Below are 72,089 nucleotides of genomic sequence, written 5' to 3'. Positions count from 1 at the left end.
GTTCCTCAAACGTGGGTCTCCAACTTTTTTTGGACTACAGTTCCCATCATCCCTGACCACTGGCCCTGCTAGTTAAGGATGATGGGAGTTGTAGTCCAACAACAGCTGGAGACCCAAGTTTGAGAAACGCTTCATTGCAGCAAACTTGCGCGGTCCTCTGGCTGTGGTTGGACTTAGATTTCCATAAACCCTAGAGAGCATGGGCAGTTGCCAGGGATGATGGGTGCTGGAGTCCAAGCACATCTGGGCGGCCACAGGTGCCCCATCCTTGTCCTCAAGCGTGCTGGAGGATGGCAAGCGCTGCCACCGAAGAGCCGGCCTCCCTTTTTTCGGGATCGAGAGGTGCTGCCGTCGGGGAGGGAACTCGCCAATCGACCTTAAAACAAACCCGCGTGGTTGAGTGCGCAAAAAGTCTTTCCATGTCCTAATGAGGACTTTCCCTGACAACAGCAAAGGCCCTGCTAATTAAGTGGCGCGCGAGCTGCAATGATTGCTTTTGCAGCCAAAGTGTAGAATGTTGTCATATTAAATATGGAAAAGCTCGATTGTGATTGCAGGTCCCCAGGCAGCCTCCCCTTGTCCCCTTAGGGGAGGAGAGGACGGCAGCGAGGCTGGCTGGGTGGAAGCGACTAGGGAGGGGCGTCGAAAGATCACCCGCTTATCCGTCTCTCCTCTCGCCCTGTTGGATGGAGTTTACTCCGAAGTAAGCTGATATGAGGATTTACTTCCCTATCTGAGATTTACAGTGGTACCTCGGGTTACATACGCTTCAGGTTACAGACTCCGCTAACCCAGAAATATTACCTCGGGTTAAGAACTTTGCTTCAGGATGAGAACAGAAATCGTGCTCCGGCGGCGCGGCAGCAGAAGGAGGCCCCATTAGCTAAGGTGGTGCTTCAGGTTAAGAACAGACCTCCAGAACAAATTAAGTTCTTAACCCAAGGTACCACTGTACTTCTGTGTCAGTGTACAGGCATAGTACCGGCCTGCAACTCCTACTGATTCCCGCACGGGGAGTCCTGCAGTTATTTCAGTCTTATTTCTGTGGAAATCAATTCGCACCTTGGGCTGGGTCCACACGTGCGTGTCTAATCATTCCTTGACCACTGCAACGCCGAGGGAATAGCTTGAATGCGTGGATGGGGCATTGCGGATCTCACCGCGCAGAAAGAACTTCCCTCCCACCGCAAGAAGCAAACTTTTAAATGGAGCCCATTCCCACGTTACGCGAGGAACCTCCAAAACTGGAGTTTAAACCAAGAGTTAGTTCATGCACGCAGATTCACCATTGCTGCGCCCTTGGCCAATTGATGTTGGCTGTGTGAACAGACCCCTTGACGGCCCACTCACTAAGGCGTGGAAGCCATCTCTGAATGTTGCAGACACGTATGAAGCTTTTGCCTGCAGCCTTCTAGAACGCTGAATTTTAAAGATCTAATGATCGTGCCTTGCAAATGCAAACGCGCATGGCATTCTAAATTCAACCATCCTAGTTCAGCTCCGGTCATTTTCACTTTCTAGACCTTTCCTCTCTTGTAGAGACTTTCCTGGTAGAGACTTCTTCTTCTTCGTTTTTGATCTCTTAGGAGCAGCTAAATCACGCTGCTTCACATTCAAAGAAGGAGGGGGAAGGGCTGGAAGGGAGGAGATCGATTAGGAGTTAAAATGCAAACGCCATCCGAGAGGTTTGGGCTTGCCAAAAAAAAAAAAAAAAATCCAGACCGAATGAGCTGCTCTCCAGTCTCAACGCACCCCCCTTCCTTTCTCCTATCTGTGCAAATCCGAGCACATTCAGGAAGGTGGGGGGGGGGGGAGAAGAGACTGGGAAATAGTTGCCTTGTCATGTAACACATTGCGCTGATTTATTATAAAATTTTAACGAAATCATGCATATTTTAACAGCCTTTAATCACTGCATGAAAATTTAATTCATGAACTGTAGCACGTTTAAATAAATGAAGTGTTAATTCATTAGGATTAATTAATTTGTTAAAGGATTGTGGGCAAGGTTAAGGTGGAAGGAAAACTCTTTGTTAGTTTCCTGGCTTAATCACCAGGTTTTGTTAGCAGGAAGAATAATCTAAAAAAATATATATGAAAAAATCACAGGAGTGGTTGCAGCATGAGTTGCAAGAGGAAATGTGAGATTCAACTCTATCGGTAGGGTTTGGGAGGGCTGCAGATAGGCAGCTGTGATATCAATCATCCCAATAATTCTTCTGATGGTGAAATGAAAGTTCACTCAGTTTGTTCACACCTTACATACACCCCAGGATTGGTTCCAGTGTCACTCCCTTTTTAATCTGCTAAATTTGCATGCCAATCCTCTAGTAATTCATATTGACACTGGTTGTTTAAAACCTTTTTCAGCTTTGCAGTGATTTGCAAAAGGGCAGTAGCTGTTAATAGTCTGTTTTGCAACAGAAGCAAAGAATCTTCTGGCACTTTAAACGACTACATTCAAAACAAAACAAAAACAAAACAGCATTAGCTTTTATGGACTACATCATCAGATGTAGTCCATAAAAGCTACACCATCAGATGCATGAAATGTGATATTCATCTATAGGTGTTGTGTGTGTGTGTGTGTATAATTAGATACATGTGGTACTGGAAGCACTGCAGGGGTAGAGGGAAGGGAAATGCAAAAATAAATAAAAAATAAATACAGACAGTGGCTATTCTGTTAGAGCTAGAGAGTGTCTGCAACATAAGCAAGTGACTCTAAAGGTGTAGAATGTTTTTTTGAAGCAAGGAGTATAGCCAGAAAGTTTGTACCTTGAGCATATTACAGGCAAAATATAAGATACCACCTTGGAAAATGTTATTAAATCACCTGATAAAGCGGTGCAAGTCGACCACGCTCTCAGTCATTCTGTGTACAGGAAGCTAAATTGCACTGTTATGGATCTAATGCTAAATATTTTTTTCTTCCATGGGTGTTCACCTGAAGAGTGACATGTAAATAACTTTACATTCATTCATCCATCCATCACTGACGTGAGGACAAGAACACAAGAACACTTACGTATTCTTGGGGGGGGGGGAGGGCTCACAATTTTGAGTCTAACCAGAGAGTGACTTCCTTTGGCTATCTGTATAATATCAAATAGGAAAATATTTAACTGTACCCCAACTGCCAACCTCATTTTTCCATGATGGTGGAGTTTCTAAATATTTATATAAATAAATGTGTAGTAAAATATGTTCTCTGAGTGGTCTCTGCTAGTCTGCTTTATCCCAGCTCACACTTTAAAAGTCTGGGCTTTTGAGTAACAATATTCTCTTTCTGCCTATTTACAATACATGCTAAACGCATACCAGGCTGTTCAGCTCTGCCAAGGAAATGGTTCATTGATTATATTTCATCTGAGACACATCCTCAGCCCCCAAATGGCACATGCAACAACATACACAGAGCAAAGCAAAAACTGCAGAGCAACATCAAATACAGCAATAAAATGAAAGCTTAGTATAACCTGCAGCCAGATCCGATTGAATGTTTACTTATAATTGCATAGGTTCAATTAAGGAGGAAAAGGGACTTTTCTACTGTGGCACCACCATGAAAATGCTTTCCCTGCTGAGATTCAGCAGCCACCAACAGTGGGGCGTTCTCTCTCACTCTGGCAAACAAAAACTTATCTTTTCACCCAAGCACTTCCTGATGGTGAATACTAATGTTGGGGGTCCTGGTCACCGTGTGGTTGTTGTTGTGGCATATCCAGAAAGAGCAGTCAAGTCCAACATTTCCTGTTTACTAGAATGGGCACTCAGTGGAATGTGGGTCCAAGAGGGAGGACTTCCTGTCAACCTTGTGGGAGCCACGCCCCCCCTGGGTGCAGCCAAGTAGAGATGGGCAGAACTTATAAAAAGACTGGTCAGGTCTCCATCTCTCTCTTCTGCTGCATCTTGCTCGCTTGCCTTCATCATGCATCTTCTGCCAGGACATCTCTACAGAGAGGTGGTAGTGACTTGTTGAATCTGAGGTCAAAAGACTCAGACTCCATATATATATATATATATATATATATAGTAACTGCCAACCTAGCAGTTTGAAAGCACACCAGTGCAAGTAGATAAATAGATACTGCTGCAGCGGGAAGGTAAACAGTGTTTCCGTGCACTCTGGCAGTGTCCTGTTGCACTAGAAGAGGTTTAGTCATTTAGTCATGCTGGCCACATGACTTGGAAACTGTCTGCGGTCAAATTCCGTCTCCCTCGGCCTGAAAAGCCAGATGAGCGCTGCAACCCCATAGTCAAATTCTACTGGACTTAACTGTCCAGGGGTCCTTTACCTTTACTTGAAACTGCAACCTAAGCCTGCCTCCAGATTGCTACTGTATATGAACTGTGAGTAAATTGTATTTTATTCCAAGAGACTGTTTTATTGCTATTATGGTTTTAAGGAGGATAAAAGGGGGAAATACTAGGAAAAATCCAAGCTGCACCAAGGCATCCTGGCTTGCTTCATCAAAAAGGCTATAACCAGCTGAATCAACAGTGTCCTAATTTTGTTGCGAAAAGGGTGTACTCTGCTAAACTCACAAACGTGTACTGTATAAAAAAAGGATATCTAGCTAATATATCCTGCCCTAGTTTCTATGCACATCCCTACAGCTGTCACATATGTTTGTACGTACATTTGTTTGCACGTACCCCACACTTTAGCAAAAGAGGCTCAGAGTGGCTTATAAAATTCAGTACTAAGATGACCCCTGGCCTCAGGTTCATAATCTGAAAAGTCACGATAGATGAAGAACAAGGAATTGTGGGGAGGGAAGAAATTGCAAGCTCAAGCAATTCAAGTTTTTCAAGTTATAGTTCTTGTAACAGTGTTATGGGTTCTGGCCATCTTGCCCTTGATAAACCAGTACCTGCTTCCCAGTTCAGCTCCAGACACAGAACAGGTGACAATATCTGGGCCAGGAACAGAAGGTAGCTATTGCCACATAGATTTTCCTATAGCCATTAGCTTCCTCCCGTGCCAATGTCAGCCATGGTTCTGGCTGTTTTACTCTCTGCAAAAGTACTTGTTCATGTTGTTGTTGTTTTCACTGTTCTCTTTCATCCATCAATTTAATGGATTTTGTGTTGTCTTAATATGTTGGGAACTAGTTTAGTACTTTCCTATAAACAAAAAGCTGTATATACATTTTTTTTAATAGTGAATAACTATTCTCTCCCACCTGCATAAAGCAATGTGGAGTGTAGTTGTGTTTTTAAATGCCTGCAAGCATTCTATCAAGGAATTAATTTTGGAGGGTGCACTAGGTAGAGAGAGTCAGCTGAACCCAAATTGTATTGCATTACCTGGTAGTGCAACCACTTTCATCCAAACTTAATTCCTAGCTTTGCTAAAATTAAATTAAATGCCACGGTCCTCTTTACTTCTACTCTCTGCCAACCCAGTGTGCTACATTTAAGGGGTGTGTTAAAAGGCTTACAAGCCCAGTTTGAATTTTTCAGAAATGGGGAAAAGCCACTGCTTCTTGATCCTGAATTCCTAGGTGCATAAACTGATATCTGTACCTCCTGGGGCAGTCATTTCCACCCTGAAATATTGCAATATTGAGTACACACTATACTTTTAAAGCTCATTGCCCTGCTGAATCCTGGAAACTGTAGTTTGCCTCCCAGAATTTGTTGTTGTTGGTGCTTTAAAGATGTGGTACTTATGCAGCCACAGTCTACAAGCTGACCCAATGGCTTAATGGCTGCATGATGCAGCCTAATTTTTGCAGTGTGTTTATTTTGGAAACCGTTCCTTATCTTTTCACCCCAACCCCCAGAATGGTGCAGCTGGTTTGGCACTGTCAAAAGACACAGAAGTGAGTGAATAAGATTTACCGTGGCCAAGATTTCAGCACAGAGATTTAAAAGCATTCCAGTTTGATTTGGAACCTCCATTTTGCACCCATAAGAGTGATTAGAGCTTCCGAATTCCATTGAACACTGGTTTTGGGTTGGAGTAGTGGTGGGCCGAAGGACGATGGAAACAGCAATTAAACTAAACCCGTCTTCATTGCAACGGGAGCCATGTTTTGAGCAGCACATATTTTGTTTCACTGTCCATTTTTGACTGCGCGACAGTATCAGATGAACTATGGCCCAGCCCTGTAGATATTCATTAAGATCACAGAGACTTACACCCCAGTAGCAGGATTGAGATTGCAGCCTTCAATGCATGAACACTGCACAGGAATGCCAGGCCAGATGAGCACAGCAAATAATAATAATAATAATAATTTATATCCCACCCATCTGGCTGGGTTTCCCTAACCACTCTGGGCGGCTCCCAACAGAATTAAAAGCACAATAAAACCCATCTCTGGGTTGCCCCCATGAGACTGAAGGTGCCTGCTTCCCCACAGCTGCCTAAGCATTCTCCTCTCCAGGCAATCTGAGACTATGCCCATGTGAAGCTAACTTCTCCTTATGCCTCTTCATGCCTCTCCTGGTTCTGGGAGACCGGGGGGGGGGGGGGAGAGGAGCTTGTTGAAGCACGAGGGTGAGATGCCTGTGCCTCTTCGCCAGCGGGACTCATCTGTACCTCTTGGCCTTCCTCCTCTCTTGCTTCAGCTTCTGCTCCTGATCCTGGACTGCTCTCTGCCACAGACTCTTCCTGCTCACTAAGCCCTGTTACCTCTTCAGCTTCCGACACCTTCTGCTAGCCTTCTCCCCCTTCCCATTATGCTTCCACACAAGAAGGAATTGTTAACTGCGATCATGAGGGCAGCTATGGAGAACCTGTGGTCCTTCAGGTGTCTTGGACTCCAACTCCCATGATTCTTAGCAGTTGGATGGTGTTGGCTGGGGTTGATGGGAATAGATTGGGAATAGATTCCACATTACTGCATTAAAACAGGTATTAGATGGGGAAAGACAAGGTTTAAACCACCTGTGGGAGACCTCTGGATGATGTTGGACTACAGCCCCCATCATGCTTGGCCACTGATCATGCTTGCTGGACTTGCTGGGAGTTGTAGTTCAGCAACATCTGTAAGCCAACTTCCACCAACCCAGTAAGCATGGGGGCTGAAAGCCTACAACATCTGGAGAGGCAAATGTTCTTAAACTTTCCATGCATCTGTTAAAGTCAGCCAATCTGCTGGCTGTTGGGTCAGTTGGAGTGCTTCTATTCAAGCAAGACTACCAGCAAAGGAAGACCGGCTAGCTCCCAGCTGGCTATCAATGCCTCTTTAGGTAAAGGGACCCCTGACCATTAGGTCCAGTCGTAACCGACTCGTTGTGGCGCTCATCTCGCTTTATTGGCCGAGGGAGCCGGCGTACAGCTTCCGGGTCATGTGGCCAGCAGAACTAAGCTGCTTCTGGCGAACCAGAGCAGCACACAGAAAAACATTTACCTTCCCGCTGGAGAGGTACCTATTTATCTACTTGCACTTTGATGTGCTTTCGAACTGCTAGGTTGGCAGGAGCAGGGACCAAGCAACGGGAGCTCACCCCGTCGCGGGGATTCAAACTGCCGACCTTCTGATTGGCAAGGCCTAGGCTCTGTGGTTTAACCCACAGCGCCACCCACGCCCCACCAATTTGTGTTTGCCATTATCAAGCAGATCTCTCTACTTTTATGCGCTTCCTTTGTATGCTCTCCCTCCACCCCACCATGTCTTTGTATTTTATAAGCCTGAGGGCAGGGTCTATATGTCATTTTGGAAATTATTGATTTGAGCTGCTTTGAGAAGACATATTTGCCTGAAAAGCAGAATAGAAGAAAGAACAAACCATGATTAAAGATAACAACAAAAATGTAAGAGGAACACCACAGGCTCAGGCCAAAGGTGCATCTAGTTTAGCACCCTGTCCTGTCACTGGCCAACCAGATACTTAAGGGAAGCCTGCAAGCAAGACATGAATGGAACAGCACTTTCCCTACTTGTGAGTCCCAGTAACTGATATAGAGACACAGGATGTGGAATGTATCCACCATGGTCAGCACCCATTGATAGCCTTCTCCTCTATGAATTTGTCCATGGTGGGTGGGGAATGGGTTTATGGCAATTCCATCGTTGGGCTCCATTGAAAGTGGCTTCTCCATGCAAATCAGGAAGCGAACTCTCCAGATAACAGAACGACTCTTCTTATCTCTGCGGCTGCTGGCTTCTGGATTGAATGTGCATGTGCAATCTGTCCCTTTCCCTCCAACCTACCCCCTCTACCTAGCCCTGGGCAGTGGCAACCCACGCTACGCCACTGCTTAAATAAAGAAATTATGTGGAGCAGGTGACTTCTTTGATTCACTAAAAATTTCGAAAAGGTAAAGGTAAAGGGACCCCTGACCATTAGGTCCAGTCGTGACAGACTCTGGGGTTGCAGCGCTCATTTTGCTTTATTGGCCGAGGGAGCTGGCATACAGCTTCTGGGTCATGTGGCCCGCATGACTAAGCCACTTTTGGAGAACCACAGCAGTGCATGGAAGCACTGTTTACCTTCCCTCCGGAATGGTACCTATTTATCTACTTGCACTTGACATGCTTTTGAACTGCTAGGTGGGCAGGAGCTGGGACCAAACAACAGGAGCTCACCCCATTGCGGGGATTCGAACTGCCAGCCTTCCGATAGGCAAGCCCTAGGCTCTGTGGTTTAGACCACAGCTCCACCTGCATCCCTGAAAATTTCTACTAGGATGCTAATGCATGGCAGAGTGTTTCTCTCTTTTTTTGACACAATGGTTTTTTAGTGTGGCTTTGCAGGTTCCCAGGTTTATTGCCCATCTCCAAGTAGGCTCCTGTCAGAAAGCTCAGAGAACCATTGCCAGTCAGTTTAGGAGACAGTCTAAAGGTAGATGGAACAATGGTCTGACTCAGTTTAAGGCAGCTTCCTATGAGTCATTGCAAAAGTTGCTTGCAGTATTGCGTGAGAGAGGGCTTCAGCCGTTCATTGAGAAAAAGTACACTCCAATAAGTACACAAAGCCTTGGACAGACCAAAAGTACTGGGGATTTTTTTTGGCTCCTGGGTAATCCTGCAGGAAACCTGAAAGAGACCTTAGTTTCCCGACACATGCCTACTTCTGATTCCCTGCTGGGAACAAGGAGGACCCAACAAGTCAACGCTGCAATTGTATTTTACATGTGCGGCTTGCTAATGTTGAGGTGCAGCGTTAGCAAAGACTTCTGCGAAATCCACAGATTAGGCTATTATACACTCTAGTAACCGCCCATTGGTACCAGATGTGGCTGTTTGGAATAAAATCTCCAGATGCAAAACAGGGCAACGCTGTTTATACAGACTAGTTTTTGTTTGTGTAGCCCCTTGCCTGTGTTGTAACTATTTTGATACACATCAGTTTGTGTGCAGGCCGCACCTCATTAAATATTTAAACAATGTGCACAGAAATGAACACGAAGCATTCACTGTGCCCTTGAGTGGGTCATGCAAAGGAAAAGAAAGATCTGAATTTAAAGAGGTTATGTTAATGCGGCCATTTCCTTTGGTGTAACCCTTTGCACACCTGGGTTACAAGTTCAGAGATGCATTTGCTGCTATTGCCTTCTGCTTGCAAAAGGGCTGTAGTGCAGGGGCAGGGCCTATGGTTTGGATGCAAGACTGCCCAGGCACAGGCCTTAGAATTAATTAAGAGCCTTTCTTGACATTCTTGAGCTAATGCCAGGCAGACTATACGGAACTGGCCTAACTGGACAAAACGTTGCTTCATTTTGCCTATGCTCCAAAAAACACGCTCCATTTAAAATTGCAGGGTCTAATAAAAGCTCTCGCAACATTTCACCGGAGCTCTGATTTGGCGCAGTGGTTTGAGAACCTATATATCAGGGACAGTCAACTTCCAAAAGACTGCAATCTACTCACACAATTAAATACTGGCAGTGATCTACCCCCTTTTTGGGGTTCAGGTCAAAGTTGTTGAGCTTTTTCTAGGGAGGAAAAACCAGTTTCTTTTGGAGGAAAGTCGCTCACCAAGAGATCGCTAATGAAACAGTCAGCCTCGCAGCAAGAGCTCTGTCTTCCGGTATAGCGATCTAGAGAGCGGGAGGAGCCAGCAATCAACCGCGATCTACCAAAACCTCCTGGGGATTGACCAGCAGATCGCGATTGACCTGTTGGACATCCCTGCTATATATGACTGCAATTCTGTTGGGTCAGAAGAGGCAGCAGAAAAGCCCTCAAAAAGTAACATTGACCTACAAAACTGAGCTCTGGATCATGATCGTGCAAATGACCCTTGCTGTCCACAGCGCAGGGCGGCCATGCTCTCAGCTTCTTTCCCCTCCACAATGAGTCATTGATTTATAGGCCACTGAGCACAAAAAACAGGTTTTTAAGCAGTGTTTGAAATTAGCCTGGCTTTCGACCACTTGCAACCAAGTGAAGATGCCTGGGTACCAGGATGGTGCCTGACATATTCACCATCTGGAAAGTACATGCCTGGCGATCTTTGGATCTGGACTTAATACTCCATCCTGTAGCATTCTATGTTACTTTTTATCTTCACAATCAGAACGAATTTTAGGAACCAAAAATGCTTTTTCTGTGCAGTTTGAGCAGGAGCAGCCGCCATTAAGAAAAAGATGTCGGAATACATGTCGACTGTCCCTGGATCAAGTGACTTTTCTTCTTTAAGTCCTCAAATCTCTTAACCTAGCTGATAGTTGTCATCTGAACTAGCCAGAGGTTTAACTGAGAATCAATCTCAGTCAGTCCATCACTTGAAAAACAAGACTTTAGAGCTACCTTGCCCCCAAAAGGCAACTAGACATTCCATTTTGGTGACTGTAACCTTGGTTTAAGGAGCCGTTTGGTATCTAGCTTACATATCTGAGTTTCTAACACTGCTTCCAAGCATTTTACAAGTATAAAAACCAGACATTAAACTACAATAAAAAAACCATTAAAATATGAACCTCCACAATGAAAAACACACAATAAAACAACCTTGGTCATTGGGTTTAATTGACAGGGGATGATGGGAGTTGTAGTCCAACAACATCTGGGAACACAAGGTTCAAGAAAAATGGCTTATTTTTTGTTTTGCTCATCGGGCAAACGGCTTGCTGACAAGTAATATATTCCTGGTGGGAAGTTGAACTGTACATACATTATTCCTGCCTGGCTTTTCATTGATGAGGTCTATTCTTCCATATGCTGTTCATCCTTTTCCGTTTCCCTGATCTGTGCACTTAAAGCTGAAGACCAATGTTGAATTAGCTCTTACAGTACTTACACAGAGCCTAGGACTTGCCGATCAGAAGGTTGGCGGTTCGAATCCCCGCAACAGGGTGAGCTCCCGTTGCTTGGTCCCTGCTCCTGCCAACCTAGCAGTTCGAAAGCACGTCAAAGTGCAAATAGATAAATAGGTACCGCTCCGGCGGGAAGGTAAACGGCGTTTCCGTGCGCTGCTCTGGTTCACCAGAAGCGGCTTAGTCATGCTGGCCACATGACCCGAAAGCTGTACGCCAGCTCCCTTGGCCTATAGAACGAGATGAGCGCCGCAACCCCAGAGTCAGCCACGACTGGACCTAATGGTCAGTGGTCCCTTTACTGTATAGGTTAGTCGCTTTGCTTACAAGGTAACTCAAAGCAACCTGCCAGAAAACCAATTCAGAACAATAAAAACATAGAAACACAATTCAAATAAAAGACTAAAAACACATTTGAACTTAAAGAAAGGAATACAAGTCCTGCCCCTATAAGAGGCCACAATACCCTTCCTATTAAGGGTCAAAGCCGGGGGGGGGGGGAATTATTTACGCTGCACCTAAAACTGAATAATGATAGCGCCAGGAGCAGCTTCTGAAAAAAATATTCCACAAGTTGTTCACTTCCTGGAACGGCATGGAAAGCAAAACACTATCTGTCAAAATTTGCAATTGTTTGAATTTTGGGAAGTTCTCCAACCAAATTACAAAAAGAGATAAATCTGTATGTAATAGTGGAAAAAATGCACTCTACCTGGAGAAATTTCATGCAAAAAAATATATGTGCCTGACAGGTATAAACATATCTTTGGAAAAGGTTCATGCTAAGATGCCGGTGAATTTTCATGAGGATTCCTCCCATCCGTGGTAAACCGTTGCGTAAACGTGGAGAAATGAAATCAAGGTTGGAGAATGCTAAAGGAAGCGAAATTGACAGATTCAGCTCTTCTTGGTAGGTTGTCCCCCCTATTTCGCCCAGTGCCACAAGCCAGTAAAATAGACCACAGAATAAGAAAAAAACTCTAATGTGATGCATCACACATTCTCAGCTGTACTAATTACGAGGGGTTGATTATGCCGTAATGTGTAGTTCAGGCCAGTTCCTCTTGTTTGACCCTCGTTGACAGGAGTTGGGATGCAAAAAAACAAAAACAAAACACAACCCATACACAAATGAACAGCAATAGCCCCTTGAACATTTTGCTACCCAGAGCTCTTTGAAGGCAGGAGTAGAATACAAGTGAATTTGAAACCAAACATTAATGCAGGATGGAAATCAAAAGATACCAGCCACATTATTCGATACCACATTGACAAAACTGGTACGCGCTGCCATCACAGGGAACGACTTAATGAACATTCCGAGTAGGATTTCTAATTACAAAAGTCTCCAATTCTTTGTATGCTAATTCAGTATCTGAAGAAGCATCAAGGAAATGCGGCACTTGTGACATTTTTTTTTATTCATTCCACATAGAAAAAAGCATGCAGTATTAATGTAAAACAGTACAGTATTCATGTAAAATGCTCAGTGCACATTTGGTAAACAGGGCATTAGCATACCAACCCATTTTTATGAACTACACAGTCACAAAACAACACGGTCTTGTACAACAGTGGCGCTTTCTCATTTTGGAAAGTTGAAAGCAGTGTTTAATTAAAAAAAAAAAGGAGAGCAAAGAAGCAAAAAGGACTGGGTTCTGTGTCTTCAGCAAAACAACATTATTTTTCCAAATGAAAACTGCCAAAGAAAGAGACTAACAGCTACAGATTCAAAGCTACAGATTCAGCAAAGACTCATGCAGGTGCGAGCAAGCAAATGTTTTGCGGTGGAAGCCAGGTTCGGAGAGAAGCTGGGCTTTGTGATGATAGCTCCTGTCACATTTTTGCAGAAGAAAACGAGAAGCAACGCAGCCACCCCACTGGTGTCAAACCCATATCATGATTTGTCTCCACGAGAAACTGCTTTGAAGATCTGTCAAGGCTCAGTAACTGGGCATTTAACAGCTCCTCACAGGATAGAGACCTCCTATAACCCAACGCTAAAGAAGCAAAAAGAAACCCCGAGGTGTCTAAACCTGAAGACATCTATCAAGAGATAAACGTTACGAAGATTTATTCTTCAAGAAAATGTACTCCAAAGCAGAGGGGGAAGGAAACTGTGGGTCTACAGATGTTGCCAGACTCCCACCAGCCCAGCAGATTGTCAGGAATGGTGGGAATTGTAGTCTGGATGAATCTGGGAAGGCCACAGGATCCTCACCCCTGCACCGAAGGATTTCCACACTCCGTCGCTCAGTGTCAAAGTAGGACAGACTGAGGTCACTGGAGAACCCAAAAGGAATTTGCAAGGGATGGTGAAGGAACGAACATTTTCACATTGGCACTAAAGTATTGTGTTTAGGAAAACAAAACAAAAAAACCAGTGAAAGTCAAGAGGGGAATCAGTTCTTGGTCGTTTTTGAGGGACTCGCGCTGGACAGGCTACTCTGGATTTTCCTTTTCGCCGACGCGTGGATGCTTTTGGCTTTTCTGTCGGGTATGAAGGACGACGACCAAGGAGACTGGAGTTGGTTGTGGAGGTTCTGCAGCTCGGGCGTCACCTTATAGAGAGGGGACCCAAGTTTGTGCTCTTCAAATGACCCTCGAGAGTTGCTAAACAGAAAGCTGGGGGAAAGCTCTCTTTGGAAGAGGAAACTCCGAGGTTTCGTTTCACTCGTTTCTGAAGTCCGGCCGGCAAATAACGGGAAGGGCTCTGTCGTCTCTAATGCAGATGGAGAAAGGATGGAAAAGGTGGCAGACTTCCAGTCGCTCCCCTCTTCCGAATTATCACCTGCAAGAGGACATTTCAGAGCGTTTTGCTCCTTCCTCTCCTTGGCAGTCTTATCCTTTTCATTGAGGAGGTCGGGACACTGCGTCGACTTGCATGAGTTATCCAGGTCAGAAGACGACTTGGAAGTGTAATAGGGGCTCTTGCTATTGTCCGACTCGGACATCATCGAATCCAGCTCGGAGATTTTATCAAGGTAGGCGGCATCCATAGACGCCTCGCTGGACGTCCTGGTTCGATTCATTTCAGAAGAGCGGACAGGATGCAGCTTTTTCGGGACGCTCGGGTTGTGCGTTTTGTCGCTGGATTTCGCCGAAGGCTCGCCAGAGTCGCCGGGGGCCGCGCTGGGCTCGGCGCCCTCAAAGTTCTCGTCATAGCGTGGCTGGCACCTGTTCCAAAACACCGGCTTGTCCGAAGCAAAACAGGCCGCCTTGGTCTCGCTGCCCTCGCAACTGCTGGCACTATGTTCCGGAGAGTCTTTGTTCCCGTCATCCGACGCCTCACCGAAATCCTCAAAGTCCAGTTTTCTCAGAAAGGTGGGCGTTGCTCTGGGATCCTCCTCTTTTGTGGTGGGGTCGTCTTTGTTGCCAGGAGTGTTCAGCTGCAGGCAACTGAGAGACAGAGGCGTGCAGGGATCCGGGAGTTCATAAAGCTCTTCTTTGTACGGCACACAGTCTTCTATTTTATCCCATGTTTGCTCCGAGCAGGTGTCCATTTCGGAGCCCCCTATATCCAAGAGGCCCTCCTGAGAGCCGGCGAAAACGTCCGTGCCGGACGAGCACTGAGCAACCGGCTCATCCGAACAGCCCCGGCCGGCTGAATTTAGGCACACGTCATTGCTGCTCCCTAACAGCCCACTACCCGCCGGCTGCTCGAGGTCATCCGGGCTGTGGCTAGCGCACAAGCAGCTCGGGTCTATGGGCTCTTCCGGGCTCTCCAGCAGCGCTATCTCACTGGCTGCGCTCCTGCCACTCTCTTTGTCCTCCATGGGATCCGTGGCTTCGCTTTCCGGGCTTGTGCTTTTCCTTTGGCTGCCTTCCCTCTTCAGCCGAGCGATCTGAGCTTCCAGGTCTTCAATGTAGGCATCGCTTCTCTCCAAAGCTTTCTTCAGGCGGTTGGTTTCGCGCTCGCACTGTTCCAGCTTGGACTGAAGCACGGCGACGGTAAACCTCCCGAATCTGCAGGAAACCAAAATGCGAGGCGTTTAAAGAGGGTTAAAGGAAACAGAGAGTCAACCAACACTCCAATTCTTACCGTTTCACTTATTTATACAAGAAGCGACCCTCAACAATCCCATTTACCCTGCCATAGCCTTATGACAGAGGCAAGGTCAACAAAATGTGGTTCTATAGGCCTCCTAGAAGAAACCTGCAGCTTGAAAGTTAAAGGTAATTAAACAGACAATTTGTTATATACAAACAACTCATAGCTCTGACGAAGGTGGCTCAGAAGACAAACACATTTATGGAGTTAGGAACAGTAAGAGGGACTCTGAGAAGGAAGGGAGAATGGAATGGGAAGAGAGATGAGGAATCTGTGGTCTTTCCAGGCATTGCTGGCCTATTTATCTAACTATTGTAAGTTGTGCTGAGTTTACATTTCATTTAAAAACGGGGTTTCGTTTAAAGAAGGGACTAGTAAATCCCATAAATAATAACAATTACCGTATTTTTCGCTCTATAAGACGCACCAGACCTAGGGCCTTCTTGGTAGTGGCACCCACCTTGTGGAATGCCCTCCCACCAGACGTCAAAGAGAAAAATAACTACCAATCTTTTAGAAGACATCTAAAGGCAGCCCTGTTTAGGGAAGCTTCTAATGTTTTTAATAGGTTATTGTATTTTAGTGTTTTGTTGGAAGCCGCCCAGAGTGGCTGGGGAAACCCAGCCAGATGGGCGCGGTATAAATAATAAATTATTATTATTATTATTATTATTATTATGGCCCTGGCAACACACACGTTGTAAATCCTAATTTCTTGACCCTTCTTTCATCAGTGTCAAGACCTCTGTAGCTTATTTTAACAGTAAACAGTTGAAGGATAAGAGTGCTGACCATCCCAATCACCCTTCCATCATCCAGCATAAAATTTGTCTGTGGAATGCCCTCCCATCAGATGTCAAGGAGATAAATAGCTATACAACCTTTAGAAGACCTCTGAAGGCAGCCCTGTATTGGGAAGTTTTTAATGTCTGATGTTCTGATTATGTTTTTATATCTGTTGGAAGCTGCCCAAGAGTGGCTGGGTGAACCCAGTCAGATGGGTGGGGGTACAACTAAAATGATGATACCAGCTCCTCCATACTTGGGAGCTGTGCCCACATTAGGATGGGTCATGCCCATGTCTTTAAAAGTCAGCAAAGCACCACTCTGCGACAAAACCGAGAGCATGGCGATTATGCCCTAGTTAAACCCCAAAATTCTACATCTATGATAAAAGGGAGCAAAGAATACTTTAGAAAAAAGAGAGTCTACGGCTGAAAATTAAACCATTAGCAGCACTAAGGCAATAACAAGCAGAAGATTACCCTACCAGGGGCTGGACCTATCCATTCAACTCAAATATGCATGAAGAATTATCCCCTAAAACAATGGCAGAGATTTATGATAACATTTGAACAGCAGTCCACATCTTGAAATATTTACATTCAATCATTTTCTTACAGCTCAGCAGTGTTTTACAATATACATTTCATCCACAATGTCACCTTGTCAAATATAAAAATGCCAATATAAAATTCAGTAATTGTCACCATCCTTTAGAGATTTTTTTATTTTTTTTAAGACTCATTTGGAGCCTTGCGATTATTTTCCTCTCTGATGTACAGCTTTCTCCCGGCTTACGCAGTGCTGGAACTTTTTTAAAAATAAAATAAAAAATCTTTTGCAAAGCGGCTTGTTTCCTTGGAACTCCAAACCCACACACTTCAAAAAAAACAACACAGCAGTCAGTTGAGCAGAGCAGTGCTTTTGATGAAGAGTTTGTGCTGACTCCCTAGATCATTTTGCTTCACAAGTTTTAGTTAGATTTCTGGGCCTAATTCGAAGTGCTGGGGCCTGCCTAAAATGGCTTGGTACCTAGATCTCTGAAGGATATGCCCTTTCTCAACCTGTAAACTCAGGCTTATCTTCAGAGTTCCTCCTCCAGCTGCCCCAAGCCATCTGAAATGAGGCACGTGGCAATTAGGAAGAGAGCCTTCTCAGTGGTATTAATATTATGTTATTATTATTTGAATTTGTTATTATTTGAGTTTTATTATTATTGAATTTGTATACTGCCCTATACCTGGAGGTCTCAGGGAGATTCACAGAATAAATCAAAATATAAAACCACAAAATACATCATCAAAATAATAATAATAACAACAACAACAACCCCATAACACCCCCACTCGAAAAAGCCCCACATTTTAAAAAGGCATAGGATGGGCTGATAGCACCCCAGATGAAGACTATTCACCCAGGGGAGGTTTGACTGGTTCACCATCATCATCATCATCATCATCATAAATTATTTATACCCACCCATCTGGCTTCCCCAGCCACTCTGGGTGGCTCACAACAGAATTCAAAGAGCAATAAAACATCAGACATTAAAAACTTCCCTAAACAGGGCTGCCTTCAGATGTCTTCTAAAAGTCAGATAGTTGTTTATTTCCTTTACATCTGATGAGAGGGTGTTCCACAGGATGGGCGCCACTACCGAGAAGGCCCTCTGCCTGGTTCATACTGAGAGCTGCTGCTCAAATTTCACACGAAGCAAAATTGGGGGTAAGCCCATAGACAGAAGAGCTGATAAATTCTGAAGGATGTGGCAAGAGGAACTTAAAAGCGTTCTGCAATTGCTGAAGTGCACACCCGACCAAGACACTGAAGATGCAACATGAAGAACACCCACAGGTGCAAGAAATAACAAAAACTGATCAAAAATTAACTGTGTCGGGTGAACAGACTACAAGCTGAACTCTTCTTGCACAGATTTATAAATATATTTGTTTTGGTGCTGCAGTTAACAAACGCTACTTTCAGTCACTGTATTTGCCGTTTTAATATTGCATATTGGATTTGTGTTTCTTTTCTAAGCCTTGTTGAGTATTCATTTGAACTGAAGAGCTGGGTAGAAGTAACACACACACACACACACACACACACACACACAAACATGTATCGGTTATAATTTTTGTGCTGGGCAAAGTTCTTCCTGGTTTCTCTCTGTCTCTCATGCCTTGTTACACTGCCATTTCTAGAAGGATATACGCTCGGCATTTATTACCCCTTCTATGCAAAAATCTTCAAATGAATCTGAACTTCAATGTCTAAAATCCTTGGTAGAGGACAAGGATCCTGAGATCATGTTAAGGATAACCAAATTCTGTGTGATTGCCATAAAACTTAGGGAACAAGCTGTGCTATCATAATGATTAAGGCCTTAAATGATAATTTTAGGTTATATGTTAGTAACTAAGTTTTAATTTATATATTTTTAAACTGTTGCTATATCTGTATTGTCCCGATTATACCTAATTGCAAATTTAAATGTATCCCTATTGTGTTTTATGACTTGATATTGCATGTGGGCTTGAACTTGTCTGTGACCGAAATAATAAAATTCATTCATTCCTGGTTTCTCAAGATGTCTGAATTTAGGTGGCGGGGTGGGTGGGTTGGCCACTTTTACTCGCCATTTAAATTTTTGCTATTTTCCTGTTTATAAGCCACCCTGAAAGTATTTGCCGTCAAATGTCAGTGACTCGTGTGCTAAGCCAAACCGCACCTTAGCTCAGCATGGCAGCAAAAAGGACCTTAGTAAAGGTAAAGGGACCCCTGACCATTAGGTCCAGTCGTGGCTGACTCTGGGGTTGCGGCGCTCATCTCGCTTTATTGGCCGAGGGAGCCAGCATACAGCTTCCGGGTCATGTGGCCAGCATGACTAAGCCACTTCTGACGAACCAGAGCAGTGCACGGAAACGCCATTTACCTTCCCACCGGAGCGGTGCCTATTTATCTACTTGCACTTTGACATGCTTCTGAACTGCTAGGTTTGCAGGAGCAGGGACCGAGCAATGGGAGCTCACCCCGTTGCGGGGATTCGAACCGCCGACCTTCTGATCGGCAAGTCCTAGGCTCTATGGTTTAACCCGCGTCCCAAAAAGGACCTTAAGGAAGAACAAACTGGCTGTGGACTCTTCTCTGGGACCTCCTACCTTCACATGGTCTTGGTAAACCATGGTTTGGCTTACAGCAGTGGTTTTCAACCAGTGTGCTGTGGCACCCTGGGATGCCTTGAATGGTGGTCAGGAGTGCTGTGGGCAACACTGGCCTCAGTCCCTCTTTCCTTCCCTCCCTCCTCTGATGCCCTCTTGTGTCTCTGCCTCCCAAAGGCTTGCACAGCTGTTTGTTGCAGCAGCCCTGCCTACAAGCTCCCCAGGCGAATGGTGCCTCTGGTGCTGGCCAGAGGGTGCTGGTTGCCAGGAGCTGAGGTGGCCTTGCAGTAAGCAAGCAAGTAGGTGAGAGAGCTCAGCCAGCCAGTCTGTTGCTGTTGTGAATAGACAGACAAATGGGAGGTTGGGCAGACAGGAACTGTGCTGGCCTTTCTTGTGCTTCCTGTGTGCAAGGCCTGCCTAGGAGCTGAGAGTCCAGTGTTAGAGGGGAGCCTTCCCGCCATGCAGGCCCAGTGATGCCTGCTGCTGCTGCCTCCCAAGGTGAGTAAGATGGCCTCACATTCAGCTTTGGCCAGTCTCCATCAGACTGCTAAGGCTAGGGGCACCATCTTCCCAGGCCCCTATGGGGCAATGTGAGGAGGCACTTCTCTTGGGGGTGGCTGCTCAAAGACCATGGGCCATGCTGCCTGGAGGACTCTCAAGGTGAGGGAAGAGAAGAAGTGGCTGAGGGAACACTCCACAAGGGAGAGTGTTTGAAAAGGGATGAGGAGCTGCCATAACTGGGCTCCTGAGCCCCACGGGGGTGCCAAAAAAAGAACATAGTTGGTCAAGGGAGCCGTGGACTCAGAAAGGTTGAAAATCTTGGTACAGTGGTACCTCGGGTTAAGTACTTAATTCTTTCCGGAGGTCTGTTCTTAACCTGAAACTGTTCTCAACCTGAAGCACCACTTTAGTGAATGGGGCCTCCCACTGCCGCCACACCACCAGAGCACGATTTCTGTTCTCATTCTGAAGCAAAGTTCTTCACCCAAGGTACTATTTCTGGGTTAGCGGAGTCTGTAACCTGAAGCGTATGTAACCTGAGGTACCACTGTATTATGCAAACCAGTTGCACGTTCAAAATGGCTGCCGAGCGAGCTCCATTTCTGCTTCAAGCAGAAGCACTTGGGAGAAGTTGGAAATTCTCTTGGGGCCTTTTTGTCATCCTTCTAAGCAGAGTGGGGAAGGGCACACAATGAAATGCAGGTTTCAGAGGGGGGCACCCTCTCCCTGCTTTCCAATGCGCAAAAAGTACTGTTGGACTCTGCCAACAGAGGCCGAGGCAGCCTTTGAACCCAGCCTCCGCTCTTCAAATTCCAACAATACTTGTCTCCCACTGGAAGCCAGGGAGCATGTCGCTTTCCCTTCAGGCTGGTCACCATCTATCTTCAGTAGCAGCCCCCTTGGAAGGGGCTGCAAGACAGGATTCATGGTGAGAAGACGCGGGGGCCTGTTAGCAAGCTGCCATTTACTCTGAGATCCAGCCGTAGTTGCCGTGGAAGAGAGAGACTTGTCTGTGCAAAATATGCACAGTTCACTTATATGCAGATCTAGCAGAAAAGTCCAATGGAAGAAATGTGTAAGATGTTTATTTAATGCAACCTGCATTAGAGGCAACCTCTAATTTGCTTACCAAGAGAAAGCATTGTACTCTCAAGCGCAGGTTCTCTTAAGAAGTGTCTCTGGACCTCAGAAAGACCACCATTCTAGTAGCCATAAGGGACACATGGAGAAGTACAGACTGAGTAGGGCTACACCAGCACATTAACTAACCCACTAGTCTATTTCTAGGGCATTTAACACAGGAAGGAAGTTAGGTAGGAATGTATCTCATGTCTGACCCAACATTGTGGTTTGCATACATCAGACAGCCAGGATGAGATGACCGCCCTCTCTCTCAAAGGATCATAGAACTGTAGAGTCAGAAAAGACTCTACAAGGCACGAATCTTTTGTCCAATGTGGGGCTCAAACCCACAACCCCGAGGTTGAGAGTCTCCTGCTCTACCAACTGAGCTCTCCCAATCTCATCACGTTCTTTGAAGTGATGAGTCTTTTAACATAGCAGATCAGGAGTGGGGAACACCAAGTTCTCCAGATGTTGGGACTCCAACTGTCATCACCTCCAACCACCATGGCCAATGGTTAGTGATAGGAGCTGTTCACCACACTCTTTAAATTCAACAAAGGAAGAAGAAGAACTAAACATTGGAAGAGGCTGGTGGGCCTTGGTAGGTCCCGACGGGAATTTCCAAAGGTGCCACTGTGCCCACAGGTGCCATGTTGGGGACCCCGGGTTCCAAAACTTGTTGTATGAGTGCTGGGGGAAATGGAAGATGGCCACAAAACTACTGGAGGAGTCATTGTGGAAAAGGTGGACAATGCTATGATCTGTTTCAACCAATGTTTTGAGAAGAGGGAACAATATGGCTTTCTATAGTTCTCTAAGTAACCTTGAGAGCAACCAGGAGTAGGCTAGACTTTACCACTCTGAGGCCAACCTGGAAACACTGTGGGTTGGTGGAGGAAGAATGAATGGTACCCTTCAGATGTTATTGAACTATAGCTCTCATCATCTCTGATCATCTCCCATGGCTGGGGCTGATGGGAATTGAAGTCCATCAACATCTTGAGGGTACCATGTTGGCTATCCCTGCTCTACCCTTTGTCTGTCCATTAATTTACTTCCACAGATCCCCTTGCCACCCATGGCATCCAAGCATCTGAATACAAGGCTGTAGTTAGCAGTACCATCGTCATGAAGGAATGGGGAATCATTTTCACCTGCTGTTGATTTGATTGTCCTGTTTTTGCATCTCAACCCTTGGACCTTCGGGCTCCAGGGTGGACTACAAACACTTTTAACAAAACCAATAAATTTCCACCTGAATACCTGTGGTGCAATTTGTTTTGAGGACTCATGAATAAATCTATTTTTTTTATCGTTGTTCTATAGAACAGCACAGGGGGTTGTGGTGGTGGTTGGGCGGGGGAGGGGAAGTAGGAAGCAGGCAAATATCAAGCAGTTTTTGTAATATCGTTGTAGGTGGTTTTGAAACAAATCTAATATAAATCACCATGCATTCAGACAGAGACGGCATGTAGCTTCTAAGTCTGAAGGAAGACAAGCCGTTCAGAATTCCTATTTAATCTCCACACACACACATACACACACAAAACAAAGACAAAGCTCTCCACCAGCCCAGTCTGCATTCCTGCAACGGTGGTTATGGTCCTCCAGTAGCTGTGTATGATCGTATGAATAATGCACGACAGGTTTTAAAATATTTACATACTTCTGGGGCGATCGGCTTCCAACCTCAGCCTTTAGCCGCAAGTTCTCCCTCACAAGGCCACTGTTTTCGAGCCTCAGCTTCTTATTTACCTATATGGAAATAAATAGGATTATAAGCGCGCAGGGGAAAAAACCCCAAACAAACTCACACGTAATGTTTATAAGACTTTAAAGGAGGGGAAGCATATTTAGACAGGAGCAACAGTTAACTCCGCTCCCTCTTCTCTGAGACCCTCGACAGAGACACCACTTAAAAATTACCCTGGGAAATGGCTTGCAAAAACTGGAGAGAGAACAGGCATTTTTAATTTATATTCCCAAAATACACCGCAAGGCTTCTACCCAGGGAAATAAACAGAGCCATGTTAGTTCAGCCTGACAGTCATTAAGGGGTGGTGGTGGGGAGCTCCTAATGGCAATTCCATGTTCCCCCCTCCTTCTCCTCCACATGACTAAATACTTTAAATGCATTAACATTACAATGTGCAGGTATCAGCAAAATGAGTGTCGAACAGCTTCCCGACTCTCCCAAACCGAGTTAAGATTGTCAAGCGGCTTTTTCCCCTTATAGGAAAAAATAAAAAGAGAGGCACAGGCACACACACTCTAGAGAACAAAATCCGCGATGACAACTTATTTGCCAGGCCCCATTGGTGTCACTTGCAGAATGCTGCTATTAATAAGCCTCAGGATTTAAAGCCCCTCTTGTCTCCGCGAACGGAATCAAGTGTCTCGTTTTCCGTTAAGGGCAAGGAAGCCACAGGCGCACACGTTCGCACACTTGCAACAAAGGAAAGGTCAGAAATTCAGTTGCGCACCAGGGCTGTAGCCATCTTTTGACCCATATCCCTGTTTCCTCCAAAGCACACCTACTTGCCCCGTGCTTGACAGTGGGGAATTCGGCAGCACAGCCGATACCTGCAAAAAACAGGGGCTGAAGTCATGGCTCTACCAGCTGAAGGGCTGTTGGTTCAAGCCTCCAGGATTGGCTGCAGGACCCTGCAGCTGACAACCAACTCAAAGCCGCTCTGCCAACCGAGACTTGGCGCTCGAGAAATGCAGACACGGGTCTTGCAAAGCGTCTTTGTGCTGCGTTTCCGACAGACCAGTTGACCGTCAGCGGTTGCACATTGGTCTTTCGCGGGCAGGCGGAGAAACCCCCCTGCCCACCATTGGGTATCCAGGTGACGGGCAAACAGGTTGCCCTGCCTGTCAGAGTCAGCCCATCGGGGTGGGCGTAGATAAGGATTGGACCTTCAAGGTCGGACAAATTGCACTTAGGCAAAACTGGAAGTGTCCTAACTCTTCCTTCTGACCATGCAAGTGTGAGCACAGCATGAGACAGAGGCTCCCTACAGCTTGTTTACATTATGCTAAACCAGGATAGGGATGCTGTGGCTCTTTGGCACTGAGCAAATGTCATGGAGGTGTGGACAATCTGGAGAGAGAAAAAGTGGAGTGGGGAAGCCAAAATAGGTGGAGCGAAGGCAAAGGGGTCTAAGCTTTCAGGAGGGACAGTTACAAGATTGTGGGCCCTCAATGAAGGGAACATGCATGTGCCATCCTGTAATAATAATAATAATAATAATAATAATAATAATAATAATAATTTATTACTTATACCCCGCCCATCTGGTTGGGTTTCCCCAGCCACTCTGGGCAGCTCCTAACAGAATATTAAAAATATGAAAAAACATCAAACATTAAAAACTTCCCTAAACAGTGCTGCCTTCAGATGTCTTCTAAATGTCTGATAGTTGTTTATTTCCTTGATATCTGAAGAGAGGGCATTCCAGAGGGCAGGTTCCACTACCGAGAAGGCCCTCTGCCTGGTTCCCTGTAACCTCATTTCTCGCAGTGAGGGAACTGCCAGAAGGCCCTCGGAGCTGGACCTCAGTGTCCAGGCAGAACGATGGGGGTGGAGACACTCCTTCAGGTATACTGGGTCGAGGCCTTTTAGGGCTTTAAAGGTCAACACCAACACTTTGAATTGTGCTCAGAAACATACTGGGAGCCAATGTAGGCCTTTTAGGACCGGTGTTATATGATCTCGACGGCCATGAAGGGAACATTCATGCGCCATTCTGTTAATTACAAGCAGCCTCCATTTTAGTCATGGCCGATATATGCGCAATCGCACACAGCGCCGAGCCCAAAAGTGACCCGGAAACGTCATAAAAGACATCACTAAAAGGGCGGAATGGGGGACGGGGTATTTCAATCGTGCATGATTTCACTCAGGTGCACAATGACCCAGAACTCAATCCCCGCACGGATCAGGGCTTGCCCAATGCCGTCCAATGACGGTGTGTCGAAAAAGAAGACGGAACATGGACCTCATACAACCACATTCTTGGTTTCATGGAATATTGGACAATGGCCAATTAACAGGAAGTCCACTGACCCAGTGCCTCAACCCTATTTCGCTTCTCAACCCACCTAGGAAATTACACAAGAGGTCACACCGCCAGTTATCCCTGCCCATTCAATATTGTCAGATTTCGCATTCATTACCTCTGTTAGCGCTCCCATGTCCTCCTTCACTTTTTCATACATATCATTAGCCGCCTGAAGCTTCTGTGTCCATACCGCCAAAGTCTCTGGATCCACCTTGTGCTTGTCCTCCGAGAGTCCTGGACTCTCCCGGGTTTTGTCAGACACGTCAAGCGTCTCGGGGTGCAGGACAGATTTGAGCTGCGCCTCCAGGCTGAGCTTGCTCCCTTTTAGCTCCTCCACTTCCTTCTGCAGAGATTCTATTTCATCCTTCCGAGTGAGTCAAACCCATGGCCGATTAGGGGGCAGAAGAAACACATTTTTGCAGGAGGCAGGAAAAGAAGAGGGAAAAACAACAACAATATCGGCTAAATTTCTTTGTTATACTGCTCAATTCCTTCAGGTTTTTGTAGGCTGATCCCGGTACAGAAAATGAGCTGGCTTTGAATCTGCCATCAAAGAGAACAGTGGTACCTCTGGTTAAGTACTTAATTCATTCCGGAGGTCTGTTCTTAACCTGAAACCGTTCTTAACCTGAGGTACCACTTTAGCTAATGGGGCCTCCCACTGCCACCGGTGCGCGATTTCTGTTCTCATCCTGAGGTAAAGTTCTTAACCCGAGGTACTGCTTCCGGGTTAGCGGAGTCTGTAACCTGAAGGTACCACTGAGGTAAAGTTCTTAACCCGAGGTACCACTGTACATGTATATATAGGGTGAGCTCTTTTAAAACAGGCCCTGTGGAACATGTGTACTCTGTATCCATGGGGCCTCTTTTAAACGACTCACCCTGTATGTGTGTGAATGAGAGAGAGATCTTATAGTACTGGATCAGACCAAAGGCTGATCTCAAACAGCATCTTTTTCTCAGCAGAGCCTAGGCAGATGCACAATTCAAAGTGTTGGTGCAGACCTTTAAAGCCCTAAATGGCCTTATCCCAGTATACCTGGAGCATCTCCACCCCCATCGTTCAGCCTGGACACTGAGATCCAGTGCCGAGGGCCTTCTGGCGGTTCCATCACTATGAGAAGTGAGGTTACAGGGAACCAGGAAGAGGGCTTTCTCGATAGTGGCACCCACCCTGTGGAACGCCCCCCCATCAGATGTCAAGGAAATCAATAACCATCCGACTTTTAAAAGACATCTGAAGGCAGCCCTGTTTAGGGAAGTTTTTGATGTTTGATGTTTTATCGTGTTTCTAATATTCTGTTAGGAGCCGCCCAGAGTGGCTGGGGAAACCCAGCCAGATGGGCGGGGTACAAATAATAAATTATTATTCTTATAATTATTATTTTAGCCAGATCTGTACGGAACAGCACCTTGGAACACAAAGCAGTTTCAAAATATGGGCTTCCATCCAGTGTACACCTTAAGCTCCTCAATATAGAGGTAGTGTACAGGCTGGGTTTCTGACACCGGACTAGAGAACCCACTGATTCGCCAGGGCTAGTACAGCCCCCAGAACATCCACAAAGACCCTCTTGCGAAGCCTTGTCTTGTGGAGTGTTCTGCAAGAGGCTGGGCATGATAGCTGAGTCTTGTGGAGCACTTTGCTTTAGCTGAGCCAGGTCATTACCTGCCCCACACTTCACAGGTGTAGGGCAGGTGGGTGTGGCTTGGCCAAAATGGCCTTGCGGACCTAATAAGATCCATAGGTTGTTGGTTCCCCATCCCTAATGTGTCCCAAGGCAGTTGGCTCCATACAAACCAGAACTTCATAAACCACCCTTGCTGACACGGTCTTACCTCATATTCTTTGTGCATTAGCTCGAGCCTCGTTTTGCGGAGCTGTTTCCTGACCGTCGGGCTGAACACAGGGTTGCTTTCACTCGTCCCTCCTGCAGCAACACAACAAGCAAGGCTCCATTCAGCGCTCAGCTTTCTTCTAAACATCTGCAGCCCCTCCAGGCTACAACATCCCTGCCTCAACATCTGGAGGGGCAGCACGTTTGCACACTTCGTTTTGAAGTTTAAATATAATTTATTTTAAGATTACGACTCACAAAGGCTGTCACATCCTAATGCAATCTTATTTATATTTATAAAATTCATTGCATCTTTTGCGTGTCTACTCAGAAATCAGAATGCTGATTTCCATAGGCCTTGCTGCCAGGTAGAGGATTCCAGCCTAAAGTCTTCTTTACTTATAATCTGGGGTTGCCACCACCTCTGCAATCGCTCCCATGCAGTTTCCTGGAATGTGTAACACATATACCTGATAACAACCCTGTGAGGTAGGCTAAGTGGGGGGGGGGGGGAATCAACTGGCCCAAGGTCAAGTAGTAAACTTCACGGCTTGAGCGGAGATTTGAATTCAGGTTTCCCAGGCCAACATTTTGCTTCAGGGTTGCCGACTCTGGGGGCACATTATTTGCAAACTGGGGAAACTTTCCCTGGCACAAACAACAAACTCAGTACATGTTGAATCTATTCTATTGGCTACAACAGAATGCTTCTTTCAAGCCTCATTTCAGCAGGGGCAGGGACCCTGTGGGTGCCAGGAATATGGTCTTGGCACATGCCCCTGTGGGTGCTGCGTTGGTGACACCTGCTCTAACCACTACACCCCACTGCAGCACACTGGCTCGAGAATCAAGGCTATGGCTGGGAACACCTGGGTTTGTTGGATAACATGTCCCATTCACACGATCACGGTCAAATCTGTTTCTCAGTTATGTTGCAAAAACAAAATGGGATATAGTGAAACGGACGCCACCGTTGCAAAAACGGCAGAATAAAAATACAAAAGCTGGTTGTGAGCCTCAGCAGAAACAGTGCAGCTGGATGCTGCACAGGCTCCATGCCATTCAGAGGATAAAAAGATTCTGCATGCATTTGATGGGAGGGAGAAAGGCTGCCTTACCTAAGACCTCCTTGCAAGGATTGTCAGTGGTGATGGGGATCCTACAAGCAGGACACTGACTGTTGTTCTTCAGCCACACTTCAATACAAATGGAGCAGAAGACATGGTTGTTGGCACAGATGACCGGATGACGGACCTTGCAACGGAGAGGGTATAAGAATTAAAAAGGTATTCTAGAAGCAATTGCTCTTTTCCCTTTTTGGCTTGGAACACACATAAAAATCATGCAAGGAACATAGAATCTTAAGAGTCAGAAGGAACCCAAGAGTAATAAATAATAATAATAATAATAATAATAATAATAATAATAATAATTTATAACCAGAGCATGCACCACTCTAGCGAGGCAGTCCGCGGGCAGATAGGGTCTCAGCCTGCGTACCAGATGGAGCTGGTAAACAACTGCCCTGGACACAGATTTGACGTGCGCCTCCATGGACAGTTGCGAGTCCAAAATGACTCCCAGGCTGCGCACCTGGTCCTTCAGAGGTACAGTTACCCCATTCAGGACCAGGGAATCCTCCACACCTGCCCGCCTCCTGTCCCCCCAAAACAGTACTTCTGTCTTGTCAGGATTCAACCTCAATCTGTTAGCCGCCATCCATCCTCCAACCGCCTCCAGACACTCACATGCAATGCTGGAATCTCAGATAAAGCATCCATGACAGATGGCCATCCAACCTCTGCTTAAAAACCTCCAAGGAAGGAGAGTTCACAACCTCCCGAGAGAGACCGTTCCACCGTCAAACAGCTCTGCCAGAAAGTTTTTCCCGTCTGTTTAGTCAGAATCTTCTTCCTTGCAACTGGAAGCCATTGGTTCGAGTCCTGCCCTCCAGAGCAGGAGAAAACAAGCCTCTTAACTCTTCCATGTGACAGCCCTTAAGATATTTGAAGATGGCTATCCTGTCTCCTCTCAGTCTCCTCTTTCCCAGGCTAAACATATCAAGCTCCTTCAACTGTTCCTCACAGAGCTTAGTTTCCAGATCCTTGATCATCTTGGTTGCCCTCCTCTGCACACGTTCCAGCTCAGGCTTCCTCAACCTCTGCCCTCCAGATGTTTTGGGCCTACAACTCCCATGATCCCTAGATAGCAGGACCAGTGGTCAGGGAGGATGGGAATTGTAGTCTCAAAAACATCTGGAGGGCCGAGGTTGAGGAAGCCTGTTCCAGCTTGTCAACATCCTTCTTAAATTGTGATGCCCAGAAATGCACACAATATTCCAGGCGTGGTCTGATTGAGGCAGAGTAAAGGTAAAGATAAAGGAACCCCTGACCATTAGGTCCAGTTGTGGACGACTCTGGGGTTGTGGCACTCATCTCGCTTTACTGGCCGAAGGAGCTGGCGTACAGCTTCTGGGTCATGTGGCCAGCATGACTAAGCCGCTTCTGGGGAACCAGAGGAGCACACAGAAACGCTGTTTACTTTCCCCCCAGAGCAGTACCTATTTATCTACTTTGATCTTTCGAACTGCTAGGTTGGCAGGAGCAGGGACAGAGCAACGGGAGCTCAACCCATTGTGGGGATTCAAACCGCCGACCTTCTGATCGGCAAGCCCTAGGCTCTGTGGTTTTTAGACCACAGTGCCACTCACGAATAGAATAGAATAGAATAGTACTATTACTTCCCTTGATCTGGACACTATACAGTGGTACCTCGGGTTAAGTACTTAATTTGTTCCGGAGGTCCGTTCTTAACCTGAAACTGTTCTTAACCTGAAACACCACTTTAGCTAATGGGGCCTCCTGTTGCCACCGTAGCACAATTTCTATTCTCATCCTGATGCAAAGTTCTTAACCCGAGGTAATATTTCTGGGTTAGCAGAGTCTGTAATCTGAAGAGTATGTAACCTGAAGTATATGTAACCCGAGGTACCACTGTACTTCTGTTGAGGCAGCCTAGAATAGCGGTAGGTTATTTCTGCTGCTGCATCACACTGTTTACTCATGTTAAGCTTGTGGTCCACCAAGACCCCTAGATCCTTCTCACATGTACTACTAGTAAGCCAGCAAGCAGCAATGCCACCAAAGCAGAGAGGGAGAGAGAAAGAAAGAAAATACATGGGTAAAGAAGGGGTATACAGAGCAGAATGTAAAAAGTGAGGGGAGAGACTTCATCAGGCAAGGCTTCTTCCACCTGCCTTGTCCCATCCTCCAGTCTCTGCTTCTCAATTTGTATTGTATTATTTTATGCACTGTGGCTTGCTCTTGTTTTCTTGATGGTCGTTTAGAAATTATTCATTGTAATGGTTAAGAGTGGATTTCTGTTTAATTTTTATACGCTGATATTTAATATTATTCTATATTATTCTAATGGATTGTTGAATGTCACTTTATTTGAAGTAGGTTGCTTATTTTAAGGTTATGTTTTATTATCACTTTTTTATATTGCATTAGATTTGCATTATATTGCATTAGATTTTTTATACAGTGGTACCTCGCAAGACGAAATTAATTCGTTCTGCGAGTTTTTTCGTCTTTTGAATTTTTCGTCTTGCGAAGCACGGATTCCAACCCAAAATCCAAAAACCCCCCAAAAAGTTTTAAAAGTTTAACTTACCAAATGGCTGCAAAAGAAGTTTTGGAAAAGCTTCAAAAATCACCAGAGTCTTCAAAAACCTCAAAAAAGGAAACAAACTTGCAAGACGTTTTCGTCTTGCGAAGCAAGCCCATAGGGAAATTCGTCTTGCAAAGCAACTCAAAAAACGAAAAACTCTTTCGTCTTGCGAGTTTTTCGTCTTACGAGGCATTCGTCTTGCGAGGTACCACTGTATTGCATTAGATTATAAGGTGTACAGTGGTGCCCCGCAAGACGAAGGCCTCGCAAGACGGAAAACCCGCTAGACGAAAGGGTTTTCCGTTTTGGAGGCGCTTCGCAAAACGAATTTCCCTATGGGGTTGCTTCGCAAGACGAAAAAATCTTGCGAGTCCCCGCGGGTTTTTCCCCACTTCCCCCCCCTTTTCCTAAGCCGCTAAGCCGCTTAACAGCTGATCGCTAGAAGCCGCTAGACCGCTGTAGCGCTAATCCGCTAAGCTGTCAATGGGCTTGCTTCGCAAGACGAAAAAACCGCTAGACGAAGAGAATCGCGGAACAGATTCTTTTCGTCTTGCAAGGCACCACTGTACATTCTTTGTTTCTTCAGCTTGTAAACCACCTTGGGTATTGTAAGATAGAAAGACGGTATTGCAAATTTAAAAAGTGATGAAAAGTGAAAGTGATATCAGGACCAAGCAGCTAGAATATTATATGCACAGAAATGGAAAGAAGAGGAGTGGCAGCTTTTGAAAGTAATGGACTACGCAGAAATGGCAAAGCTGACAGGGAAATTAAGAAATCAAAATGATGAACTTTTCATAGAAGAATGGAGGCTCTTTGTGGGCTATTTACACACACCCACACACCCACACCCACCCACACACCAAATGAAATCGTGAGATAAAAGCAGAAGAAGAAAAAGGAAAAATTAATTGTAATACAGAAGCTTTCTGTAACAGATAAATATATATAATGCAGTAGAAAGGGTTTGAGTAAAAACACTGTGGGAGGTGAGGGTAGGAAGTCAATTTATGAAACAATGTAATTATTTGATTTTGTGAAAATGTTTGAAAAAAGTAACAAAAAAATACAGATATTGCTTGCTAAACTTTTAGAAGATTGCCCCTGACTGCTTCTGGCACAGCGGCCCAATGTAACCCAAGTTTCCAGGATTTCCGCCTTCCCGGTTTTACACCACACTGAGAACTAGAAACTTTAGAAAATAAATAGGAAGTCCAGACTGTCCAAAGCCCAAGTTATGCACTGTGTTTCTTTTGCACAGAACCCCAGGACAAAAGACCCAAGGGACGCAATAATAAGTGAACTCGAAACGGAGTTTAGACTTGCTGCAGAATCTGCAGCACAAAAAACTCCGCCAGTTTGCCATTTCCCTGCAGACAAAAATTAGTGAAGCTAGCACGGAAGGGCAAGAGGCTTTCTCCACCCTGCTGAGATGTTCTAAGCACTGATAACCATCCAATATAATATGTTCTATTGTACAGAAGGCAGAAGTAAAGAGCTGCTATGCCACAGAGAATTGGGGCTTTAAGCATTTGTATCTTAACAAGATGCTTATATATTTTCCTAAAGGAGCACAAACGGTTTTAGAAAAATAAGTTTCTGAAAGGCATTACTAATAAGATCTCCCTTTAATTTAAAATTCTGCTTGGAGTCCAACCCTGGGATTCAATAATCAACTATAAACAGAGAAATTCTGCATTTCATAATGCTACTTCGCCCACTGCGAAAACTTCTTTAGAGACCAAAACAAATGTTACTTTTGCTCCCAAAAGCCTTTGATATATTTGTGCTTCTAAACTCTGCTCTACTTCCAGAGATATGAGACATAGGATAAAATAAAAAAAAGCCCGCTTTTTCTCAAGCATTGTGGTCTACTGCTCTGTCCTAGGCAAACAAACCTAAGTCTACAATGCCTTGCAACGTGTGTGGGGTGTCTCAGACTCAGGGGCCAAATACAGTGGTACCTCAGGTTACATACGCTTCAGGTCACATACGCTTCAGGTTACAGACTCCGCTAACCCAAAAATAGTGCTTCAGGTTAAGAACTTTGCTTCAGGATGAGAACAGAAATTGTGCTCCGGCGGCGCGGCAGCAGCAGCAGCAGGAGGCCCCATTAGCTAAAGTGGTGCTTCAGGTTAAGAACAGTTTCAGGTTAAGTACGGACCTCCGGAACGAATTAAGTACTTAACCCGAGGTACCACTGTATAGCCATCCAGGGCTCTCTATCTGCCCTCTGAACTCTCCTCATACCATACCAGCTGGTTTTCCATGCGCTTGTCAAGTGCCTTTGTCCCTAACAGTGTTCCCCAAACTTAGATCTCCAGCTGTTTTTGGACTACAATTCCCATCATCCCAGACCACTGGTCCCGCTAGCTAGGGACGATGGGAGTTGTAGTCCAAAAACAGCTAGAGCCCCAAGTTTGGGAAATCCTGGTCTAGAATGCCCTTGGACTGCTACAAGCCTGGGTGGAGAAATGTGTGCCAAAAAAACCTCAGACAAGTCAGAAACCTTTTGTACGACCAATAGCGTGTGGCATGGCAGAGATGCTCAACTGTCCTCCTGACAGCTGAATGGCTGCTGCTTACTGGGAAGGGGGAAGTAGACAGGAGGGTCTCGCGGTGCAAACACATGGCTAGATTGGCTCAGCTGGTGTGTTTGCACTGGGCCAAAATTGTTGCCACCTCTCTCCCTCCTGGAAGCTGCAGCACCTGCCAGGTCAGGTATAAATCTCTCCTCCACTGCATTGTTTGCAACTGTCTCGTTTTACAGGATACTGTATTTTTCGCTCTATAGGACACACTTTTTCCACTCCAAAAATTAAGGAGGCGTTCTGGAGACTTCGCGTTGCTTTCGCTTTCACTGAAGCCTGGAGAGCGAGAGGGGTTGGTGCGCACCGATCCCTCTCACTCTCCAGGCTTCAGGGATAGCCTCCTGAAGCCTTTGGAGTGCAGTGGGAATTCACGCTGCGCTCCAAAGGCTTCAGGTTCCTTTTGCTGAAGCCGGGAGAGCAAAACTCTCCCGGCTTCAGCAGAGCGGGAGAGCTGCGCAGCGCCCCTTCAGTGAAGCGGGAGGAGAAATGGAAGGGGCTCCGTTTCTCCTGCCGCTTTGCTGAAGGGGCGCTGAGCAGAGAGGGGGAGAATTTTTTTCCTCCTATTCTCCTCCTCCTATGGTCCGGTGCGTCCTATGGAGTGAAAAATACAGTAATTGCAGGCTTGGGGCCAGAGACTCTTCTGAGCATCCAAATTCTCTGTGACAGGCTACGGATTCAACCACAACCAGAAGTTTCACATCACCCAAGACAAAAGTCCCCCAAAGCAGCACATTATACGATAGATTGTCCTACGCACAAATTATTCAGGGGCACACAGTACTGCTGTTTGTGCATCACAGAGAGTGTGCCTCTTCTAAGATGGCACCTACCAGCTGTGGTTTCTCTAAGGGCTCTTATGAATCGCCGTTTTGAGAAGTCTGCCGCATATCTGGTCTGGGTCAACTTCTTCTTAGATTCAGTACACTTTATCAAGCAAGAAAATGTAACCGCACGTGCCAGTTGCCACACCCAACCTCCAAATGTTACTTATTTTATTTTGGAGCATTATCGTTTCCCTGTAAAGTGTCCAGGGCATAATGAGAGGGTAGGTCCCTACCACAAGAGGCTTTCAATTTATAAATTGACCCAAGGAGTAAAGGTAAAAGTAAAGGACCTCTGGATGGTTAAGTCCAGTCAAAGGTGACTATGGGGTTGTGGCGCTCATCTCACTTTCAAGCCAAGGGAGCCGGCATTGGTCCATAGACAGTTTTCTGGGTCATGTGGCCAGCTTCTGGCGCAACAGAACCCCATGAGGGAAACTAGAGCTCACGAAAACGCGGTTTACCTTCCCACCACAGTGGTACCTATTTATCTACTTGAACTGGTGTGCTTTCGAATTGCTAGGTTGGCAGGAGCTGGGACAGAGCAACGGGAGCTCATCCCGTTGCCGGGATTTGAACCGCTGACCTTCTGATTGGTAAGCCCAAGAGGCTCAGTGGTTTAGACCACAGAGCCACCCGCATCCCAAGGGGTGAGAAACACTAATGGGGCAAAAATAAGCAGAATATGCCATTGTTTCAATTACACACAGTTTGTTTCAGAAGGAGGGTATCAGGGCTAGGGAGCTGTCCAAAGGTTTTGCGGAAAATATGAGTTTTAAGGTGAGGCCAGCAACCAAACGCTGCTGTTTGATGTTTTCCTGATAAGTGCAGCAGCTAGCCAGTTGTGCCCTCTCAAAGGACACTCTGTTCCAGCCCTCTTGCAGGATACTCTATTCCACTTCTGCTCCCCCATGATTTTCTGTTTTATTCCTCGCCTAGGCAATTGGCATTTCCTGTCCACTGAGCATGCTCAGTTCTCATTCGGCTTTTTCTGGGGTTGCCCTCTATTACATTTTTTAAAATGCAGGTACTTCTGCAAACCTCGGAGGTGGTGCCATTTTGGCTACATAAAGACCTATGCCAGGAGAACATGTAAACAGAAGATATAAGGAACCTCTGGGTCTCCAGAAGTCACTAGACCACAACCCCCACTATCTCTAACCAGTGGCCATGCCAGTTGGGTATGATGGGAGTCCAGCAAGATCTGGAAGGTCAAAGGTTGGTCACCTCTGGTACACAGGATTCAAACTTGTGGGGTGGGGTGCACACAAAAATCACACAGGCGAGTTATGCCTATTGATTCTTGGGAGTCCATTTCACAAACAAAGCATCATTTGCTGCTTGCAAAACACTAGCTAGTGAAGAACAAAGGATGCTGATTGGGTCAACCTGAAAGTCACTTTTTGGCCTCAAGCTCCCAGGTGGCCTACAATTAAAATACAATAATATACACCAATAAAAGCCAGTCAAATTATGGCCAGCCAGTCCAGAAGCTTGTACCAATGAAAGTCTTCATCTGGTCCAGGAAAATAAGTTGAAACAGATTCTCTGTAGAGGGCATTCCAAAAACCTTCTCTCTGATGGGCAGGAAAACGTTCAGTTTCAACCTACTGTCCCAACCTGCCTAGAGCTGATGGGAGTTTTAGCCCAAAATATCTGGCGGGACCAGGTTGGTGAAGGATGCTCTACCAAGTCTTAATGTCCTCTCTGCTTCAGGTGAAAATGCCTGCAGACAGCAAATAAAGGCACAGTATGGTTTGAGGCCTGGCTAGTGCCTGGATCCTTACCTTGACTCAGTGAACAAAGTATGTCAGAGGTTCAAGTAATCCATCAAATAGATCCCCCTAGAGTTTCAAAGTGACTCAACGTTTAGAAGATATATAAACACAACTGAGAACACCATTCAAATGTCGAATGGAAGAGTTCAGCAGTTTCATAATTAAGAATGCATTGCTTTTAATACAAGCAGATCAATCCACTATAGCTTTAGCAGACTACTGAAGACCAATTTATCAGCGGGCCTACTTGTTTATTCTGAGGTTTATTTTGGTTCTGATGCGTTACCGCAGCAGGGAAAAATATTTAATGGTGGCTTTTCTGTCTAAAAACAATAATCATTACAATTTAGTTAAAAGATCTACAGTCTGTAAGGACTCAACCTCTACTCATGTTTCTATATCAGTAATCTAAAAAATCAGAATGTTCTCATATTGGTGTATGGTTTTTATTTGGGTAGGTTTCTAAGTTTTTAACATGTTTATAAAGCATTCTGCTTTATTTATTTATTTAAAGGAAGAGCAGCTATTACACTTATTTACAGGCCACTCTTCTTCTCTGAAAGCAGCACAGGAGGATGAACGACTATAATAAGCACCTTGATATTTTATGAGTTGGTCTTCACCTGAAAGGCATCAGAGGATCTTAGCAAACCATCTCCTAACTATATCCAAGGCTACCCTTCCTGAATCCCAAAATGGTTTTCAACCTTCTGGGCGACAGTAGACATGATTTTCACTGCTCAACAGCTTCAAGAAAAATGTAGAGAGCAAAACCAACCCCTGTATATGGCGTTTATTGACCTCACTAAGGGCTTCGGCACTGAAAATCGTAATGCCCTGTGGACTGTTCTTCTGAAAATTGGCTGGCCAGATAAATTTGTGAACATTCTTCGGCGCCTCTGTGATAATATGACAGCAACAATGGCAGATAACAATGGCTCTCAAAGTGAACCATTCACAGTGGGATCAGGTGTTAAACTGGGAAGTGTTATCGCCCCAACTCTATTTATAATTTATTTTCATTGCCATGATCCTACACATTGTTGAAGGGAAACTCCCCACCAGGGTAGAAACCATATATCGAACAGATACAAAGCTCTTTAACTTGAGTAGGCTGAAAGCAAAGAGTAAGGTTACCATAACTTCCGTCATAGATATGCAGTATGCTGATGACAACGTAGTGTGTGCACACTCAGAGGATGACCTCCAAACCATCCTAAAAATCTTCGCAGAAGCTTATGAAAAGCTTGGCCTATCGCTCAACATCCAAAAAACCAGGGTGCTGCACCAACAAGCTCAAAACAACCCCTGTGCAGCGCCACAAATCCAACTCAATGGTGTAACGTTGGAAAGTGTCAATCACTTCTCCTATCTGGGCAGTTATCTTTCCACAAGGGCCAACAATGATGCCAAAATCCAGCATCACGTGAGCTCTATGAGTGCAGCTTTCTCCCGATTGAAGTGCAGAGGTTTTGAGGACTGGGGCATTCACAGGGAAAGCAAAATGCTTGTTTACAAAGCTATTGCACTACCAACCTTACTGTATGCTTGTAAAACATGGACCACTTATAAACATGGACCACTCCAACTCCTTGAAAGTTTCTATCAACGGCGTCTCCAAAAAAAATTGCATATTTACTTGGGAAGACAGGAGAACTAATGCCAGTGTACTGGAAGAAGCAAAGATCACCAGTGTTGAAGCAATGATTCTTCAACGTCAACTTTGTTGGACTGGTCATGTTGTGCAGATGCCTGATTATCGTCTTCCAAAGCAACTACTCTATTCCAAACTTAAAAATGGAAAACGTAATGCTGGTGGTCAACAAAAGAGGTTTAAAGACTCTCTCAAGGCAAATCTTAAAAAATCAAGTATAATCACTGACCACTGGGAAACACTGGCCTGCGAGTGCTCCAATTGGAGAACAGCCTTTGCCAAAGGTGTCATGGACTTTGAAGACGTTTGAACTCAGGACGAAAGGGAGAAATGTGCTAAGAGGAAGGCAAACACTTACCATGATCAACTCGCACCCAGAAACCTATGTCCCCACTGTGGAAGGACGTGTGGATCCAGAATTGGCCTCCACAGTCACTTATGGACACATCATTAAGATCGTGTTCATGGAAGACAATCTTACTCAGCTACGAGTGATCACCAAAGAAGAAGACACTGCTCTCTCCATGAGAAAAGCCACCACCAGATCTGAAAGAGGGGGAAAGTTTTCCAACAAGCTCCATCATACTCACAGCCACAAACTTTCTATTGTGTATACAGAGCCTGCTGAAAACAGGGTTGCCCGTCTATTCGGTGAACACACTTTCCCATAAGTATCATAACAAACAGAACGGGAGGGAGGAAAAGACGACAGCAGACCACAGAGTGGTCGTAAATAAGATCTGAAATCATAGCTCAGGATCATTTCTTGCAGTGCTAGTCAACATTTTCTCAGCATACATGCCATGAATGTAGAAAACAAGAGGGGGGGAAAGCAACAAATTCCAGCTGAACTCCTATAACATAATTGGTTGTGGAGAGCTTAGTGAAGCAAGCAGGGCTGTCCTTAAACGGGGGGGGGGGGGGGGGGAGCCTGTCTGGCCTAGGCTTCTACTTCAAATTATTTGGCCTACCTTGTTACTAGCAGGTTCTCAGCCTGCAGAAGCCCAGATTGAAAAACTCGTCTCTCAAAACCACTGACAAGGCATCGACTCTGATCCTAGCAATTTCCAACCACTCTAAAATAATAATTTTTAAAAGCCCCGAAACAACTGAGGAGGAAGGGGAAAGTCTTCGTTTCTCCCCCACCCCCGGCCGACCCTTCATCACAGGAGCTTCCCTTCATTTTACAAAAAGCGAACGCGTCCTCATTTAAGTACTGTACAGCCCAATAAGTCTTGAAAAGCGGAAGCGAATCTTTCCGGCACGGCAATGGTCCAGCTAAGGCCTCCCTTCCTCCTCCTGGCTCTAAAAGCAGCCACACACACGAGGTTCCGGCGAACTGCAGGGACAAATCTGGGAACCGGGGAACAATCGGCTACAGGTCAGAGGGAAACGCGACAGCTTTTTGGGGGAGAAGAGAGAGGAAATCCTCCTTGGAATCCATTCTCGCTCTCCTCCCTGGCAAGGCATGGCTTTCTCCCGAGGACCACGGACGCTTCAAAGTGTCCCTTCTTTGGGGTGGGGGGCGGTTGCATCTCGAACGCAAGGTGCCGTTACCTTTCCCAGGCAAATGTGGCAAGTGATGGGCAGCGTGAGAGAAAGTGTTACATTCTGAACGTTCTGAGCCATTGTGACGTTTCGAATCCCGCGAGCGTGGAAGTTCCAATCCACAGGCGGCGGCGACCGCGGCGGCGGCGAAGGAAGACTCGCTCTCTTCAACTCTCACGCTGCTAGGGCTCGCAGTACGGAAAGCCAGCTAGGCCAATCTTCCTCGCGTTGACGCGGACGCTTTTTAAGACTTCTCATCGGAAGAGGGGGAGGAGAGGAGGGAGGGGCCGAGAAATCTGAGCACGTAGAGCGTGGAAAACGCGAGTTTGTCTCTTGCCTTGCTTTGGCAGACACGGATGTGCGCACACGTATCTATTGCGAATGTGTAAGAATTTCAGTCGGGATTGGTGCAACAGACCCAGGCTTACCAAAGCCCCTCCCCTTTTGTCCTTACAATAACCCTATGAGATAATTGAGGTTGAGTGTGCGACCGGCTCAATGTCAGGGACATTAAAGCAAACAAACAAACAAACTCTTAACCCAAATGATTTAAAACACACTGCACTTTCTCCAATTAATCCTCGAAGAGATACAAAAGCCACGCTGAATTCATACGCTGGCTTTTTTCCAGCAGTGCAAGCGGTTCTTGCTTGTGTATACTTGAGTTGCTGTGAATCCCACCTTGTTTCTCCTTGAAACCATATCGAATCACAGTCAGAAGAATTTGCATCAGCCACTAGCCATAGCAATAAAATAAAATACAATGTATTGAAGACACAGGTAAAAACAATACAAAATACATTCTAGAGGTTTCCGTCAATAATCAAATAATAGATCTTATTCTAAGTGCCCCTGCTAATTTTTTATTTTGCTGTCACCAGGTTATCTTCATCTGTTAGAAGAAAGCAACACAGTAGCAATGGTCGTGAGAGCTGGTATGGATAGTAGTAGAGGGGGAATAACCTCACTCCTCAAATCTTTATAAAGAGTGAAAGCTGGCAGCACATGAGCTACTGATTCAATACTGCCATCTCCACATGGACATAAGCGTTTTTCCAGCGGGATTTTTTGAAATCGGCCCTCAAGTCACAGCTGAAGGCAGTATATTTAGTCTTGCAAAAGTGAAAGCGCACCTGTATTTTGGAACTGTTACATTTTGCAAATAGGGGGCCAATGTATTGAAAGGACTAGGTGGAAAATAATCATACCATGGGCAAAATTTCCTTATTGTGGCCAAATGATACTTGAGCTGATGTAAATTCCACCATGTTTCTCCTTGAAAGCAGATTGCAGAACTTGCTTCTGTTGTGCATGGCATATTCATACGTAATATATCTGTTGCATATAGGTTCGATCCACAAAAGCGTCTCTCGGAAATGCTGCCCACTCCATACCTGGAAAATTTAATATTCAAATTTGCGCTACGGAGCGCAAACAATATGTTCAATGTGATTTTGATATCATAGTAACTAATGCTGCTATCTAGAATCTATCTGCTTGCCCAAGTGAACAGAGAGATCCAGCTAGTATTCAGTCTTGGAATTGCCCAAGAACGCTGAGGACTAGCACATTGCATCTTCCTTGCCTGGAAGGAGATGGTGTGTATGCATGTGCAAGGCTGGCCTGAGACGTTTTGGCATCTTTATTTTATTTATTTATTGAATTTATATACCGCCCTATACCCGGAGGTCTCGGGGCGGTTCACAGAACAAAATCAAAATATAAAACCACAAAATATATAATCAAAATAAAAACAACAATCCCATAACCCCCACATGTTAAGTTGTGGGTGAACATATCAGACGACACAGCGATTCTTCAAACAGCTCTTGTTTATTCACAGGCCAGGACAGAACTGAACAAGAGCTGTTTGAAGAATCGCTGTGTCGTCTGATATGTTCACCCACAACTTAACACTGGCGACGAAGGTGTAGGTTTAATTGATTCCCCCTCCGCCTGGTTCCGGTGGTAGAACGCATGGCGGGCAGCACCATGGGACATGATTAAAGAGAAGCTCTGCAACCACTATGCACCAAACCCGTCCAAGATTGCTGCCCGCCATGCGTTCTACCACCGAAACTACCCTGTACCATGTACACTACCCTGGAATCAATGTTTTGGATGAAGACACAAGCTGTTGTTGTTGTTGTTTAGTTGTTTAGTCGTGTCCGACTCTTCGTGACCCCATGGACCAGAGCACGCCAGGCACTCCTGTCTTCCACTGCCTCCCGCAGTTTGGTCAGACTCATGTTTGTAGCTTCGAGAACACTGTCCAACCATCTCGTCCTCTGTCGTCCCCTTCTCCTTCTGCCCTCCATCTTTCCCAACATCAGAGTCTTTTCCAGGGAGTCTTCTCTTCTCATGATGTGGCCAAAGTATTGGAGCCTCAGCTTCAGGATCTGTCCTTCCAGTGAGCACTCAGGGCTGATTTCCTTAAGAATGGATACGTTTGATCTTCGTCCATGGGACTCTCAAGAGTCTCCTCCAGCACCATAATTCAAAAGCATCAATTCTTTGGCGATCAGCCTTCTTTATGGTCCAGCTCTCACTTCCATACATCACTACTGGGAAAACCATGGCTTTAACTATACGGACCTTTGTTGGCAAGGTGATGTCTCCGCTTTTTAAGACGCTGTCTAGGTTTGCCATTGCCTTTCTCCCAAGAAGCAGGTGTCTTTTAATTTCGTGACTGCTGTCACCATCTGCAGTGATCATGGAGCCCAAGAAAGTAAAATCTCTCACTGCCTCCATTTCATCCCCTTCTATTTGCCAGGAGGTGATGGGACCAGTGGCCATGATCTTCGCTCAACATCAAAAAAACGAAGACACAAGCTGTATACACCCCCAAACATTTAAAGCACACCCTTCCAAAGAACCGCCGTTCATCCCTCCCAGAGCTACAACTCCCAGTGCCCACAACAAGCTACAGTTCCAACCATTCTTTGTGGGGTCTTTTAAATGTATGGTGCGTAACAAGCTGCGGTTTGGATTCTTTTCCCCCTTCAAAATAACAAGTAAATAAACTGTGTTATGCACAGGGCTTGAAGGCGCACCAAAGTCAATTGGTTTTGATGGATTTAGACACCCCTGTCTGTAGAACTAGCATGCAGCCGGACTCTTTGTGTTTGCTATTTAAACAGCTCCCTAACAAGCTGGTGATCTTTGGGCCTGTCCATATGGCCATTTTTGTGTGCGTAATAAATGTGTGTCTGTTTATCATATGTCGGCATGGTCTGTGTGTCTTCTTTAATAATAGCCATAAAAAAGGAGCTTCTGTTGCATTTCCCGGACTTCAGATGCGATAGTTTGAACCTGAGGAGATGCAATTCTGCATCCATTGCTATGCTAATGGCATAATATGCATTCGTCGCCTTCTGTGCGCAAACTCCAATGCTTTCTACCCACCAATGTCTGCCAGCTTCCATTAGGTCCATTCACTAGATCAGGGATATCAGCAGCCTCCAAGATGCAAACCAGCTCAGCAAGCAAATTTGCCTTATTGTTCCACAACATGCTACTGCTGGATGATTTCTTCCAGTTCTCCACCTCCAAGTGTGCTGAGAGTTCTTGGGAGGTTCCCCAGAATTCCCTGGGAAGAGGGATTTATTGTTAAACCACTCAGAATTGTAGCTCTGTGAGGGGAACAGCAGCCCTTCCAAGTGTCCCTGTTTTCCAGGACAGTCCCAGATTTACAGAAGTCGTCCCGGTTTCTAATTTGATCCTGGAATGTCCCTATTTTCCTTAGACATTCCTATTTTCATCAGAGAAATGTTGGAGGATATGGAGTTATACAACCCCTGAGCTAGGTAACTATACAGCTTTTAGAAGACATCTGAAGGCAGCCCTGTAGTGGGATGTTTTTAATGTTTAATGTTCATATATATATATATATATATATATATATATATATATATATGACGGGGTATAAATAACAAAATTATTATGATTTTGTATATGGAATAGGACTTCCTTATTTTTGTCGGAGAAAGGTTGGAGGTTAGGGACAGATAGTACACATGGTCTTAGCAAAAAAGCCGAGAAACGATACAGGAATCTCCTAACTAACAACTCTCAGCAAAGTGCAATTCCCAGGATTCTTTGGGGGGGGGGAAGCCATGGCTGTTTAAAGTGGTATGATATTGCTTTAAATGCTTTAAATTTCATTTCAGTGCACATCGGGCTACAGGTTCTTACTGTAAGTAGCCTTTTACACCATAAATGTTCTGGTTTATTTAAGGGCCGCTTATTCTGTTGCACTATAACCCCTCCGGACAGCAATAACGTGGCAGCACTGGGGAAGCATTGCGGAACAAACTAAAGCAGAATGAATCCACTACTAATGCACTATTATTTGTGTTAAGAATACATTGCAGAACACAACTGCAATAAAACACCAGTCTGGAGGGACACTGTGCCATAAATACAGCCTTCTGAATCAATAAAGTTTCACTAGCAGAGCTTACTGCTTTGGGGGTTATTATTTTTAAAATCATTTTCAGAACACTTGTTTGACATGGTTCTTTGTATGCAATTTGTTGGGTGTGGTGTTTTTTGTGGGTGGGTTTTTTTTTTCATACTTTGTTCTTGAAACTTTTTATACCTTGCTATGAAATAAGATAAAAATAAGACCTGGTGAATCTCCCCATGTTAAATCTTTTCACCAATATAAGGCATTATATATATATATATGTATTATATAAGCAGTGTCAATTAAACCAATTATACTTAACATTGGCTCCACGTGGAAGTGACACCACACAATTCTCCACGAGAAATGGACCTTGCAGAACTCTCTCAGCCCTGCTCCAAGCGATTATTGAATCAGGCTCAACACAGCAAGCTTGTGTATACTTGGAAGTAAACCCCATTGAACGCACACACCTGTTTCTGAATAAAGATGCCTAGGACTGGGCAGGACCATTCTGATTTTGAAGAGAGGGGTAAATGGAACTCCACATCCATCCCAAGAAGGCAAACCTGGCAAAAAAAAAAAGTCTGTGGGATATGGAATTTAGTATCATCTCAATTTAAGAAAGATTATGGGGTGGGAAGGGAAGAAAAATATCATTCTGGTTTTCTTTGCTCTTTTGGAGTGAGAGAATAATAAAAAAACAACAACCATGCTGCCTTTCAGGAGGAAAAGAGAAAATTGGATCTGAAATCAATATTTATGAAGCCATGATTAGCTGACAGATGAGAAAATGATTACAAAGCTAGGTCTGAAACATCTACCCAAATGTATTACCTGTGATACACACACACACACTAAATGGGTCAATGAAAGAGTGAAGTCAATCAATTTTTAATAGCACTTAAGATTTTATGATTTTTTAAACTTTCCTTTTAATAATTAATCAGAAAAAAGAATCTAATTTAAACAAGGTGGTGGAAGGTGTTCTGTATCTATTTGATGGTGTTCTTAATGAGGAAATTCAATTAAGGTTGACTTTTCATTATAAATCTGTTTGGATTAATGGAACATTTTGATTGGCTGAAAACATTTGAGACAGGCAAAATCGCTAAAGCAAACTCAGCAGATATAATAGCTAGATTTTGTTTTTGTTATAGGCCTCTTGTTCAGTTTTCCGTTCTCTCTGCTTTTTTCTTCCTTATAACGTTCGAGAATGGGATTTCAGTTTTCGATTCATGGGGGCTATAGTTTAATATTCTTAAATTTTACAGATTATTTATACGGAATCCTGAATGCTGAATGCTGGTTGTGTGAAATTTCTGCACGTACTAGTAGGATCTGTGCAAAGGAATGTGTAATGGGATGGAGATAAATTTGCACTTCCCAGAAAAGTAGCCAAACCAAAACGTAAGTCTCCTTAGAAATGCACACATCACAGTTGTCCAAGTGAGTAACATGTACAAAAAAATCATATATTAGGGAGGGAAATTCCATAAAAACGCAAAGTTAAAATTACATCAATTCTTCATGTAGAGGAAATGGTTTGCAGAAATGTGTCTGTTAGGTAAAGTCCTTAGGTAAAGTTCATGTCGAACTTAAAAAAGTGCTCCCAACGCTCTATCAGCATGTGAAATGTCCCACAAGAGGGGACAAGACACTGGACAAAGTTTATTCGAATGTAAATCACGGCTATGGGGCTTTACAGCTGCCACATTTGGGCCAGTCCGACCATATGTCTCTGTTCCTGGTACCAGCATATATCCCCCCACTCAGGAAACGGGCTCCCACAATATCAAGGACTGTTAAAATTTGGCCTGAAGGTGCCATCCATCAGCTGCAGGACTGTTTTGAGAGAACCAATTGGGACATTTTTGATCGTTCAGACCTGGAGGAGCACACGGCGGCAGTTCTGTGCTATATCAATCACTGCACAGACACTGTCACAGTAAATAAATCCATCCGGTTTTACCCCAATCAGAAACCCTGGATGAATAGAGAGGTCCAGTGCCTGTTGCGGGAAAGGAACAGGGCTTTTAGGTCGGGCGAGGTGCAGCTTTACAGTGTGGCAAGAGCAAACTTGAAGAGGGGTATTCGACGGGCAAAACTGGTCTATAGGCAGAGGATTGAGGATAATTTAAGGAGTAACAACACAAGACAGATGTGGCAGGGGATTCAGCATATTACCAACTACAAACCTAACCTTGGTGCTGTCGACGGTGACCCTTTGCTGGCGGAGGAGCTTAACTTCTTCTTTGCTCGCTTCGAGAAGGAGCCACCTGAGACGCCGGTATTACAGCCACCAGCCCATAGGGGCCCCTCATTCACTGTAGAGGAGCATGAGGTGAGACAGGTATTGAGGATGGTGAATCCGAGGAAGGCTGCTGGACCTGATGGCATCACGGGAAAGGTGTTGAAGGGCTGTGCGGATCAGCTGGCGAGGGTCTTTACTAAGATCTTCAACAAGTCCTTACACCAGTCTATTGTCCCACCCTGCCTGAAGTCTTCAACTATTGTTCCTCTGCCTAAAAAATCCACAATCAGTAGTCTGAACGACTACAGACCAGTTGCACTGACTCCAATCATCATGAAGTGTTTTGAGAAACTGGTGCGCCGTCACATTATTTCCTGTCTTCCATCAACTTTTGACAACTACCAGTTTGCATACAGGGCAAATAGATCCACGGAAGACGCTATCACTACCACTCTCCATGCTGCTCTGTTCCATCTGGAGCAGCCGGGGAGTTATGTGAGGCTGCTGTTTGTGGATTTTAGCTCTGCTTTTAACACTATCCTCCCCCATAGACTGGTGTCCAAGCTAGAGGCGATTGGACTCTCCAACTCCACCTGTCTCTGGGTTTTGGACTTTTTGTCAGAACGTTCTCAGAGGGTTAGAGTAGGGTCACATATGTCCACAGCCCTTAGCCTTAACACCGGCTCACCACAGGGTTGTGTGTTGAGTCCCCTGCTCTATACTCTCTATACGTATGATTGTACAGCCATTTATTCCAGCAACAAAATCATCAAGTTTGCTGATGACACTACGGTGGTGGGGCTCATTTCAGGAGGGGATGAGTCCGCCTATCGGGACAAGGTGGAGCGGCTTTGTGCTTGGTGTGGAGAGAACAATCTGGCTCTTAATACGACTAAGACCAAGGAATTGGTGGTGGATTACAGGAAAAAAAAGGCGGACATTCAGCCCTTGTATATCAACGGGGAACGGGTGGAGAGGGTGGCGGAATTCAGGTTTTTGGGAGTGACTATCGATCAGGGCATGACTTGGAGCGCAAATACTACTGCTCTGGTGAAGAAGGCCCAGCAGAGAATTTATTTCCTCAGACTTTTAAAGAAGAACAATCTGAGTGAGAGACTGCTGGTGTCCTTCTACCGAGGCTCCATAGAGAGCATTCTCACATACTGTATTTGTGCCTGGTTCTCCAGCTGTACAGCTAGGAAGAGGAAGGTGCTCCAGAAGGTCATAACCACAGCCCAAAGGATTATTGGTCATCCCCTCCCATCTTTGGAAGAACTGTACGGTTCCCGCTGTCTTAGGAAAGCAAACAATATCCTGCAGGATGCATCTCACCCGGGACACAGTCTGTTTGTACTACTGCCTTCTGGCAGGAGATACAGAAACATCAAGTCAAGGACAAATAGACTGAAAAATAGTTTCTATCCAAGAGCTGTGGCCTTCTTAAATGCAGTAACTCGATAGTGTGACCTGGGAGTTTGATGGGTGTGGGTGTGGGTGTGGCTGGAATGTGGTTTGTTTGGTTGTTGTTGTTGTGTTGCTTTTGTTGTTTTTAAGGGATGGCATCCAATTTCGTTGCACTTGTGCAATGTTGCACTTGTGTAATGACAATAAAGAATCTATCTATCTATCTATCTATCTATCTATCTATCTATCTATCTATCTAAAGGTAAAGGTACATTTTCTCAAGCAAGAAAATCTAAACACATGTGCCAATTGCAACCCCAGCCTTCAAATGTTACTTATTTTATTTTGGAGCATTATCGTTTCTCTGTAAAATGCCCTGGGCATAATGAGAGGGTGGGTCCCTACCACAAGAAGCTTTCAATTTATAAATTGACCCAAGGAGTAAAAATAAAGGACCCCTGGATGGTTAAGTCCAGTCAAAGGCGACTATGGGGTTGTGGCGCTCATCTCACCAAGGGAGCTGGCATTTGTCCACAGACAGCTTCCTGGTCATGTGGCCAGCATAACTAAGCCGATTCTGGCGAACCAGAGCAGCGCATGGAAACACCGTTTACCTTCCCGCCAGAGTGGTACCTATTTATCTATTTGGACTTGATGTGCTTTTGAACTGCCAGGTGGGCAGGAGCAGGGACCGAACAACAGGAGCTTACCCCATTGTGGGAATTAGAACTGCCGACCTTCAATCGGCAAGGCCTAGGCTCTGTGGTTTAGACCACAGCACCACCCGCGTCCCTGTTAGGTAAGGTTGCCCAATTTCAGAAGTGCACTGAAACACTTGTGAATTTTCATGAGGATTTAGAAAGAATCACTAAGTGGTACAGAACCGTAGTGTGCTGTATTTAAAACTGGAAAACAGAAAATAAACCAAAATGGACAGATTCATCCATCACAGACTAAGAGGGAAAGGTTAACCGTCCAACTCTCCATGTACTTCAGCCTGCCTCCTCCACCAATAAAGGTCCCCACATGGGAATTAATATTTAAAACAGTCTTCGCTTAGTGCCAATGGAAGCCTAGCCATGGAGTGAGGTGGTCTGCAGGGATTTATAATTGTATTAACTAGAATATGAGTAGAGATTAATTATGTTCTGAACTGCCCTGAGATCTATGGGTGTAGGGTGGCATACAAATTTTAACAAAAGCAACAGAAACAACGGTTGTTGTTGTTGTTGTTATTGTTGTTGTTATACAAATAATAGAACCTTCTGTGCAACCAAAGACCCTGATAATGCAGACTCTCTGATCACAAAGATTTTGCTCACATAAGTATGGGCATGGGTGTACCAGTCTTTGCAGTTCCTTCAACAAATCAATAAATCAGTTACGTATGCTGAAATGTTGGTTAAGAGCAGTGTTTCTCAAACTTGGGTACCTGACTGCTGTTGGACTACAACTCCCATCATCCCTGACCACTGGCCCTGCTAGTTAGGGATGATGGGAGCTGTGGTCCAACAACAGTTAGGGACCCAAGCTTGAGAAACACTGGTCAAGAGGCATGAATCAACTAAGAGACTCGTGAGGAATCAGTAGAAATAATAATAATAAAAAACCTTTAATGAAAATACCGTGGAACCTCAGTTTTCAAACATAATCCATTCCGGAACACCGTTCAAGTTCTGAAACGTTTGAAAACCGAAAACTCAATACGGAAGCTTCAAAACAGAAACTGCCTTAGAAGTTCAACTTCTGAGGCACATTTGAAAACCAAAGCAGTTACTTCCGGGTTTCCAGCGTTCGAGTTCTGAATCGTTCATCAACAGATATGTTAGAAAACCGAGGTTCCACTGCAACCATATTCACACATTTTTTGGGGGTGGGGGTGGAATGTTTTATTAATTTTGTAGCAAAACAACATTGATCCATTCCAACTCTAGAGCAGCGGTTCCCAATTAGCTGAGGACCCCTTATTTTTCAAAAGCCAAGCCATGGACCCCCTACTTTTGAAAATGTTGACGAAGCTATGCTAACTACCTCTGCAAAGCAATTTTTTGAACAAAATGTGGAGTAGCCCCTAATAAGCAAAGGATTTTAGGTATATTAAAAAACAGACAGGGCTGAGCAATGTAAGCATTTCAACATTGTGATATATCAGCAGCTAAACACTGCTCTGCCTCAGTGCTAGGGGAAGTTAGTGCTATGGTTGCCTTGAAGAGAGGGCAATCAGCTGTCCTGTTCTCCATCAGTGTGAGGGAAGGCAGCTGAGATCAGCAGTGTTATCAGGCTGAGATCATCATGCGATATCGACTGTGCCTTAAAATCGGCTGCCCTCCTCTCCCTCATGCGAGGAGCGATATATTCCTGCGTATTGCCGGGTCAAAATCGTTATTGCGGTGTGATTTCAAAGACCCATTTTGGGCCAAAATATTGAAAAATCACACAGCGCTAAAGCAGACCGTAACATTTGTGATATTACCATGCAAAAACGATATAAATTTAGTTGGGGGTGAGAGGCAAGGGATGGGGCTGCGGACCCCCTGGGTGCATTCCGTGGACCTTGGGGGTCCCTGGACCCCTAATTGGGAACCACGGCTCTAGAGTGTCCTGGACTGGCTAGATGCAGAGGAATGGCAACAGCTGGGGAACCCCCTAGGGAAAATGGCTCAGATCCAGGGGATTGGTAGTGGGACAACAATGAATGGTCAGAGTGAGAAGCCTGGGAGGAGGAGATGTCAGAAGCTGAAGAGGCAACAGGGCTGAGTGAGCAGGAAGAGGATGTGGCAGAGAGCAGCCCAGAATCAGAGGCAGAAGCGGAGGCTGAAAAGGAGGCAGGGTCCAAGAGGCAGAGATGAGTCTGGCTGATGAAGGATCCAGGGTGGCTCCACCTCCTACTGCAACCAGCTCCTCTGCCCGCTGGTCTCCCAGAACCAGAAGAGGTATGAAGAGGGAGGAGCAAAGACAGGCATGGCAATGGAGCCTCAGTTTGCTTGGGAAGGACACAGGGGAGGAGGATAATTTTTTATTAGTTTTTTAACATATCATTTCCAACAGTAATTAAACATACTTTTACATCTTATTCAATTTTTTTTACTTCCATCAGTCCTGTCTGAAAATTTTCCAATCTAATCTCTTAGTATGCATTTCTTATTTTCCCTATTACATTTCAGACTCATAACACTTCGTATATTTCTCCTTACAAAACTTCTTGTAGTCCTACTAGCGTAATTTGTTGGTTACAGTCCTACTAGCGTAATTTGTTGGTTACAGTTGCTCTTCAAATAATTCATATACTTATTCCAATCTTTTGTAAATCTCTGGTCCCGCAGGTTTCAAATCCTTCCTGTCATTATGTCCAATTCTGCATAGTCCATTACAGTGGTGCCTCGCAAGACGAAAATCCGTTCCGCGAGTCTCTTCGGTTTTTTCGTCTTGCGAAGCACGGCTATTAGCGGCTTAGCGGCTTAGCGGCTATTAATGGCTTAGCGGCTTAGCGGCTTAGCAGCTTTAAGAAAAAGGAAACAAACTCGCAAGAACTCGCAAGATGAAACGTCTTGCGAAGCAAGCCCGTAGGGAAATTCATCTTGGGGAACGACTCAAAAAACGGAAAACTCTTTCGTCTTGCGCGTTTTTCGTCTTGCGAGGCATTTGTCTTGCGAGGTACCACTGTAATTTCGTCTGCCATTCTTCGTTTGTCGGAATTTCTTCTTCATTCTTTAAGCTGTATATTATATCCAAAATCTTTTGCCCAGTGTATCATTACCGATTTCACTTCCTCATCTTTCAAATGCCATTCCAACAGTATTTTATACATTTTTGACATTATTTTACATTCATTGTTTAATATTTCTATTTCAAATTTTGATTTTTTTTAATCATCAAATCATTTTCCCTTTAAATCCTCTTTATATAGGAGGAGGAGGAAACTTAGATAAGTGTGGGAAGGCGGGGACCTTCAGCCCCAACTACTACCTCACAGGAGCAACAACTACCATAATGAGTTGCTATGCTCACTAGGCCTGGCCTCCTGTGCCAATCTCGTTTCCTTGAAAGAGTTAACTGCACTGACACCGTGCGATTTATTGCTATCCATTTTTACTTGCTTATGTCAATCACATATGAAAAAAAAAGCTGAAATCAAATAATATTGGGTGTTATGTTGGAGGGGATGCCAGGAAATAGGGAATTATGTTCACATGTGGTGGGGGTGTAAATATGTACAATTTTTTTTGGCAAAGGGCATTTAAGGAGATAACAGAAATCACTGGGTTAAAGCTGACCAAAAGTCTAGAGGTAACATTATTATCAATTTACAATGAGGTGGAAGGTTCACAGGCTATGAAGGACTTGCTCAAAATTTTTTGGACAGCTGCACGAATTATTATAGCCAGGAAGTGGAAGGGGCAAGCAAAATATAAAATGGAGGAATGGTATAAAGAGGTTAACGATAAATTAACATGTGCCATTAAGGTAAGGCAGGGAATATGCAAGAGAAATGATTCTGAGGAGATATGGAAGGTGTTTGTAGAATTTGTACTGTTAAAATGGAAAGGGGACAAACCATTGCAAGAGGTGTTGAAATTTTGGGAGGTTGGATAGTTACAATAGAATGGTCTCGGTGGCGGGGTGCACATGTTTATCCTTATTTTTTATTATTATTACTTGGTGAAAATAAAATAAATAAATACAATTAATTTTTTTTTAAAAAGAAGAGAAAAGCTTGGGAAGGGACACTGCCAAATATCAGAAGAAGAAGAAGAAGAAGAAGAAGAAGAAGAAGAAGAAGAAGAAGAAGAAGAAGAAGAAGAGTAGTTTGGATTTGATATCCCGCTTTATCACTACCCGAAGGAGTCTCAAAGCGGCTAACATTCTCCTTTCCCTTCCTCCCCCACAACAAACACTCTGTGAGGTGAGTGGGGCTGAGAGACTTCAAAGAAGTGTGACTAGCCCAAGGTCACCCAGCAGCTGCATGTGGAGGAACGGGGAATCGAACCCAGTTCACCAGATTACGAGTCTACTGCTCTTAACCACTACACCACACTGGCTTGAATACACGATCAAGGTTATAATCACACCTGATTCCACCATCCAAAGCCTGTCTGGTGCCCTTTTCTGAGAACGGAATATGGGAGGAGAATAGTCCTAAACCTCGTTTTGCAGTTATTCTAGCCATTTATGCATCCGTCAGCTGGAGACCATCCAGAGGACTATTGCTGCAGGTGCCTCTGCTGTGAGATTGCCTGCCCTAGACTAAGAACGGAGTATTTTAGCACTGACTCCCATATTAAGGAATTACATCTGAGGGAGATTTGTCAGACTCAAACTGTTATTGGTAGTTAATTAAAATTCCACCAACCGTTTGATGATCTTTGAACCTTTCCTTATCATTTGGCTTCTTGCCTTTTGCCCTGGTGTTGCTTTCAGAAGTTGTCGTTTTGTGTTTGACTGATTTTACTGCCGTTACAACAACGGGATTAATTGCCGTACTGTTTCCTGCCGTACTGGGTTTTCTTTTATTGCTGTTATTGTAAGCTGCCCCCCCAAAAAGGCTGCTTCCTGAGGAAAGGTGGCAATGTGATCATATATGGAAAGCAAGAGGAAGACGGATTTGGGTTTGAACACGGGGTAAACCTGCAAAAGCAATTATGTGTGAAATACACACACACACAGCTTAATCGAGGAGATGTTTCTGCTACTTGCCCATTTAGACCAATGGGATTGTGCTAATTGGGGGGAAAATTTCATGTTCTCTAATCTTAGGGCTATAAAAATTGTTCATCTGTTCAGTCGCAGGCCATTTAATTTTGGATGCATCATTGCCAGTTGGTAACAGTAATTAGCATTCCCTGTACTGTGGCAGCTTCCCTGAAGCGATGCTAAATAGGGTTGCCCTTTTGTGTGGAAACATAAGCAGGGTTGTGCAAATGAGCCAGGCCACCCATCTTAGAGACAGACGCTCCAGCTCCTGCTTCTTGGCTCAGGACCGGGTGCCTTCAATGCCCACCTGCAGATCTTATTTACTGATTATTAATGACACGAACTGTCGGCAACTTTGAAAGGCACAGCATGGCAACATGATGCTTCAGCCCCAAACTGTCCTCAACAGAGTGGTAATTTCCTTGAATGACATCTGATTCTACTTTCATCTCTCTCTCCTACTAATCAATGTTTTCATTTTTTTTTTAATAATATTTTTTATTGATTTTAAGAAATACAGAAAAAAGAATAAAGGATAGATATAAGAGAATAGAATAGAAAAATAACAAATTTCCATGTTCTTTTTTCATCAAATCTAAAGGACTTCCCCACATCCTCCAAACCCTGCATTCTCTGTCATATAAAACATCAGCAGTTTGTTAACTTATTTCAAAACTTATTGTATCTTCCATTTTATCATGTTCCCTGATTTCAGTTTTACTGTAACCCAATTCTTGTACGCTTTGTATTAAACACAATAAAGTTGTTTCATTATTTTACCTCTAAATTCTTGTGTCTTAATTTTCATTTCATTAACTTACATTTGCTGAAGCTAGAGTTTCCTAAAAGATGCATTTTTTTTTAAACATTCATACAGCTTATAGTGTTTTTTCAAATAGTCCTTAAACTTTTTCCACTCCTCCTCAATTGTTTCTTCTCCCAAGTCTCGGATTCTGCCAGTCATTTCAGCCAATTCCATATAGTCCATCAACTGCGATTGCCATTCCTCCAGCGTGGGTAAATCTTGTGTCTTCCAATATTTTGCAATCAGGATCCTTGCTGCTGTGGTAGCATACATGAAAAAAGTTCTGTCCTTCTTAAGCACTCTCTGGTCCACCATGCCCAGAAGGAAGGCCTCTGGTTTCTTAGGTAAGGTAAATCTCAGTACCTTTTTTAGTTCATTATGGATCATTTCCCAGAAGGCCTTCACTTTCGGGCAGGTCCACCAGAGATGAAAGAATGTCCCTTCCGCCTCTCTACATTTCCAACATTTGTTGTCAGACAGATGGTATATCTTAGCTAGTTTGACTGGGGTCATGTACCACCGGTATACCATTTTCATAATATTTTCCTTCAAGGCAGTGCATGCCGTAAATTTCAAACCGGTGTTCCATAACCTTTCCCAGTCTACAAACATAATGTTGTGCCCCACATCCTGCACCCATTTTATCATGGCGGATTTGACTGTCTCATCCTGTGTATTCCACTTAAGCAGCAAGTTATACATTCTCGAAAGTAATTTATTTTTTGGCTCTAACAATTCAGTCTCTAGTTTCGATTTTTCCACCTGGAATCCAACCTTTTTATCTATTTTAAAGACCTCCTGAATTTGCGCATAGTGCAGCCAATCTCGCACCTTGGTTTTCAGTTTTTCCAAGCTCAGCAACCTCCAATTGTCTCCAATTTTTTCAATTATTTCCCAATATTTAGGCCAATGGGCCTCCATGTTAAGTCTCTTACGTGCCTTGGCCTCCACCGGTGAGAGCCACCTCGGAGTCTTACTCTCCAATAAGTCTTTATATTTTGTCCAGACCATCAAAATTGCTCTTCTGACAATATGATTTTTAAACAGTTTGTGCACTTTAACCTTGTCATACCACAAATATGCATGCCACCCAAACGCATTGTCAAACCCTTCCAGATCTAGGACATCAGTGTTCTCCAGTAAAATCCAATCTTTCAACCAGCAGAAGGCTGCAGATTCATAATATAACCTCAAGTCTGGCAGGGCAAATCCCCCTCTTTCTTTCGCATCAGTTAATATTTTAAACTTTATCCGGGGCTTTTTGCCCTGCCAAACAAACCTACTAATCAATGTTTTCAGAAGAGGACTCTGAAAACTGAAAAGCGTAGGAACACAGACCTTGGTTTGAAGTTAGTGCTGCAATGAAATTTTGCGGTGTGGCTAGCTTGGGGTCTCAACAGAGGTCCAATATACTGTAAAATGGAATGGGATTTGCTGCAGACTGAACAAAGCCTATGATATCATTTCCAAGAACACTACTATATTGATTTTATTTATTTTTTTGGTTCATGGGTGATGCCATTCGATCTATATTTTATTTACAGTGGTACCTCAGGTTACATACACTTCAGGTTACATACACTTCAGGTTACAGACTCCGCTAACCCAGAAATATTACCTCAGGTTAAGAACTTTGCTTCAGGATGAGCATAGAAATCGAGCACCCGGCGGCGCAGTGGCAGCAGGAGGCCCCATTAGCCAAAGTGGCGCTTCAGGTTAAGAACAGCTTCAGGTTAAGAACGGACCTCCAGAATGAATTAAGTACTTAACCCGAGGTACCACTGTACTTATTTAGCAAAACATATGTACCATTTGAAAGAAGATCTCCAAGCAGTTTACAAAAAACGTAAAACAAAACATTGCATTCTCTATTTTTTTTTTAAAAAAACATATACACAGAGTTAAAAACAGCCATTTAAAAACATGATTAAAACTACAGCTCCCAACATCTGTAAGCATTAGAAATGTTGGCTGGAGTTTATGGGATTTGGAGTTCAACAACATGCGAAGGCAGCATGTTGGCTATCCCTACTCTAATCCATGCCCAAATATCTACCGCATCGAACTCATCTCAATTTGAGCTGCAGAATTGGCTATTTCATTTATTATTTTCTCATATTCTATAACCTGTGGAAACCAAGGTGGCATAGATGTGATTCCTGGGAGGTTTCCCATCCAGGCAGTGACCAGGCCCAGACCTGCTTAGCTTCAGCAAAGTATTGACCCCTGGTGTCGTCAGACCATAGCTTGGAGACAAATTATATCAAGGAGGTTTCATCAAGCCCCTGACAAACTGAAGGTCCTGCCCATGATTTGCAAGGCTCTCCATTCTGCACTGCAAGTCTCCCCAGATCACCATTTCTCCCTCACAGCTAATGCCTCTATACTGTATGAAATTGTTAGCGGTCTTGCATTTAATCAATTCACATTATTACCTATTAACAGATTAGATGGGTCAGTAACTAATATTTAATAAAATAAAATGTACCTATGCATAGTTAATCATCCAATTAATCAGAGGGAAGCACATCCCCATGTAAGATCCATGTAAGGCTAATGAAAATAAAAGAACTAATCTTACTACTACTAGCATAATAGTCCACTGGGACTAAGGATGATTCAGATGAGAAGGATGAGGTTCCATAGCCTGTATGTCAAATTTCTGATATAATTGAGACATTTTGTTCCCATTAACACTAATATCCGAGACCATGCATAACTTTAAGTATGTATAGCCTATTGAAATCCTTCCCTTTATGCACCGATATATCTTATCACGGGAAATGCCACAGGAAATTTCAGCTGTGTGGTAGATCCTTTAGAGTTAAGTTAAGATCAAAGTTGTATAGTAATTGTTGTTGTTGTTTAGTCGTTTAGTCATGTCCGACTCTTCGTGACCCCATGGACCAGAGCATGCCAGGCACTCCTGTCTTCCACTGCATCCCGCAGTTTGGTCAAACTAATGCTGGTAGCTTCGAGAACACTGTCCAACCATCTTGTCCTCTGTCTCCCCTTCTCCTTGTGCCCTCCATCTTTCCCAACATCAGGGTCTTTTCCAGGGAGTCTTCTCTTCTCATGAGGTGGCCAAAGTATTGGAGCCTCAGCTTCAGGATCTCTCCTTCCAGTGAGCACTCAGGGCTGATTTCCTTCAGAATGAATAGGTTTGATCTTCTTGCAGTCCATGGAACTCTCAAGAGTCTCCTCCAGAACCATAATTCAAAAGCATCAATTCTTTGGCAATCATCCTTCTTTATGGTTCAGCTCTCACTTCCATACATCACTACTGGGAAAACCATAGCTTTAACTATATTGACCTTTGTTGTCAAGGTGATGAATAGTAATACCTGTACATATTTACATACATCAGGGATGGGGAACTTGTGGTCCTCCAGATACATTTGGACTGCAATCCCGGCCATCATGGCCAGTGGTCAGAGATAATGGGACCAGGCCTGCTGACTGGTGTGACAGTTCAAAATATTTTTGAACAATTGAAAAACACTTCTAAGAAGCTTGAAAATTTAAAATTACAAGTTGCAGTGTACTTCCACTTCCCCCGCCTTAACAATACCTAGGGAGAAGCAGAGTGAACCCAAACCCATGCCTACAAACAACCTGTCAAAAATTAAAGAAATGGAAAGGCCTACTCATTCAACTAACCTGGTACTGAGACCATGTGAGGTTGTTCTACAGATATTTCCATATGAGGGACCCTTGCCTTACTGGAAGTCAGCTAATTATAATAATAATAATAATAGTTATAATTTATGATTTATGCTGCACCCATCTGGCTAGGTTTCCCCAGCCACTCTGGGCGGTTCCTAACAGAATATTAAAAACATGATAAGACATCAATGGTTAAGTCCATCAAACATTAAAAACTTCCCTTAACACGGCTGCCTTCAGATGTCTTCTAAAAGTCAGATAGTTGTTTATTTCCTTGACATCTGATGGGAGGGCGGTCCACAGGATGGGCACCACTACCGAGAAGGCTCTCTGCCTTATTGCCTGTAACCTCACTTCTCACAGTGAGGGACCCACCAGAAGGCACTCAGCCCTGGACCCCAGTGCCTGAGCTGAACAATGGGGGTGGAGACACTTCTTCAGGTATACTGGGCCCAGGGCTGTCTTAAGCATATGCAGCGCCGGGGTGCAGAGATCTGCCTGGCACCCCCCCATGTTGCCCAGTCCCAGGTACGCAGGAGGGCAGAGCCGGCCAGCCGCCTCAGTGTCTCACTGACTCAGTCGCTCCCAAACTCGCGGCACAGAGCTGCCCACAGCAGAAGAGCCCACCACGGTGCTCCGACTGACTCCACTCTTGGGCCCCGGACTCTTGACCTGGCACCCGTGAGAGCCTGGCACCCGGGTGCCCCATGCCCCTAGGGCCTATGGGTAAGACGGCCCTGACTGGGTCGAAGCCTACTGGGCTAAACAACATTTGGATTTACCTCCTGCTAGAACCTCCAAACAAGCTAGATTATATATACTGTCTTCAGCTGTAACTTGAGGGTCGATTTCAATTTTTTTTTTTTGCTGTAAAAACAGTTATGCCCATGTGGAGATGGCAGTATTGAATCAGTAGCTCAAGTGCTTCTAGCTTGCGCTCTTTATTACCCCTCTACTGCTGTCCATACCAGGTCGCTCAACCATTGCTATTGTGTCCTTTCTTCTAGTAGATCAAGATGATGAGGTGACAGCAGAAACTGCAGTTCTATTTAGCAGGGGCAATGAGAATAAGCTCTGTTATTTGATTATTGATGCAAACCTCCAGAATGTATTCTGTATAGTTAAGTATTTACCTCTATCTTCAGTACATTTTATTTTATTTTATTGCTATGGCTAGTGGCAGATGCCTCTACAGTAGAGACATCACCTTGCCAACAAAGGTCCGTATAGTAAAAGCTATGGTTTTCCCAGTAGTGATGTATGGAAGTGAGAGGTGGACCATAAAGAAGGCTGATCGCCGAAGAATTGATGCTTTTGAATTATGGTGCTGGAGGAGACTCTTGAGAGTTCCATGGACTGCAAGAAGATCAAACATATCCATTCTGAAGGAAATCAGCCCTGAGTGCTCACTGGAAGTGCAGATCCTGAAGCTGAGGCTCCAGTACTTTGGCCACCTCATGGGAAGAAAAGACTCCCTGGAAAAGACCCTGATGTTGGGAAAGATGGAGGGCACAAGGAGAAGGGGACGACAGAGGACGAGATGGTTGGATGGTGTTCTTGACGCTACCAGCATGAGTTTGACCAAACTGTGGGAGGCAGTGGAAGACAGGAGTGCCTGGTGTGCTCTGGTCCATGGGGTCACGAAGAGTCGGACATGACTAAACGACTAAACAACAAAGTGGCAGAAGCAAATAAATATTCTTCTTCTGATGGGAGCTGAAGTACAGCAGAAGTGGAGGTGTCACAAGCTAGCTATCCTTGACATACATAGCATACAGCCCAGAGTTCTGTATGTTCCTTGTTGGGTGACTGGATTTCTTAGATGAGCATCTCTGTTCACTTCAGCGGAGGGTGCAACTTCACAAGTGCCCTCCTTTGTATGCAGGTGAGAACAATTCATGTACGTCCTGCAGCTTTTGTAACCACAGGGTGGCCACTGGATGAAGACAACTGAGTGGTTCTCATTTCCTTTTGCTTATATGGTGCGTCTGAGGTTCCTCTCTAATAATCATACAATATGATAAAGGTAAAAGGTAAAGGGACCCCTGATCATTAGGTCCAGTCGTGGCCGACTCTGGGGTTGCGGCGCTCATCTCGCTTTACTGGCCTAGGGAGCCGGCGTACAGCTTCCGGGTCATGTGGCCAGCATGACTAAGCCCCTTCTGGAGAACCAGAGCAGCGCACGGAAACGCCATTTACCTTCCCGCCAGAGGGGTACCTATTTATCTACTTGCACTTTGACGTGCTTTTGAACTGCTAGGTTGGCAGGAGCAGGGACCGAGCAACGGGAGCTCACCCCGTCACGGGGATTCGAACCGCCGACCTTCTGATCGGCAAGTCCTAGGCTTTGTGGTTTAACCCACAGCGACACCTGTGTCCCATACTATATGATAGCCGTCTTCAAATATCTCAAGGGCTGTCACACGGAAGAGGGAACAAGCCTGTTTTCTCCTGCTCTGGAGGGTAGGACTTGAACCAATGGCTTCAAGTTATGAGAAAGGAGATTCCGATTAAATGACTGTATAAGAGCTGTTTGAGAGTGGAAATGACTCCCTTGGGACTCTCCTTCCTTGGAGGTATTTCAGCAGAGGCCATCTGTCGTGGATGCTTTAGCTGAGTTTCCTGCATTGCAGGGGTTTGGACTAGATGGCCCTTGGGTCCCTTCCAACTCTATGATTCTACTTCCTGCACACATAAGATCAGACCTGCTGGATAGGAGCATAAGATGAGATCAGACTCTGTCCCTCTAGCCCTGCATTGTCTCCTCTGACTGCCAGTAGCGCTCTGGAGTCTTTCTCACCCCCTATTCCTTGGTCCATTTTAACTGGAGATGCTAGGGATTGATCCAAAGACCTTCTGCCTTCCAAGCATGTGCTCTAAACAGGGGCATAGGTTTGCCCCCGCTGAGGTTGGCACAAAATTTGTGCTTCTGCATGCTGGCTCGCAGTGGCTAGGAGCCCACCTGCCCATCCCCACAGTTCCCGGACCACTGCTCTGGGTGGCCAACCTCTCCTTGCCAAGAGTGTAAGGAATAGAGGGTTATTTTCAGGAACAGAGAGAGGTTTTTCAGCAGAGGTTAGATGGCCACCTGTCATGGATGCTTTGGTTGAGATTCCTGCATTGCAGGGGGTTGGACTAAGGTAAAAGGTAAAGGTAAAGGACCCCTGGATGGTTAAGCCCAGTCAAAGGCAGCTATGGGGTTCAGCGCTCATCTCTCTTTCAGGCTGAGGGAACCGGTGTCAGCTTTCCGGGTCATTTGGCCAGCATGACTAAACTGCTTCTGGCGCAACGGGACACTGTGACGAAAGCCAGAGTCCATGGAAACTCCATTTACCTTCCCGCCGCAGTGGTACCTATTTATCTACTTGCACTGGCATGCTTTCGAACTGCTGGGTTGGCAGGAGCTGGGACAGAGCAATGGGAGCTCACTCCGTTGTGGGGATTTGAATCGCCGACCTTCTGATCAGCAAGACCAAGAGGCTCAGTGGTTTAGATCACAGCTCCACCCGCGTCCCTAGATGACAGAGGGATGCCAACAACATCAGGAGGGCCACAGTTTCCCCATCCCTGTTCTAAGAGTTAAATAAAGGCGAAAAGGGGCACCTTAGCTTGTTTATTTCTGATAGATCTGTGGAACTAAAATATCACACTATGAAGAAACAGAAGCTGCTGGCAGTGAAGGAATGCCATCTGGGGTGACACAGATTTCCATGTCTGCCTGCAGGTGGTTGCCGACAGCCAATACTAGAGTGATAATAATATAGACAAGTCACATTGTGGAGATATGCGCTCGAATGGAAATCGCTTTAGTCCTTAAAGCTGACAAAGCCTGAATGGGAAAAACCAGCAACTTTGTTTCTGAAGGGGTCTTGGTTTCTTTTTGAGGAGGTGTTGGGGAACAAATCAACATGCTGCCAGTAGGATATTCCTATGTCTTAATTGGAACACATTGGCATATTACAATCAGAGCTAACTCACAGATTACAAACAGGTCACCAGGGCTGGATTGTTGTAAACAATGGGTTAAATTACACAGTGCTTGGTCTCATGCCATGAGTAGCACACTTCTGATATTCTGAGAGAAGGATGCCAGGTGTACTGGGTTACCATAGCAAGGTTGAGAGTATGATTTGCTGAGCCATTCACCCTCCCATTGGTTCAGGAAATATGCCTATGGGGATAATAGTCCCTAGGTCAGGCATAGGCAGACTCAGCCCTTCAGATGTCTTGAGACAATTCCCATCATCCCTGACTACTGGTCATGTTAGCTAAGGATGATTGGAGTTGTAGTCCCAAAACATCTGGAGGGCTGAGTTTGCCTATGCCTGCTCTAGGTCATTGCTTTCATTATATTTTGTCCTGACCTGTCCTTTTTGCTGTCAAGGTCTGACTCTGGATCCGTGAGACTCAGGGGAAGAGGCTGTGGGTTTTACACAGCATAGTGATAGTGTTGGTGGATCTCCATACATATGTATCTTTACCTCAAAGACCAGAAGAACTGTATATCATAGATAGCAGTGCTTAGCTTTGTCTGGAGACAATAAAGCTTTTGTTACATTGAACTGTGTGGGAGAGGATATTTCCACTTAAGCAGGGACTCTGGAAGAAGCAGAACCAATGATCTTTTAATGAGATAAAATGAACGTGACAATGTTAAAAGCAGCTCCCTGACCAGAGCACCAGTCAGGTGAAAATAAAAAGGTTTCTTGTTCTTTTTGCCTACCTGCGGAAGTCTTTCGACAAAGTGGCTAGATGAACCTACCCTGGTAGGAACCTCCAAATCTGGGAGCAGCCACTGAAAATGCCCCATCAAACATATAAGATGTTGGTGGCTGTGGGGCAGAGAGAAGATCCTTTCTAGAGGATCTCAACACCAAGGCTGGGTCCCAAGATGCTTATGGCCTCCCAGGCTTTTCTATCTGGCCTGCATGACTTCCCCTAGGGCACACACCCTCTCTGGAGCCCACACCCCTCACCTGTCCTGTTCCTCACCTTCCTCAAGTACTTTTGCCTGGCTGAAATGTGCCCTTGAGCTGTGATAACTTCCTGATTAGGTTGGAGGATGGAGAGAGGCAGGTTGTAGAAACCTCTGGCTTTTGCATAGCAGGAATGTAGCTGACTATACAAAGGTTAAGAGTCATATACATTGTTCCATCTACTTTGGTTTCTGCCTCCACCCACTGTTTACATGTGGGCCTCATAAGGTTATCCACATGTAAACGAAGACCTTCAGCTGAAAAGTTCTCCCTGTTCCTATTCTATAGGCCAGAACCAGCTGCAAGTACATATGCATAGGACTGCAGCAGGATTAATTCTCAAGATTTTGTGTTCATTCAGATAATGAAGTGGAACAAATGTTAACAAATAGTAAATGACTTCTCCTGGTTCCACCCCCCTAGCTGCAAAACTCAATAATAGTGCATTAGTCATGAATTTAAACTAGACTGTCCACACATCATTCTGTTTTATTAGTTAGACCTTTATTAGACATGCACTGATTGGAAACGAAGCAATATGTCTGTTCAGATACTTCTGCAGCTGCAAACTGTATTGAAAGCAATATTGTGTAGAGCTATCCTGATACCATCATGAGCATAAAATGATCATGAATACAAAATGAGGAGGACCTTAGGGAGTGGGCAAACCTTTCCCTTGACAGACTTACAGATCCTGCAGAGACAGTCCTGGATTTACAGAAGCCACCCTGGTTTGTAATTTGATCCCAAAATGTCCTACTTTTACCTAAGGCATCCCAAATTTCAGCGGGGAAATGTTGGAAGGTATGGAGTTATATGACCCCCGAGCCAAGGAGATAAGTAACTATAGAACTTTAAGAAGACATCTGAAGGCAGCCCTATATGGAGAAGTTTTTAAATGTTTAATGTTTTATTATGTTTTTATATCTGTTGGGAGCTGCCCAGAGAGGCAGTCAGATGAGTGGGGTATAAATAATAAAATTTTCACCATCACCATCATAGAATGTTGTTGTTTAGTCATTTAGTCCAACTCTTCGTGACCCCATGGACCAGAGCACGCCAGGCACTCCTGTCCTCCACCGCCTCCTGCAGTTTGGTCAAACTCATGCTGGTAGCTTCGAGAACTCTGTCCAACCATCTCGTCCTCTGTCATCCCCTTCTCCTTGTGCCCTCCATCTTTCCCAACATCAGGGTCTTTTCCAGGGAGTCTTCTCTTCTCATGAGGTAGCCAAAGTATTGGAGCCTCAGCTTCAGGATCTGTCCTTCCAGTGAGCACTCAGGGCTGATTTCCTTCAGAATGAATAGGTTTGATCTTCTTGCAGTCCATGGGACTCTCAAGAGTCTCCTCCAGCACCATAATTCAAAAGCATCAATTCTTCGGCGATCAGCCTTCTTTATGGTCCATCACTACTGGGAAAACCATAGCTTTAACAATACGGACCTTTGTTGGCAAGGTGATGTCTCTGCTTGGAGGGTATGGACTTAATTGCTGCCCCTATCCCATGAAATTATTATAGTACTGATTAAAAAAAAATGCTAGGACTTTTGGTGAATTATCAGAGATTTTTCTGAGTCATGTTTCAGCAACTGCATCATATAACCACCTGCATGTGCTCAAAGATGGCCTATAAAAAATAATCTACTCTTGCTCAAAGGATGGCTAAATCAAAAAGCATTTTTTCTTTTAAAAAGCAGTGCAGAAAGAGAACCCTCTCATGGATTTATAGACAAAACTAACCCTCCAGCCTCGAACATTTGCACTGATGTATCTGCCAGCAATTTCAATGTAATGTTCTGTTTTGCAACATTGTGCAGGCTGCCCATGCTTATTTTATTGCCATCGACAGAGAGGAAAAAAATAATGATTAAAAAGATGAATATCAACCAATCCATGCTGTGAGAACACCTGATCCTAAACATATTTGCATCAACAACAGCACAAAGTTGCATGCGTAAACATAGTTATACTCAGGAAGAGCTATGCAAACAAGAACATCAACGAATTCTGGGCCAAGTGGAATTCTACGACGTGAATAAATTATGCATATTTGCATATATTTGTCATTCTTGTGCTGTACATCAGTGATAACTCTGTCTGCAATAACTGCTGTTTCTGCCTCTACTATTTCATATTTACACATACTTTACTCATCCTTTACTACTTCTGTTTCGCAGTATGCTGGCAGACATTACCAACACAAGAGATTATGCTGAAGTGGAACCCAGTAGGCTTGAAGTTTAAGATTATTTCACCGGACCATCTTTTGTTACGTAATTATTAACATAATATGAAATATTTCACCACTCGAGAAGTTCTTCCAGTCTATAATTCTGAGGTGAGACCTTACAGAGCAATGCACCAAAAAACAAAAAAAATGAGCAGTGTTAGAAACTGAGATAGGAAGGTTAGGTGCTCAGTGGCACCTTAAACGTAGGCCATGGGCACAACAATGGAATGCCTAGGCACGCTTTTTTATATAACAAGAATACAAAGCTGAAAATGAATCAACTGCAGCTAAAATATTACGTTCGTGTTGCACATGGTCTAATATTCTTAAGAGAGTCTCTTCTCCAGTCTTCGGAGAGTAACTGGAAGTGGGGAGGCAGAAAAATGTCCCCCTTTCCTTCCACTCTGCAGTTTTAACCTGAAATCTTCAGCGCAGTACTGTGCCCAGAGCTCAGAAGCTGCTCACGCTAATGAAATTCCCTGTCGCAAAATGCACCTAAGGAAAAGTGGGGACGCGTGTGGTGTTGTAGGTTAAACCACAGAGCCTAGGACTTGCTGATCAGAAGGTTGGCGATTTGATTCCCCACGATGGGGTGAGCTCCTGTTGCTCGGTCCCAGCTCCTGCCAACCTAGTGTAGCACCCTGCTTGTGGTTAACGCTTAGCTGGAATGAAATATTCAACGCAGCAATAGAGAAATTAAAATAGTAATTTATTTGTCAGACAAATAAATGAGAGGCACAGTGGTATGGTTACCAAGCTCTGGCCTGGCCTCCTGCCATTCTGGCCAGCACTTATATTTCCTTAATCCAGCCCCCTTGCTCCTCCTGTGGCTGCCTCTATCCAATCAGCCTGGTTGAAATTCCTATTGGCTGTTTGCTAGAACCAATCACAAAAGATACACCCATTTCCTTCTGTCCTTTTATGGAACACAAAGAGCTATATATTCTTATATCTATAAATGACAAATAAGTAGTAATATATCTTACATGTGTCTCAACAAGGAATCTTAATTACCAGCTCACCTATTGCCCTCCTTGCCCTATTGCCTTCCAAAACAGATGGTTAATCTTAACTTTTTATCTTCAAGGATCTTGAGTTCACATCAACATTGAAAGATCTCCTTCATTTGGAGGTTTCTAAACAAAAGGCCTGACAACCATATATCAGGAGTGCTCGATGGCGTCTCCTGTCTGGCAGGAGGCTGGGCTCATTTGCCCCTCTGGTCTCCTATTGCAATATGACTCTATGAAATAAGAATTTAACATTTCTTTCTTTCTAGATCCTTTGCATAATTACATTTAAGCTAATATATTTCATACATTATCATAGGTAGCCTTTTAAAAGAATTAACCTTCTCAAAGTGAAAAAAGGAAGGAACAGTTTCCAGCCTCAAAATAAGATAGGAAGAAACCTATCTTCTCCAGCCAAGCCAGTTGCTTTCTTTTCCATTTGCTCTTGGCCTTTTTAACCTTAGGAAGAAGATATGGCTCATTTTACTATTTACCAACCCTTGATTTGTAGGGTCAGTGTAACCTTGGCTCTCAGCCTGTAATTCCCTTTTTACGACTTTGAGAATTGTTTTCTGCTATAAATCAGGGGGCCCCCTTGTCTAGGAGGAAAAACATCTTGCCAAGGTTTTTTAGTCTTCTGCCTGGCATGAAACATTTGAAAATCTTTAAGCTCATTTTAATATACAGGCCCTGATCGAAATATATAAGCTCTGATAAAAATGCAGGCTTATGATTAGATGCCTCATTAGCAGTTCGAAAGCACGTCAAAGTGCAAGTAGATTAATAGGTACCGCTCCCGTGGGAAGGTAAACGGCGTTTCCTTAGTCATGCTTAGACCTTAGTCATGCTGGCCACATGACCCAGAAGCCACATGACCTCAGCCAATAAAGCGAGATGAGTGCCGCAACCCCAGAGTCGTCCGCGACTGGACCTAATGGTCCAGGGACATTCCGGGGTCAAATCAGAAACCAGGACGGCTTCTGTAAATCTGGGACTGGAATTCCCTGGAAAATCGGGACATTTGGATAATAATAATAATAATAATAATAATAATAATAATAATAAGAAGAAGAAGAAGAAGAAGAAGAAGTTATTATTTATACCCTGCCCATCTGGCTAGGTTTCCCCAGCCACTCTGGGCGGCTTCCAACTGAATATTAAAAACAATACAGCATCAGACATTAAAAACTTCCCTAAAGAGGGCTGCCTTCAGTTGTCTTTTAAAAGTAAAATAGTTGTTTATTGCTTTGCCATCTGCTGGGAGGGCGTTCCACAGGGCAGGCGCCACTACCAAGAAGGCCCTCTGCCTGGTTCCCTGTAACCTTACTTCTCACAATGAGGGAACCGCCAGAAGGCCCTCGGCGCTGGATCTCAGTGTCCGGGCTGAACGATGGGGGTGGAGACGCTCCTTCAGGTATATAGGACCGAGGCCGTTTAGGGCTTTAAAGGTCAGCACCAACACTTTGAATTGTGCTCGGAAACGTCCTGGGAGCCAATGCAGATCTCTCAGAACCGGTGTTATTTGGAGGGTCTGCCATAGCCAATGACCGGCTTGAGGCTGTGTGAGCCTCCCAATCCACAAGGACTCTCTCTTTTTTGGTCACCTGGACTCTGTGATGAGCAGCCTGTGAAAGAGGTGGAAGATAAAGCTGTCACACACTCAATGACAGTAGCAACCGCACCAGGGCCTGTGTTTCTCTCCCTTTCTCCCGCCCCCAGTGTCTAAATTGCAGAATTAATACAATCCACCCGTGTTCCGCTTCCCTCAGCTAAATATCTACCAGCTGCATCCTTTTCTCTTTTTTAAAGAGTCTTGTCATTTTGTTTAGCAGAAGGCCTGCTTATTGCGGTGGAGGGGAGGGGAAGAGAGAGAAAGAGAGAGAGAGAGAGAGAGAGAGAGAGAGAGAGAGAGAGAGAGAGAGAGAGAGAGAAACAGCATTCCTGGTACAGTTGACAAGATTTTTTATTTTCATGATTACTTCTCTGCCTCCCCCCTTCCCTTTTTTTCCTTCCTTCCTTCCTTTTTTTTTTTTGCTGGAGGCAAAGGTTGGCATTGATGTCAAGAGAATGTTCTCCAGCTGGGGCCTGCAGTATAGAGAATTGTATATACCCGAGTGCTCTTGGGACCTTCCACAGACTATTATGGTAATATTGGAGACTGCTGTCCTTTCCCTCCCACAGCTGGGCCGCCTCTCTGATTGTAAGTATTGAAGCAATATGTTTTGCAAATTATACGCTGGGAACAACAGGGACCCAGTAAAGTGAGCTGAGGAAGAGAAACATTGCAAAGCGATTTCATTTAATATTGTAGTTTCACCCCCCCCCCTTCGTCAAGGAAAAAAAAATTAAAGGCTTTAATTTTTTTAAATTAAATGAAGTTCATATATTGGTGAGGAAATGCTATAACCGTTTTTTTTTTAAAAAAATAAAAATAAAACCTTAATGCTGACTTTATGGGGTCAGAGTTTTAAGGAAATACGGTTATAGGCAGATTTCATGCTATCCTGATGCTCAGATTGTACAACAGCTTCGACTTCAGATTTTCCACAATCCTTTTGAGTCCAATGAAGTGGGATTAAGCCAAAATGCACAAAACACAACCCTACACCCAAAAAATATAATTTTAATTAGTGCTAATGGGATCTCGTCATGGTCCAGCTGTTTCATACAGAATGCAAATCTGTGCCCCTTTATTAGCAAAACAACCTTGAAAACAACGACACCTCTGATTTTTCACCATTACTTAAAGATGTATACTTTAGTACAGTGGCTGAGCGATGCGATTAAGGATAACCAGATGTCATATTCAAAACAAAACAAAGCAACCCTCCCCAAAAGGTGATGTGCTTTTCCCTCTCAGTAAACAGATTCTGAGGAAGGTAATATTGTGATAGGATTAAGGGGTAAATCGGTGCTGTTGGGATTTCTGATTCTGTGTGCACCTGTGACAATAAAGGACTCTCCTGTGGGTCTTAAATCTGGGAGAGGTCAAGCGAGGGTTTTGCCAATGTACTATCACTGATGTCTCTGGGCTGGGGTATGTGTGGGAAGAATTGCAGGAACACAAACCAGACTTATTGGAGACCCCTAAACACTTAATAAGGGACGTGGGTGGCACTGTGGGTTAAACCACAGAGCCTAGGACTTGCCAATCAGAAGGTCAGCAGTTCGAATCCCTGCAACGGAGTGAGCTCCCATTGCTCGGACACTGCTCCTGCCCACCTAGCAGTTCGAAAGCACGTCAAAGTGCAAGTAGATAAATAGGTACTGCTCCAGTGGGAAGGTAAACGGCGTTTCCGTGCGCTGCTCTGGTTCACCAGAAGTGGCTTAGTCATGCTGGCCACATGACCCGGAAGCTGTACGCCGGCTCCCTCGGCCAATAAAGCGAGATGAGCACCGCAACCCCAGAGTCGTCCGCAACTGGACCTAACGGTCAGGGGTCCCTTTACCTTTAAACACTTAATAGGCTACAGCAGGTCATGCAATGAGGCCTGATTTTCCCCTTCCTAACCACTAGCCTTTCCCATAAAAACTTGTAGTAGGGTTGCCATATTTCTAGAAGTAAAAATCAAAGTTGGTGGGTTGTGTTTGTTTGTTTCTTTGTTTTTAGGAAAAACAAAGTTGTTGAGCTGTTTTTAGGCGATCAATCTCAAAGCTCTGGACATTTTGTCAATTTTCCGACAGCATGGCTATACCATTTCACATTCCGGTTATGTCCCATGTTCAACCCCACCCCACTCCAAATAGCGCACAAATTATCTGTATGTTCAATACAGCATGTCAGGGTGAAGGTTTCAACATACCCTAGCATGTCTCGCCTGACATTCTAGTTCTGTATACATTCTAGCATACGGTGGAATCTTGTTGTTTAGTCGTTTAGTCGTGTCCGACTTTTCGTGACCCCATGGACCAGAGCACACCAGGCACTCCTGTCTTCCACTGCCTCCCGCATTTTGGTCAAACTCATGCTGGTAGCTTCGAGAACACTGTCCAACCATCTCGTCCTCTGTCGTCCCCTTCTTCTTGTGCCCTCAATCTTTCCCAACATCAGGGTCTTTTCCAGGGAGTCTTCTCTTCTCATAAGGTGGCCAAAGTATTGGAGCCTCAGCTTCAGGATCTGTCCTTCCAGTGAGCACTCAGGGCTGATTTCCTTCAGAATGGATAGGTTTGATCTTCTTGCAGTCAAGAGTCTCCTCCAGCACCATAATTCAAAAGCATCACTTCTTCGGCGATCAGCCTTGTTTCTGGTCCGGCTCTCACTTCCATATATCACTACTGGGAAAACCATAGCTTTAACAATACGGACCTTTGTCGGCAAGGTGATGTCTCTGCTTCTTGGGAGAAAAGCAATGACAAACCTAGACAGCATCTTAAAAAATATGGTAGAATCTACACACATATAAAGAACCATTCTGGAAATTTTTTTTAAAGTGTTTTTAAAAGGACATTGAATTTGCCATAAGGCTCACCATCGCCATCTAGTGTCACAATGTATATTACACTTAAAACACACGTAAAACGTTTTTTTTTTTTTTTGCAGCTGTATAGCTGAGTCCTATGTGTGTAGCATTCACCAATCAGGCCCCTGCAACGTGCAGGCTGCCTGCAACGTGAAGTGGTACAGCCCAGCAAGAGCTAAGACTATGCCAGGCAGAAGCAACAAAGAATCTTAAAGACGGGGGGCCGCTAGGGGCGCATTGGAAGATGGCCGACAATAACATCTCTCTGGCTCACACGAGGTAATTAAGAGGCTGATATGGGAGTATGCAGCCTCCCTTATTCCTCAAGGATATGGGGAACACTGCCTTGCCTGCTGTGGCCATAAATCACCCCTGGATTTGAAAGAAGGGGGTGAGGGCACTAGGCACAAAGCCCTTGTGTGGGTCCTGGCTCTTCTGGACGCTGTCTCTGATCGCACACTAGTTGCAGCAACTCGAAATAAACAATTAGAGAGAAGCAAATGCATATATTTCAAGTGAAGAACGGGAGTGAAGACTGCTAATTGAAGTGACCTCTGTGAAAGTAGAGCGACGGGTTGGATTTAACAGGAATATATCTGAAGAAGATACATCAAAGGTTCGGTATGTCGGAGCGGGACTGGATGGGGGGAAAAAACTTTTTTCTTTTCTTCTATGTGATTAACCAATGACCCCTCCCCAAGAAAGAACCGTCACATAACTGACCTAAGCAGGGGGATTAAAAAATATGTGGAAATGAATTACTAACCAAAAGTTTGGTTTATGGAGATCAAGAAAAGAACAAGGGCTCTTGGAATGACGCAGTAATAAAAAGGGAGTCGCCATCTTTGCAGGTTCTGTCGAAAGATTTATGATGATGATCGGGAGGAGGAAGCTATGGACTGGCAGAACCTTAAAGGACTGAGAAAGGGAGTGACAGATCTGCAAAGATTAATGAGCAAAAACGCACACAGGATTACAATTTGTTTTAACCCGCTTGTGGAGACTATCAGAGGTCACAAAGAGAAAGGAAAAATATATGAAAATAACAGGAAGAGATGTGGAAAATAACAAGAAAGGATTGGATAGAAGAGTGAACACTATTTGGACAGATTTGTGGACATTAAAGCAGCAGCAGCAACAAGAGGATTGGATCCCTTTTGGAACTTGAAATATGGGTACCCCCAACAAAAAATCAGCTTTGTAATTTGGAATTTATGTGATTTGATTTGATTTGATTTGATTGGTCTGTTAATGAAAAAATATTTAAAAAACAAGAACAAAGAGTCTGAAAGACAAACAAAAAATTATTATGGCATAAGGTTTCATTTGATGTGTAGAGTGAGACCCTCCATTGTCAGCTCTGTGCGAAGGAAAAAAGTGCAAAGTTGAATGACAATTCAGTTTAATTCTGCCTTGTGACCAGTGCTATTTTTCTACAAAAAGAGGTGCTGCAATTCACCATGACCCCTGTCACGATTTTCTCTTTAGCAGATTCCAATCAACTGACTACATTCAAATAAATGTGTATATAGATGCCTTTTTGAGACACGGGAGGAAAAATAAGTTAGAACTGTCTTACATCCAGGTTTTCCGGGACACATCCGGGAATTGGGCAGCAAAATGGCGTCCGGGCAGATTTTTTGCTGAATCTGCAAAATGTCAAGAAAATGTCAACAACTTTGAATGCTCAACAACTTTAACAAAAAAAGGGAAAAAGCTCAATTATTATTATGGCATAGGATGTCCCTATTTTCACTTTTGGGAATATGGCAACCCAAAATAAGTACTTTAGACAGAAGCCAGGGCTGTTTAATTATTTCTGTTTAATCATTATTTGCTGATGTTTTGAGAGCAAATGTTATTGTCTAATTATTGAATATAACTTTATTTGATATACTGTATTTTTCCTTCTATAACACGCAGATTTTTTCTTCTAAAAAGGAAGGGGAAATGTCTGTGCGTGTTATAGAGCGAATGTGTGGTCCCTGGAGCCGAAAAAGCATGCAAAAATCAAATCGCGGCGCTGCACGCTGCACGGAAAAGCGAAACCTGAAAAGAGGAAGCGGCTGCTTTCCTGCATTCTGCCTCAGGGTCTTACTGCCCACCCTCCTCTGTTTCGTTGCTGTGTTTGCTGAAACGGAACAAAGAGCAGGGAAAGCCCCTCCCCTCCAGGCAAGCTCCGGTGCTGCTGGGGGGGAGGGAGAGAGAGGGGGGAAGGGAGAGAGAGAGGGGGGAGGGGGAGGGAGAGAGAGAGGGGGGAGGGAGAGAGAGAGGGGGAGGGAGGGAGGGAGGGAGGGAGAGAGAGAGAGATGGCTGGCTTGGGTGGGGGGAAACTTTTGCCTTTCTTTCCTCCCTCCCGTTAAATCCCTCTCCTGCATTCTTAGC

General features: G+C 44.6%; 1 protein-coding gene across 2 annotated transcripts; it reads right to left on the bottom strand.

Annotated features, from left to right (window-relative positions):
• Window positions 1-12,620: 12,620 nt before the first annotated feature.
• Window positions 12,621-38,995, bottom strand: OBI1 (ORC ubiquitin ligase 1). Of its 2 annotated transcripts, none has more exons than XM_083735285.1 (6): window positions 38,812-38,995; window positions 27,857-27,992; window positions 26,740-26,831; window positions 25,016-25,264; window positions 22,503-22,591; window positions 12,621-15,184 (listed from the first exon to the last, which is right to left on the bottom strand). In XM_083735285.1, exons 1-6 carry the CDS (start codon window positions 38,881-38,883, stop codon window positions 13,621-13,623), a joined length of 2,202 nt encoding a protein of 733 aa, XP_083591411.1. In that variant the 5' UTR covers window positions 38,884-38,995; the 3' UTR covers window positions 12,621-13,620. The 2 variants fall into 2 exon arrangements, with proteins under 2 accessions (XP_083591411.1, XP_083591412.1); XM_083735286.1 differs by lacking the exon at window positions 38,812-38,995 and adding an exon at window positions 38,226-38,647.
• Between the last annotated feature and the right edge of the window lie 33,094 nt (window positions 38,996-72,089).

The sequence above is a fragment of the Podarcis gaigeae genome (assembly GCF_964106915.1).
Source record: "Podarcis gaigeae genome assembly, chromosome: 4".
In the NCBI taxonomy this organism is placed as follows: domain Eukaryota; kingdom Metazoa; phylum Chordata; class Lepidosauria; order Squamata; family Lacertidae; genus Podarcis; species Podarcis gaigeae.
Note: the sequence above shows the minus strand (reverse complement) of the source record. Positions and strands in the feature narration are given on the sequence as shown.

What these genes read in the sequence shown, in the direction of transcription:
- OBI1 (XM_083735285.1), bottom strand. Translation starts at nt 38,883, where the DNA reads ATGGCTCAGAACGTTCAGAATGTAACACTTTCTCTCACGCTGCCCATC. An exon ending in TAATGCACAAAGAATATGAG is followed by an intron (nt 25,265 to 26,739) that starts GTAAGACCGTGT and finishes CTCACTCGGAAG; the next exon opens with GATGAAATAGAATCTCTGCA. An exon ending in GGAAGCCGATCGCCCCAGAA is followed by an intron (nt 15,185 to 22,502) that starts GTATGTAAATAT and finishes GGTTTCCTGCAG; the next exon opens with ATTCGGGAGGTTTACCGTCG.